The sequence below is a fragment of the Rhipicephalus sanguineus genome, chromosome 5 (genome assembly GCF_013339695.2).
Source record: "Rhipicephalus sanguineus isolate Rsan-2018 chromosome 5, BIME_Rsan_1.4, whole genome shotgun sequence".
NCBI lineage: Eukaryota > Metazoa > Arthropoda > Arachnida > Ixodida > Ixodidae > Rhipicephalus > Rhipicephalus sanguineus.
Window position 1 is genome coordinate 76,457,786 of NC_051180.1, and position 72,089 is coordinate 76,529,874.

At 45.5% G+C, this 72,089-nt stretch overlaps 1 long non-coding RNA gene across 1 annotated transcript; it reads right to left on the reverse strand.

Annotated features, from left to right (window-relative positions):
• Positions 1-29,326: 29,326 nt before the first annotated feature.
• LOC125758745 (uncharacterized) lies at positions 29,327-34,827 on the reverse strand. Its single transcript, XR_007416377.1, has 5 exons — positions 34,764-34,827; positions 31,697-32,034; positions 31,399-31,459; positions 31,169-31,334; positions 29,327-29,477 (listed from the first exon to the last, which is right to left on the reverse strand). It is a non-coding gene; the product is annotated as an uncharacterized LOC125758745 (long non-coding RNA).
• Between the last annotated feature and the right edge of the window lie 37,262 nt (positions 34,828-72,089).

Sequence of the window (72,089 nt, forward strand, 5' to 3'; positions counted from 1 at the left end):
CGCCCGCGACGACGGAGATCGGAAGATGGCGTAACGGGTTCGACCACGTAATTGACAGGGGAGGTTTGCGCAACCACGCGGTAGGGTCCGTGGTACTTTGGAAGGAGCTTAGATGAAAGGCCGGGAGCAGCAACTGGAGGCACCCAAAGCCACACGAGGGAGTCGATAGGAAAAGGGTCCGGAGGAGGCTTGGAGTCATGGCGCTGTTTTTGTCGACACTGTTCATCATAAGTGAAAGATCGGGCAAGTTGTCGGCATCTCTCAGCGTGCTGGGCGAGCTCAGACACAGGTTGGCAGTCGGCAGGATCTGGGTGATACGGGAGAATTGTATCAATCGTGCTGGAGGGCTCGCGGCCATAAAGCAAGAAGAATGGTGAGAATCCGGTAGTGGCTTGGCAGGCGGTGTTGTACGCGTATGTGACAAACGGAAGTACAACATCCCAATTGCAGTGGTCTGAGGCAACGTACATAGACAACATGTCACCAAGGGTCCGGTTAAATCGTTCAGTTAAGCCATTGGTCTGTGGGTGATAAGCGCTAGTAGTGCGGTGAATAATTTGGCATTCAGATAGGAGGGATTGCAGCACGTCCGAGAGGAATACACGTCCCCGATCACTCAGGAGTTCACGAGGTGCGCCATGGCGAAGAGTGAAGTTGTGTAGAATAAACGATGCAACGTCTTTTGCTGTTGAAGCAGGCAAGGCGGCGGTTTCAGCATACCTTGTCAAATGATCTACGGCAACGACAATCCATCGGTTTCCAGCACCAGTGCATGGAAGGGGCCCGTATAAATCGATGCCGACGCGGTCAAACGGGAGGGGTGGGCATGGGAGTGGCTGGAGAGGTGCTGTGGAGAGGTGCGAGACTGGTTTGCGTCGTTGGCAGGGGATGCAAGAGCGGACGTACTTGCAGACGAAGTTGTACATGCCCCGCCAAAAATATCGTTGACTGAGCCGCATGTACGTCTTAGACACTCCACCGTGACCACACTGTGGGTCATTGTGGAAAGCGGAGCACAATTCTTTACGAAGATTACGGGTACGACTAGTAACCATGTGCGGCCGTCGTTGTGGTAGTTGCGGCGGTATAAAAGTCCGTCGCGGATAGCGAAATGCTGTGCCTGGCGTCGCAGTGAGCGAGGTGCCGACGCTGTCGGAGGGCTTGACAAAAAGTTCAAAATGGTGGCGATCCATGGGTCGTTTCGTTGTTCTGAGGCCATGTCCAGGATGTCAAGCGGCGACATATCTTGATCGCGAGTAGAAGTGCTGTCGTCTGATATGAGGGGAAAACGAGAAAAGGCGTCAGCGTCAGAGTGTCGGCGGCCAGAGCGATAGACGACGCGGATGTCGTAGTCCTGGATTCGGAGAGCCCAACGAGCGAGGCGGCCTGACGGGTCCTTCAGGTTCGACAACCAGCAAAGAGCGTGGTGGTCCGTTACGACGTCAAAAGGACGACCGTAAAGATAGGGGCGAAATTTCTGAAGAGCCCATATGATAGCCAAGCACTCTTTTTCTGTGACGGAGTAATTGGTCTCAGGTTTCGTGAGCGCACGACTGGCATAGGCGACCACATATTCAGTGTTGGCGTCCTTACGTTGTGCGAGCACAGCACCAAGGCCAACACCACTGGCATCAGTGTGAACTTCTGTCCGTGCGCCGGGATCGAAGTGGCGCAAGATTGGCGGAGATGTAAGCAGGTGGCGCAGAGTCGTAAACGCGTGATCACAGGCTTCCGACCAGGTAGACAGTTCATTGTCGCCGTGGAGAAGTGCATTCAGGGGTGCGATGACATTAGCAAAATTGCGAACGAAGCGCCGAAAATATGAGCATAGGCCAATAAAGCTACGTAGTGCTTTCAGGGTAGTGGGCTTTGGGAAATCGGATACGGCCCGGAGTTTAGCAGGATCGGGGAGAATGCCTTCTTTGGAGACAACGTGGCCTAATATAGTCAGTTTTCGAGCCGCAAACTGGCACTTTTTCAAGTTAAGCTGGAGGCCAGCATTCTGGAGACAGGTCAAAACTTGATGTAAACGGTGCAGATGAGTCGAAAAATCTGGGGAAAAGACGACAATGTCGTCAAGATAGCAGAGACAAGTGCGCCACTTCAGGCCGCGCAGGATGCCGTCCATCATGCGTTCAAAGGTCGCGGGCGCGTTGCAGAGACCGAACGGCATTACAGTGAATTCGTACAATCCGTCTGGTGTTACGAACGCCGTTTTCGAACAGTCAGCGTCAGCCATTGGCACTTGCCAGTATCCAGAGCGGAGATCCAAGGAAGAAAAGAACTCCGCACCCTGCAAACAGTCCAGGGCGTCATCGATACGGGGTAACGGATACACGTCCTTTCGGGTAATCTTGTTAAGCCGTCGATAATCGACGCAAAATCGTATGGTACCGTCTTTTTTCCGAACCAGGACGACTGGCGAGGCCCAGGGACTGTTGGAAGGTTGAATGACACCCCGTTGGAGCATGTCTTTCACCTGCTCATCGATAACGTGCCTTTCGCTCACCGATACTCGGTAAGGACGCTGTCGAATGGGCGCATGGCTTCCAGTATCGATGGTGTGCGACACAGCCGTCGTGCGGCCAAGCGACGTTGCGTGGGAGTCAAACGAGGATGAGAAACCTTCGAGCAAGCGAAGAAGCTGGTCGCGCTGCGTCGTCGTAAGGTCGCTTGTAATAGTTGCTGTGAAAGACCGCGGCAGTGACTGAGGAGGCGAGGTCTCAAGGGCGGCCAGGTCAGCGGAGTCTTCCATGATGTCGAAAATTGAAGAAGATGGCAGTGGTTCGGCTCTCCCTAGGCTTTCACGGTGGCGCAGGGTGACTGGTGCGGCCGTTGGGTTTGACACGTACATCACAGAGGTGCCAGAATTGAACTGAAGGACGGCAAACGGCAGTGGTAGTGATCGGCGGCGAAGTAGAAGGTCAGAGGGTGCGAAAAGCAAGGTGCCGTCGGTGATAGAAATACAAGAGATGCTGACAACAGCAGTAGACCAGGCCGGTATAACGGTGTCTTCAGAAACTGCGATTTTGCAAGAGTCTGTGTGGTCATTGATAATATCTGGTGAAAACGGAAACAACTCGATTTCGGCGCGGGCGCAATTGATGATCGCATGGTGCGTAGAGAGAAAATCCCAGCCTAATATCACGTCGTGAGAACATGATGGCAACACGATGAATTCGATGACATAGACGACATTCTGAATGACGACACGGGCTGTGCAGGCGCCGGACGGCTCGACGTGCTGTGCGTTGGCGGTACGAAGGGATAGTCCAGAAAGTGGCGTCGTCACTTTTCCGATTCGGCGGCAAATGCGGGCATCAATTGCTGAAAGAGCAGCGCCAGTGTCGACGAGGGCTAGCGTCCGTATTCCTTCTATGGCGACATCAATAACGTTCTTCGGGGAAATTTGAGGCCTTAGACATTTCGCTGGCACCGCAGTTCTTGCCTCCTGAACTGCGCTAGTTAGTTTTCCTGGCGCAGAGGGCTCCGCCGTCGTTGCATGGGTGAAAGGGAACGGCGGTGAGGAGAAGGCGAACGGCGGGAGGAGAATGGTGCCTCAGCGACAGGAGCAGATTCGCGGTCGTCCGAATAACTACGGCGGGGCTGACGTGGCGCATACGTGACCCATGGTGGACGCATATTGTTGGAGACGTTCGGTACACGAAAGCGACAGTAACGTGCCACATGTCCAGGAAGACCACAATGAAAACAGATAGGACGGTTGTCTTCTGTGCGCCAAGGATCTTCAGCTCGTGCGTACTGTACTGCTGGTCGGGCGGGTGGAGATACTGGCGGGCGCATATGTGGTCGACGTGGGCCGTAACTTTGTAGCACAGGCCTCGAAGCGACTTCAGCGTACGTCAGAGGAGCAGCAGTTGGAGCCTGAAGGAGAGAAGGTGGAACTTGATCGGCTACCTGATCCCTGATGATGTTCTGGAGAGCGGGCGCCAATGGAGGACTCGACTGGCCGTGAATAAGCGGCATCAGCGAAAGCTGACGAGCGACTTCTTCTCGAACGAAATCCTTAATCTGTTGCAGCAGGGATGTGTGATCGGGAGCTACAGCCAAGCCGGACATTGAAGTCGCGGGTGGTAGAGATTGGCGGGTGGCTGCACGTTGTTTGCGCAGTTCATCAAAGCTTTGGCAAAGGCCGACTAGGTCAGAGACTGTTGATGGGTTCCTCGCCAGTAGCATCTGAAAGGCATCGTCTTCGATTCCTTTCAATATATGCCTAATCTTCTCGGCATCGGTCATTGCTGCATCAACGCGGTTACATAGGTCAAGAACGTCTTCTATGTAGCTTGTGAAATTCTCACCGCTCTGCTGCGCACGAGCCCGCAAACGTTGCTCAGCTCGAAGCTTGCGAACGGCGGGGCGCCCGAATACCTCCGTCACGTGAGTTTTGAAGGCAGCCCATGTCGGGAGGTCACGTTGATGGTTTCGATGCCACACGCTGGCGACACCGCTCAAGTAAAATGAAAGGTAGTTGAGCTTTCCTGCGTCGTCCCAGCGGTTTATCACGCTCACTCGTTCGTATTCAGCGAGCCAGTCTTCCACATCTTGCTCTTCCGCACCGCTGAAGATTGGTGGGTCGCGTTGAGGGAACGGGCCAGGGCAGAGCACGGTAGTCACCGTGGCACCGGGTTGTTGTTGCTGCATTGGTCCCCCTTCCGTCATTGTAGAGGCGGGCTTGAGTTTCCCGTTGCGTAGTTCCAGATTTGCTTACCCCGCACCTCCACCACTTGTTACGGGGGGTTTATTCAGGATTCTGCGAGAGCGACGATCGTAGCAGCAGCGCGCAGGGCGTAGCCAGAGAGCGAATTGTCGGTGTGTGCCAGCCGATGGCGATGGGCCTTCATGCTTGCCGATCTTCTTCCTCACAATATATATATATATATATATATATATATATATATATATATATATATATATATATATATATATATATATATATATATATATATATCTATATATATATATATATATATATATATATATACCGCTGCGGTGGCTACATTTTTGAGCGTCCGCTTCCAATGCGGGAGGTACCGGGTTCGATTCCCAGTGCCGACCGGGAACCCACCGGTTTTTCCAAGGGCGTAGAGGAGTACACCTACCTGGCGCTCGGTTGTTAATGGGTACTCATCTCGAAAGGCGGCCCCATAAGATTCTGTAAAGGCCCCTGGGCGCACCTTAACCCACCACAGCCTTGTTGAAATAGTTGAGCATCCGCCGCTGCTGTGGGAGGCAGAGAATTGCTGACGCCGGGTACCTACCGGTAAAATAGGGACAAGCGCACTTCCGGCCTGGTGCTCGGCAGAACGAAGTTCATAGTCGCTTGGGAGGGCACCCACCCTGTGGGAAATTGGCGGCATGGGACCGCCAGACCTAAAAAAATATATATATATATATATTGACATAACGAGTTCGTGGAAATTTCGTCGAGCCAGTGGCGCCAAAATACGTTAAATGCTCTTTGAAGTTTTTTACGTCACGAATTACAAAGTTCGGCGCGAAATTTAAAAATGAAACTTTGAACTTGGTTTTCTCCTCTAATAATAAACATACGGTGGTGAAATAAACTACACAAGAGTTATCCGAGCACACTTTATCAATCTAAACCAATTCATTGTTTCTCTTTAGTGTCCCTTTAAAGCGCTAATGTCCATAATATTCATGACATCCTGGTTGAGGCGCTTTCTCCTGTTCTTTCAACATATCCCACTTTGTGTTTCCATCTGTCGGCTCCCATCTTGTCTTTGCAGTTCCATGACACTACAGAAATTGGTTTCACCCACAGCTTAACCACATAATATGGAGCGACAATAAACAACCCAAAGCATAGAAATATTTGACATATGTGTAGGCGAATATGTTACAGATATTATGTAATAGGCTAAATGGGCATGCGGAAGTGTCTTGTCTCTGCAGATAAATGGGAAGGATACATTCGGAAATCGGATAGCCAATGTTTCGTAGTTTATTAAGTAGACGCCATTTTGGCAAAAGTATATTAGAAGTGCACATCGCCTAATGTGGTGCCGGAGAATTTGTGTATACCTAGGCAGCATGTAAATAGTACCGCCATGTGCTAAACTTGGATCGAAACATGGTGCGCTTCATGTATCGCTGTAATAAACACGGAGAGCACCACGGGTTTTTGTTTCTTTATTGACGCAGTTATCCGTTCTTGCATCGATCACACGCAAGCATTAGCCTACTGGAGTGTACGGCGTACACACACACACACACACACACACACACACACACACACACACACACACACACACACACACACACACACACACACACACACACACACACACACACACACACACACACACACACACACACACACACACACACACACACACACACACACACACACACACACACACACACACACACACACACACACACACACACAGAAAAAAGAAAAGATGCGCCGAGAAAGGCCACATTCACGTAGAACTTGAGAACCAACTACACATCGATTTATGCAGAAACGTATTCTATACCTGGATTTCTCATTTACGAAAACATTCGGCGCATTATATTAAACGTAGCTTGAATTTTTGTGAGTCTTACAGAAGACGCCAGTGTAACTTACGAGGTGCTCGAAAAGAAACTGACGGACGTCCTAAATCCTCACCGATGGCAGTGATGGATAGCTTTGCATTATTTTGAGAGAAACTTCTGGGCTTCACGAGGGAGCGGTCGTTCAAGGTATGCAAATAAGAGAAGCACTTTCGGCTGAGGCGCTATGCCCATTTCCTGTCTCAGAGGAGAAAGCGATCGCCCGATCTGTCTCCAGCGCTCGCGAGAGATTCCTCACAAGGCTCTACACGTGGTAGCAAATATGCAGCAAGTAAGCTACTCCCACGAGGTTATTGAACTCTACAGAGTGTTTTCTGCAGAGCGGACGCGTGAGTGCGCTTGTGTGGGTCTGCATTTCGCTGTGTAGCTTACAAAGTCTTCGTGTGGTTAGGTTGTGGTCGTGTGTGTTCGTGATTGTAGTTTCCGTACTTGCTGTCTTTTTATAAACTTGTAATAAAAGAAACAGAAAGAGAGAGATAGCAAGGCGGGAAAAGTTACACAGGTCAACAAGGCAAGCGTTCCTTTCACTCTTCTACATGGTGACCACAAAATGGAAAGTCAGGCTAGTTGGTCTTGCTCAAGGAGGTTATATACTATTTCTTCTGGAGTGGAGGTGGCGCCCCCGTAAGTGAAGCCGGTCGCCGCCATATTGCAAAAGGAAAAACTCGGAAGCAGACGACGGAGTGCGCTCCGTTGCCCCGCCGTCGCAGTTGTCTTTGGGGACGGTGGCATGCTTTTGTAAAGCAGTTAAACATTTTACGAGGCCATGGCGACTTCGTGCGTCGCTTATGGCTGCACAAATCGCAATAAGAAGACGCCTGGGATCACTTTTCACGTGTAAGTGTCCTCACTTAGTTCGCTGACGATTGTCTGTTTTTCGTGCATGCTGTTAAACTGGAAACAATTTGAAAGGTGCGCATACATGTAATACATGCGTGCAGTTGTAGCGAAGAAAATTTTACGCTTTAAATGTTCGCTGACACGACGTTGTACGTGATTTTTAAGTGTATACACGAAGTGGGTGCAGTCTAGCTGGACGCACCGAGCAATATTGGTACGAGTAGGAAGTCAGAACGCCCTTAGAATTCCGAGCTTTCTGGTGTTTTCTTGCAAGTCAAGACTGACGGCGTGCATGCATATTTATCCGGTGCATGGATATCGAATTTGATGGATGTTTATCGAGGAATTGGCAAACGCAACATTCCATGACGTGATTATCCATGTTACATGTTTCCAAAAGACTGCGCGCAGCGTTCTACCTGGGAACGTGCCGGTCGAAGAAGTGGTTAGAGAGCTAAGGACGGTTACCAGCTCGACCAGCTCTGACCACCTCTGCTCCATGTAAAACAATTTTATCTCTAAAATAAGGTGCCGCCCGTTTCATGGCCGATACCCCGCGGTGGGTTGCGCCAGGTTGCCAAGGAACAACCAACCAACCAACCAACCACCTCTGCTCTATTCACTTCGCAGAATGCTGCTTCGACAGAACGGGGCAGACGGCCTGGCACCTACAATTTGTACCTACAATTTTTCCTGCTTTCCCAGCGCATCTACAAAAGCCTGTTAGTTTCTACCTCCTTGACGTAGCTTCAACACAAATAGTTACGAAAAGAAAAAATTGCGGCAAAAGCAAGATGTAACTCTTTTGAAATCCGACCAAACCGAAATCGAAACACCGAAGGACGCGGCTGCTTTAGTTTTTTAGGCGTCTAGTCTGAGAGGGCGAGAGCTACCTCGTTTCGAGGCTGTGCGCGCTGCGCTTGCCGTGATGGCACACGTCGCCCACGTAGGTTAATGCTTGCGAATCCTCCTTCTGGCCAAATGTTCGCGTGATTGATGTGTGCTTATGTAAAGAGAATAAGTGCGTTCCACGTTAGCTTGTGGTTACCCCTTGAACACTGACGCCGTTACAACACAAAAACCCAGTTCCTAGTAACACATATGTAATTACAGCGCGCTCGATATACGAAGCACCCCTTCGACAACAGATTAGTCTGCAGCTGACATAATAGTATGACATAATTTGTTTCATAAACGAGAAGAGGCAACTGTTCGTGGGTTTAAAGCAGTTTCCATCTCATTTTTTGATTGTGGGACTGCAAACCAACGCGCGCGCCGCGCGTATTCCATTGCCGTCTATGGCGGTCGCGCCGCGTTTTTCCTCTAGCTGCATGGCCGCCGGCGGCTTCACTTGCTCCCGTTGGCGGCGGCCGGGACTGCCACTCCAGAGGTTCTATAGAACCTCCTTGGTCTTGCTTCATAACGTATGGAATTGCACAGCGCTTCAAGTGCTTCTTCAAGTGCTTCGTCCCGTATTCCGCGCTGTGCAATTCCATACGTTGTGATCCTACATGGTGAGTGGCGAAAAAAACGAGGACAACAGGTGAAAGAGTTCTGTTGTTGTAACAGAGAGGCGTAACGTTAACAAATTAATTAGTTAATTAATAACTAAGTCATCTGTTTATTCAGTTATTTTTTGAGGCACGCTTGCTTTTGGGATCTTAACAACTCAGGCGATTTGTACTTAGCCAACACATTACTCTTAAGGCACCTCTTATTTCCTAATTTATAAACAAGCCGCGGTAAGAGAGACACAAGGTTTACGTAATTGCTTGCAAATGCTAGACTTAAAGAAAAAGATCAGCGAAATAAGTGAAGTGAGGTTTATTGTCCTTTTCATACAACTTACTTCACAATCAAATGAACTTCGCAATCAATACCTCCTTTGCGGAACCTGTAAACTAGGCGTAAACCTGTAAACTGCACCGATTGCGGCGCGATCGAAACCCTGTGCCACCTATTGTTTGACTGTCCGTCTCTCAACACTGCGCGGAAGCGGCTCGCCATGAAGTACCGCCTCGTCGGACTGCCGTGTGCGACCCTACAGGACTTGCTCCATCCCACCGGCCACGTACACCGTCGCCGATCAGCCCTTGCGGCCCTACTAGCTTTTCTCGAGGATGCCGGCCTAGTCGAACGAATTTTCTAGCCGCTCACCACGGTGACTCGGACGCCCGTTCTCCTGCCCCCCCACCCCCTCACTGTTTTTTTTTTCACTCATACCTTTCTTTTTCTTCTTTTACCACACTCTTTTCACTCTCACTGTCCCTTTAATCCCCAATCCCCCGTGAGTGTATCGGTTGAGGTGTCCTCACTTGAGAGACAGTTATCGTGCACTCCTCACCCAATTTCCATTTTCATTTCCTTCTTCCTTTTAAGAATCACCTCCCCCCCCCCCCCCCTCTCGGGTGGTTAAAGGTAATAGTATCAACCATTCCGCGTAAGACAGACAGACAGACAGACAGACAGACAGACAGACAGACAGACAGACAGACAGACAGACAGACAGACAGACAGACAGACAGATAGATAGATAGATAGATAGATAGATAGATAGATAGATAGATAGATAGATAGATAGATAGATAGATAGATAGATAGATAGATAGATAGATAGATAGATAGATAGATGGATAGATAGATAGATAGATAGATAGATAGATAGATAGATAGATATACCGACATTACACCTGCACAGGCTGTTTTTCCAAACCAGTTTATAGGCCTGGCGTGGCTTTGTGGCAGAATACCCGATTGCCACGCAGAATGCTTGGGTTCGATTCCTCTTGGGATCTTAATCTTTCCATTCGTCGGGTCAACGCTACCGATGTCACTTTTTCTTAGCGCTCTCGCATTTCTATTACCAATGTCTGTTCTCGCCGTTCCTGGTAGATATAAACTGTCAATCACCTGTGGCTCCCTCCTGGCTGACCAGCTCTGGGCCGTCCAGCAGGCCCGCGGAGCGGCCGGCAGGCTTGGTCTGACGGTCCCGACGGGGGAGTCGCCCGCTGCGCGCTGACGCGTGCCTTGCAGGACCCAAATAAAGTTTTTCAATCGACCAACCAACCTGAGGCGCATACCCGTACACCGCGGCCCGTTGTAAACGGGTATGTGCCACACGTGTCTGGAGGAAACGGTTTGACGACGTAGGCGACAGGATTTTCACGTTATTCATGTCATGACCCGACAGTTATATTTATCAAGTCCTCTTACCCTCCCATGCCAATGTTGATCTACGCCAAGGTAGGGAGGCGATCATGAGAGCACCGAGACGTAGACGGCTAGATAGATACGTAGATAGAAACGCTCAAAGTGCCGAATGTTCGCTAAGAAATGCTTCACATTTAAAAAAAGTGTTGTTCAAAGGCTTTCACTGAGTAAAAAGGAGTTTCACGTCGCCGTGGATTTGAGACATCGCATAGTATAACAGAGCGCTGAGCTAGTTGGTAAGTATTCATTCTAAAAAGACAGGGCGTGCAAACGCGGACACAAGGAAGAAGTCAGGACACCACAAACGCCGTGGTGTGGTGTGGTGTGGTGTGTCCTGACTTCTTTCTTGTGTCCGTGTTTGCACGCCCTGTCTTTATAGAATGAGACATCGCAATAGCTTCATGCCACTCTAGAGAACCCTTATGTTGGCTTTTTTGTGTAGTGCTAGATATAGCACATTTTGGCGGTGCCTTAGTGATACTGACACGCCATGCGCTATCGAGCATAAGGGCTTCCACCCCAGGCGCGTTCGCTCAATTTTGAACAATCTGTCGGGGATCCCAGTCGCGCATTATTGGGTTAAAAAAAAAACGCTGACGATCTAGAGTACCATGCACTCTACTCGTAAAGGCATCATCAGATTGCTCGTAAATAGCCTAAGACAGTGACGCTTTCACAGGTCGCCTCCTGCATTTCTTAAATTACTTTAATCTTCTGCAACGTGCTTTAGTCTGCGCGTATGGAGATTTTCGCGACTTTCTGGAGAAAATTTCCTTCTTTAATTTCAGCTACCACATGGCGGCGCCCATTTAGAACTTTTTGAGACTATCGATACAAAGACCCGTAATGGTCTGCTTTTGCAGTGTGTGTATGCATGTCACCCATTTTACGTCCTGTCACCCCGCGGGCGGTGTCAGCTGCCGCAGCTGCACATGAGAGATGCTTGTTCAAGCAGCAACATCGACTGCCTGCGCGACTGGCGAACGGGTCTATTGTTAAAAAATATGTTTCCGATTTTCTCCGACATAGGAGGCGTGGGTGCAAGCCTCCAAATTAGGAAAAAGAAAATACGCGCGTTACTGGTTCCGAATGAGACTCGTTTTTCACATGAGTGCAAGTCTAAATGAAGGAACAGTTAAGCCTTGCGGGTGCTTTGTTTTTAGTTCTTCTGCGCTCACGTGCATTGACTAAAGCAAAAATTTACGAGAGGCATAGCGCAATATTGGAGTGTAATGTTTCAGCAATGTACGAGTATGTCACTGATCCACCTTTAATTAAACACAGGTAACCGAGAATATTTGATCTTTTTGTTCTCGCATTACTTTTTAAGGTCGAGTAACCGTTTCTTTCTGAACTCATCGAAGTGTGACGTTCGGGAATCTCATTGAAAATACCGGACATGACTGAGAAAGGATGAACGACTGCAGATGTTTTCGGCATGTCGATCTTTTTTTTTCACAGTAGCTTTTACAACTTTAAAGGGGTTAAAGTGGTACGCGCCACGGTGGTCTAGTGGCTGTGGTGCTTGACAGCTGATCCGAAGGTCGCGGGGTCGAATGCTGGCTGCGGCGGCCGCATTTCGGCGTAGCCGGAATGCTAGAGGCCCGTGCGCTTAGATTCAGGTGCTCGTTAAAGAACCCAAAGTTGCCGAAATTTACGGAACCCTCCACTAAAGCGTCTCTCATAACCATATGGCGGTTTTGGCACCTAAAATCCCAGAATTATTACATTATTAAAGGGGCGAGTTGGACGTTTAAGCACATCTTTCCAAATTACTGCACGGCTAAAAATAGACAAAGACGACAAGGAAGAGCGCTGAACTTCCAACAACATTTATTTGGAATTTGCGCATATTTATACGCTGTCCGGTTCAATGCATCATTGTCAGCGCGTGCGTACAAACGCCAGTTATTTATCGGACAGCGTTATGCAAGCAACGCTCACGCAACACTCCCCTAGTATAAAAATTCGCTCAGCTTCAGCTATTTCTCGTGTCACGTGCATTCTGTTTTTCTGAACATTCTGTTTTTCTTAATTACGGAAGTGTGCTCCAGGTCGGGCGAGCCATACTGGCACTTTAGACAATGGCTAGCTAAATATCCTTCAAAGTTTTCCTGACCAGCCACTGCCTAATGTGTCAGGAAGAACGTTCCGGAAAGGATAAAATAATGTACGCATTTCACTTGTAGCGGTGCACACAGACGAGCTTGAAGCGAGCGAATAGAATGAGCAGAGAGGCACGAGCGAAAACTCAGATTTTCTTTACCAAACACTGGGGTGTCAAAAATACCGAGGCATTCGCACAACTTCTTAGCAGTGTTTGATAATCTGTGCACAGCTTCAAGGCGATCCCCTTTATAATAAAGAACGAAGTAACAACAAGAAAAACTATGTACAGCCGTCAGCACGCTTAACAAGGTATATATAAGCTGGTAGAGAAAAACTTCCATAGAAGCCCACCTGTCAAGTAGTTGGCGATTCGTTGCCACCGTCGCCATCTACGTATCGCGGGGGCAACTAACAGCAAGCAAGAAATAAATAATATATATATATATATATATATATATATATATATATATATATATATATATATATATATATATATATATATATATATATATATATATATATATATATATATATATGACGTCATAAACTGAAGCGGTAACGACGTCGCGCATTTGCGCTACATGACGCGAAATTGATTTATTTTTAATTGCTGACCTTTTACATGCTTTTGATAACTACACGATATTATTGCGTCTTTATGGCGATATAAAAGGAAGGTCAACAAGAAAGATTGAGGAAGCAAGCTTGTTTTACTAGCCAAATAGTGTATACTTGCAATATATACACCAAAATACTTTGAAATGAAGAAATTATGACACAACGGCTCACGAGCACAACAGCATAATAGTTGAGTTCGAAAACTCACGTTGTCCAGTCGAGGAAAACCACTGGAGCGAGACAGCAGCCCTGATAGTATTGCTTTAGCAACTTTACGGTACAGCGTTTCTTCGCTTAGCGTGCCGCATTCACCGTCCCGAAAGGCCAGGGCACGCTGGCCGCGCGCCAGCGAAAGTAGTCTGCAGTCACAGGAGCGGTTATCTGCACATTCTGTCAGCTAGTTCAGCTTCTCTGTAGTGTCACGCCAGTATATAACACATTGGCAAATAAAGAAGTTACGGAAAATACGCACGAAACCAAACCACTACGCAAAAGTGAGCGATGCCTCGTTGACGCAACAATGCGCCGAACACGAGCCCACATATATAGCAGACTGCCTGCATACGCCCCCCCCCCCCCTGCCCATTTATGACGCTCGACAAAAAAACTGAGGCAATCAACTACTTAGCCAAGTGTCAGATAAACCGTAAAGTGAAATTGTAGTCTAGTTTGGCGTACATAAACTTAAGAATGTTGGAAAAAGAAGTCCATTGGGTTTTTGCTTTTCGTTATTTGCCCCCTTCTCACCTAGTCGCGCTTCAATCGCACGTCGTGCGTTGATGTCGGTGGTAATAGGTTTCCGACCACTTTTTGACCCGAGTTTCACGACCGATATCATCTAACGTTGCGCTTAACTCGAACGCTCCGCCGCGTGGCCTCGACCCGCTTCGACTGACGTCAGCCAGGGCCGCCAAGCGTATGACAGGGCATGTTTGCTGCAGCTAACGATATATGGAACACGGATCGATTTCACTAGTAAATTTCTGATTCCCTTCTGCCTGACCGGCGGGTCGAACACACTCACTTAGCAGTTGCTTTTTCGGCACGTTTTGCTCGTGGCTACGTTTTCACGCGCGCCCATGAAATTCGTTGGCGTATACTTATATCGGCGATTAACCATTAACTACACCACCGCCTGTCAGATTTATTTATTGTGCGACTTTCACCAACACCATGAACGTGCGTTTGCTCTGCTCTTCCAATATATCATTTCTTTGGAGCGGCCGCTCCAATTTGAAACTTGAAAGGTGCACGAGCTTTCGCACGCAATGGTTCATTGCCGAGATAAAGGCAACGAATTTTATGGGCGCGCATCAGAACGTAGCGACGAGCGAAACGTACCGAAAAAGGACCTGCCAAGTGAGTGTATTCAACCCGCCGGTCAGGCAGAAGTGGAACAGAAATTTACTAGTGAAATCGACCCCCGCTCCATCTATCGTTAGCTGCAGCAAACATACCACGTCCAACGCTTGGCGGCGCTGGCGTCAGTCGAAGCGGGTCGAGGCCATGCGGTGGAGCGTTCGAGTTAAGCATGCTGACGGCTGTACACCCGTTAAACCGTGAATAACCCGTAGCAATAAAGCAAAGCGGAAAGCAAGAACAAAAGCCCAGAGCAAAGTTTGCTGTCCTGGCAAGCGACGCGGCCCGGGATTAGGCAAACATATTGTTTAGAGATGCGGGCAAATGTTACTGAAGGCTAAGGAAGGTGTAGTGGTGGAGACGCTGTTTCGTGTTTTATTATTATTGTTATTTTGTTTATTTTTATCAATCCTCACGCACCTGAGACGACGTGTTATGCAGCGACGAAGCTGTGGACGGCTCCAGCATCTCTGGTATTCTCTCAAAATCCCCGGATTAGGAAGGGTCTACGCCGACGTTGACAAACACTGTCTTGCACAGGGATATATACTTTACCGAGAAAAGTGGGCTCGCCTCGCTTCAATGCGGATGCATGACTCTGCCGGGGATTCTAATCCCTTGGGAGCGATGAGGAATTTCGGTGAGCACGCGAAGAAACTTGATCGGGGAAAACAGGTATTGTGTTCGCAGCATGGCGTGTTCAATAGACTGCTAGCGAGGCTAAGAGTACACTGGGACGCCAGTGACGGTAGAGTTTAACTAAGAGTTGTGCGCTGTGTACCCACTTGGAGGGTTATGCGGGTCATGCAGTAGCGTTGAACGGAGATAAACGTGCAGGGACGTACGTTTATATTGATAAAGATAGTGGATGGGTTAAATGTGTATGTGGCTACTCTAACCGACGAAAGGGAATATAATAAATAGGGCAAGAAATGAAGACGAGTGAAAAAGGAGGTCTAATACTAGGCATTTGGTGGTATACATAACGTGAGCTTAGACGAGTTGCAAAAGCTATGAGGCAGCTTACCTGCACAACGAAAATTCACGCACCATGGCGGTGCCTCCCGTCCTCGCTAGAATTGTTACGTGCAGTGTAGCGAGGACGGAAGGCAGCGCCATTGTTCGTGAATGCATAATGAGGGGTGGGGAGACGTCCCGGTAGCCCGACCATCGCCAAACACGGTGCCGCTTTTCATGTGTGCTTTCTTTTCATGCGTCCTTTGTGCTTGAGCAGCGCGCAGCAAGTTTTGAGCCGCTTGCCATTCTTCGTGTGATATTCCAATTTGTTGCTTTCGCATTCATTGCTTCGCCCTTGCGGCAATATTGTGGCATTTTTATGCCTGCGCTTACTGTCACTTACTACGTACCTCGCCATAATTTGCGCGATCCCAGTATTTTCTACATAAGTTTAGTTAGTATTTCTGACGCTATTGCACGTATTGTAACACAGCGAGATGCCTTGGGTTACGTGCTTGACACCTTTAGATCGTATATTCGCTCTTTGTCTAATTTCTGTGCTTAATTAATTTGTTTGTTTCTTTGCTGGTGCGGCTCCTGTGACACTGTTTTCGTTGATTTTATGTTTCCTTTTCTCTGCTGTTTAGTAACATATATGCATCCTCACTAAGGCCCAGAGCTATTTATGGACACTTTCAGAAATGAATGAATGAATGAATGAATGAATGAATGAATGAATGAATAAATGAATGAATGAATGAATGAAAACTATGATAAGCCCGTATACAAAAAGAAGCGACGCTAGATGTTGCTCGCTCATCTTTCCGTTCACTGCTGCAAAAAAGTGTTGAGGACTTTACCGTAACCTCGCATTCATAGCCGCTCTCCCTTCCTTTATTTCGTTCAAGACATACACGTGTCGCATTAAGAGTGTTTTACACTCTGGGAACGAATTACGGACCGTTCCATCGTCGGAGTGGCCACGTGCATCTTCATCACACGGAGCCAGAAATAAAGTGGCGCCAGTGCAGCAGTGAAGCCGCGCAGTAACGCTCTTTGCAATTTCTTCTATGATTTTGTTTTTATGTCAACGTCCTCCGGACTCTCGTAGACACGTGCGCCTTCGTCCGCTGGCCACATGATCCTTTAATTAAGCTTTCGTGTATTTCGTGTTTGTTGGACAGCGTTTTGTATTTCCCTCCAGATTTTCTGATTACAAATGACGAATTAGCGTGAGTGACTGGCGAAGCGTAAGAACTTTGAAGGTGTTCTAGCGGATAGGGGCATGGTGTTAAGCCGTATTCACCTTCTTTATGGTTCTCCTATGACTTTCTTTGTCGCCGGCATCCGCGAGAGGAACACCAATAACTTGGTTCTGTGCTGCTGCCTCGTAAGTGGCGAGTGCAATAAGGCGGTTTCTTGGAGCACAATAATTCCTGCATGATATGTTTTCTTCTCTCATGGCCACTATTGCTCGTATTGTGCGACCTTTCGGGGTATTTACTGCCCCTTTATTATGCTTTCATTTTCTGATATTGGCTTTTGCTGCAGAACAATGTATCCTGTGCTGGTAGCGTTTTATTGCATGGGAAACTTCGTTAACCGGAATTGGGAGCCTCAGCTTCACGCATGAGTTGTAATGTAAAACGGTTCTCTTTAAGGATGAGACTGGAATGGAGAAAATAATATTCAGAGAGCGTAGCCCTTTCACAGAACATAGATTACATGGAAGCGGAAACAGGTGTCGTTTGTGTTCGTGCCTATTTTTTATCGGTCGTTTGCGAAGGTTCGCACTGCTGAAGAAGAGAGAACATCACCAACTTGTCCAGTCCCACACCTCATACGGAAAGAAAAGTGGGCAGCCAGGTCAAGCACAAAGCAAAACGACAGTACTAGAAATTAAGGATAATTTAAGTTTTTTGTGAACTACGGAACCTCGGCAAATATGATATTGGTTCTGAAAGTTTCTAGATATACAAATGCACCTACTCTATGAGCTTTACGAAAGACGTGTAGCTGCAAAGAGTTTTTACCTCACAGTTATGTATTTCCGCTCACAAACCTCACGTTTCCCGGCCTTAGATACTAGGCACAAGGACGTACAAGTTCTTATAAAACAAAGCAATTGCGAACGAAAATAAAGCTAGATGTCAATAGCATTTAAATCCGCTTAGAACTATCATCGTTCGACCACCGACGTCTCAGGTGCCGCTTTTCTAGCGATACACGTAAAAATGGCGTTTATAATAGTTTTTGCTTAGGGCCTACGCATTTTCCCTTGAAGAGATTCGTAACTATAGAAATAAAGTAAACATGTTTGAATTAAAAAAAAAGATCTAGTAGAAAATACGTGATATTTCCGAGGACGGTGTAAACAAAAAAGGTGAATCAAGGTGGTTGCTTGGGCTGGTTGGTACAACTTACTTGACAAGGAAACTATTTGAAAAGTGCAGAATTTTTGAATGAGAGGATATTGAAGCATCGCGCGCGCTAAAAAGGTCTTCCTTGTCGAGTAAGAAGGCGAAATTTTGATGTTATCATGCATGGCTGAAACCACACCGATTGATTAAACTATTTATATGTTAAGCATTATCTCACGCTAAGGCCTTTTCAATGTGGCTCGACGAAAACGTAGAGAATATTTGCCTGCCACGTGCGAGCTGCAATAGCAACTAATTTTGCAAATGCTGCGACATCCCTGGAACTATTTATACTTTCAGAACTTCGTCGGGACGAGCCATCTACCCTTGCATTCGAACGAGTAGCAACGCAAATGCAAGTGACAAGAATCGATGGAACCAAGGATAGAAGGGAATGCATTGGCAATACGTGATGAGTGATGGAATGCATAGCAAGCAAACGAAAAAAGTATATAAGGAAGGAATCCTATAGCTTATAACATATAGAAAGTGCAGACAAAAATGCTAGAGAGAGAGAGAGAGAGAGAGAGAGAGAGAGAGAGAGAGAGAGAGAGAGAGAGAGAGAGAGAGAGATTGAGAGAGAGAGAGAGAGAGAGAGAGAGAGAGAGAGAGAGAGAGAGAGGCGCCTTCAATAAAATAAGGCAGAGAAGAAACGATGCTCTGTAGCCGTCGGATATCATAAGAGCTGACACGCGTCCGTGTTCGCCGGCCCTGCCACGATTCGCGAATCAAGATGAGATATTGTTCTCCCGTGTTTCCTGTGCGGTGTCGGTGCCCGCTCTCTTGCACGCTTGGCTGTTCGAAGGAAGCTCAAAGACAAGATTGTTCACAATAACCTAACACGAGCGAGCATCTACGCGAGCGTGCAAGAAAACCGACGGTATACGAGAGATACCACACGTCGTGTTGGCTTGCGCGCGCACGAATGGATTGAACGCGAGTGACCGCAACCAGAACGACGGGCGAAGTACATATAACGCGGCGAAGATGCACTGCCCACGTTTTCTTCGGCGGCCAAGGAAAAAGAGAAGAAAGGGGGAGGCGTCATTGCTCAACGTGTCATGGACTATTTCGGGGGAAGGCGCAACCAACCCGAAGGGACGAGTGTAAGGAAAGCTCGGCTTGCACAAGGGCTGCGCAATCTTTGATTTGGGATGGAGATAGATAATCAAGTATAGAGAATGAAAATAGAGAGTGATATATAGAGGGACGATTGCTCGGGAAGGATGTCTCTCTTGATGGACATGCCCGAAATCACTGTGCTATTACTAGTTGCAGCGAAGACTAATTATAAATGATGATTAGTCACAGCCGGTCGGGCACGTGGCGGTAAAAGAGAAATAGTGAGCTTATTTCAGCGCAGTCGCATTTCTACACGCCTTGTTGGGGCTCTGACAGCTGCCGAGATGTCGTGAGGGTGAATTATCGAGCGTATAAAGAAACCAGAGAAGTGGGTGCCACGGTTGGGCGATTTTTGTTCTTTGCGGCAGCAACTCACACCAGCTCACGAGTATAGCCAGCTCGTTCGTGGCGCAAGTGGAAGTGCTGTTTGCGAAAGGATGATACTCTTCACGTATGTGAGGGTGAGGGTGATGAGGAGAGTGACAGATGTGAGGGTCATGAGGGGGGAAAGGAGGAGAGGAGAGAGTAAAACATACCATAGAATAAAGTAGAAAGAGAGAAACACAGAGAACGAAAGGCAGAAAGAAAAATATGACCAGAAAGAGAGATAATCAAAGAAAGAAAGATATATATAGAACGAGAGAAAGAGATAGAAAGAGGAAGCACGAAATACAGAGATAGAGAGAGAGAAATGGAAGATAGAAAGACAGAAAGACCGAGAAAGAGAATGAAGTAGAGAGAGATAGAGATAAAGAGATAGGCAGAGGGTGAGGAGGAACGGAACGCCACCAGCTCCACTAGCGCGGAGCTGCCCTACTATTTGTTTAGTTTTTGTTTTTCGTTGACAGAAAAACGAATTCGCTTCCCTGAATGCTTGTATCGGTGAAATATTGAACGTCGCCGCTCTGCCCATACGCTATCTTCGAACTTCCCGGGCGCTGTACATCGTTAAGGTTTTGTCGTTGTTACAGGATTGTTACCGAGAGTTTGGAATTATCTGGCCTTCGACAAACCGTATTTGCGTTCAGCGGAATACAAAAATAAAACACAGTGTGAACAAAGTTAATATACAACGAAAGTGCAGATTACACAGAATAGCTAACTTTTGATGCTTCAGCATATGTTTGTTCCTTTCAAAGTTCTTCCTTGTTAGCGCTCTCTTAAAGGGAAATGCGCAACAATGCACGGATGGACGTCACCTGAGCATAGAGAGAAGCCACAAATAACGGAAGAATCGCGCTAGGCTGCGTTGTGCGAATCTGCTACTCTAGTCGCACAATTCGAGCATAATAATAATTATACTTGTTGGGGTTTAACGTCCCAAAACCACCATATTGTTATGAGAAACGCTGTAATGGAGGGCTGCGCAAATTTCGACCACCTGGGGTTCCTTAACGTGCACATAAATTTAAGTACACGGGCCTGTAGCATTTTCGCCTTCATTGAAAATGGGGCCCCTGCGGCTGCAGAATCTCAGCAGGCCTACCAAGGTGTGTATTTTATCGCCAATTACGCTATAGCAAACTTTCTGAAGTGCGAAGAAGTGGCGTACATCATGAACAATTAAACTGTAGTAAATAGATGGCCACGGCTGTAGAAGAACCTATACAAACGAAAACAAAAGCACTGTAACAATATCCGGCAGCAGCTGTACCTATAGCTTCATGTATTAAAGGGCCCCTAAGCCACTCCCAGTTCAAAGACGAAAAAGATGTTCCTTTCTCGCCTTCACTATCCTTTCTACAGGCACCATCTCCTCCTCGCCACTTATTTTTTCATAAAACAGATGGACAATGTTAGCCCTGAGCGTTGTCTATGAGGATTGCGCGCTTTTCGACTACACGCAGTTATTTCTGCTTGCGCAGTCGAAAACGCCCAAAACGAAGTGAAATAAGTTGGCCGCGAACGACAGTTATGCTAGACGAAAGAAGGACGGGCGTGCGACTACCTGTCAAGGCAGGGTGGGAGACAATTGGCAACTGATATCCCTCGTATGTGCACGGACCAATCGAGAGCTTATTTCCTCATGGCAACACGTGAACAGACTGCTGGCATCCCGAATGGTGCCGAAAACAGGGGAAACGCCAAGAGAGAATAATGCGTTCGTTCCTTGTGCTTTGAGAGGTTGTTTAGGGGTCTCTTAATGATGCAAAGAAAAGCTTTGCTTCAACAGGGAAGTGGGGGGGGGGGGTAGGGAAAGAAACCACAATAAGTTGACAAGACAGCCGTTGTTCCTGCCACTGGTCTCTCGCTTTGGTGTTGCGTCGTGATCTGACACATTGTAGCAGCGCTCTAAAAATCACGGTTCCTGACTCCGGCCTAGCGCCAGAAATGCATGCAAATCGCTAGCTTAATGCTCTTCCTCGGGTGGCCCACGAGTGGCGGGGCGTTTTATTTTATTCAGTGATTGCCCTAACCCGAAAGGGGGTGTTAAAGAGGTAAGCGGATCTTGCTACGCGGTGTAATAAATCTTGCGCTCAGACATTATTTATTGTGTTTGCTTTATCTCGCTACAACCACTTCTTCGAGGGACTTGGCTGTAGTGCCAACAGCAACCGCCGCCAGTAACACGTTTACGTTGGACGTAGCGTGCTATTTTTCTCGGCTGCTGACCCGAAGGTCGCGGGTTTAATCCCCGCCGCGGCGGTCGCATTTCGATGGAGGCGAAATGCTAGAGGCCCGTGTACTGTGCGATATCAGCGCACGTTAAAGTACACCAGATGGTCGAAATTTCCGGAGCCCTCCACTACGGCGTGCCTCATAATCATGTCGTGTTCTTGACACGTAAAACCCCAGATATTATTATTATTATTATTATTATTATTATTATTATTATTATTATTATTATTATTATTATTATTATTATTATTATTATTATTATTATTATTATTATTGTGCTATTTCTAAGAGACGCTTTTTCTTTTGTTTCAGAGAACCGTTAATTTATGACATTCACTAACTCTGATTTTAAACATCGTTTCTATTCGCTGCTTATTTGTGCATTCCGTTAGAACGCATAGCTATTACACGGCAACTGAAATACCTGCAGCCCGCCCACAGGTTATGTAGTCATGCTGGGCTCTTTGAGATAGAAACGTGTGCACATGTTTCGTAGCACCACGGCGCTACCAAGCAGAAGACACATAAGGAAGATTCTAGTAATGCGTATTTACATGAATATAGAAGCGAGATAAATAGCAGTAACCCATTGCCCGTAAGATGTGTTACCTCTCCGCAGTGCTTTAGAAAAAGGTGCACATATTAGCATACATGGCGCCATAGTTTGGTGTAAGTATTTCCACTTTGTAATTGCTTTTATGAGCCCCATATATATTTCGCAGACAGCTCGGAAATTTAGATTTTCGTGCAGAAAGTGTTTTGCGAATGAGCATTTGACGCCTGTTGCATCGCCAGTGCGCAACGTATCGGGAAAAGAGAAGCCGTGGTGTGGATTGTAGGCCGATAAAGACGGCACTCGCCTCCACCTTTTCTCCTTAGCCCCGAAGCAAAAGGCGACGACTGCGGCTGACAGCTCCGAATGGTGACACAATTTCCTCTTTTTTTCCCTTTACTCCCGAAACTTCCTTTTTTTTTTACTGTTGACGCCGCTGTATCTTAACTGGCTTTTGTCAGAGTTCCCCAGTTTTCGCCAACGAAGCAATTTTTCATTTTTTTGTTCGTCAGTACCACCGCGCAGTTTGACAACATTGGTGCAAGTTCCAGAATCCTGACAGACGAGAGAACTAAAATATAAATAATGAAGCAAGAAAAGAAAGAGGATTCTTGCCTATCCGTATCAGAATTGAATTGTACGGGGCTTGGCGAAGAAATTTAGTTGTGGACGGAGTTTGCAGCAGAGGAAACGATGGGAAACACGAGGCACGACGACTCTTTTATGCGGGAGCGTGTCAGCATAAATAGCAGCTTTTTGCCGCAGCTCAGAGAACACTCCACGCGGCGTGTTTTCTTTTGTCGTGGGGACGTGACCCATTTTGGAAGCCGAATGAACGAGTCGCTAAAGCGAAAGGTCGTCACAAAAGAGTCCAACGAAAACATTCGCAAGAAATCGTGCAGCCCAGAGGAACGTGCGAACACACAGAGAAATAGGTACACCGTGAAACAGAGGTGGGAGGTGGGCGTGAAGAAGTTTTCGGTTTCGGCAAATTGTTAAGGCGAAAAAAGCCTTAGATGACTCGTCAAACGCGAAAAGTGACCGTCGGTGAGGTCGGTGGCGGTGACGTCAACACGAGTGATGCAGAAAACATGGCTGATCCCTCTGTCATAGGAATCGGTATAACACGAAAGTGAAACGTGTCTTCACAGACGTAGTTGACCGTTTGTTGCGCATACCTTTCGCCCCAAGGGCGAAGGAATGAACGCCGCAGGAACAAATTGTAATGTCACGCGAAAGAACGGCAAGCAGCTCGAAACTTACAACGCGCTGCTCAAGCGGAAAGGACGCACGGAACGAACATACACAGGATGAGCGCGAACTAACTGACACAACTGCAACTTATTTCTGTGTGAGCAGCGCGCACCTTACGCAAAAGCGGCCGCTGCATTGAGCGAAGTGACCTTCGTGCTCTCAACGCAAACTTGCGGTGAGAGCACAAGACGTACACACCACCGCCATCACGAGATAAGCCCGCGCACGAGCGACCACGCCTTGTGAAGGCGCGCGCTCATCCGCGTGGGGCGACGACGTTTAAAGCAGCGCTCGTCTAAAGTCCCTTGATCTTTACGCTCGTCGAGCCCTTCGCGCCATCTCGCTAGTGATAACGAAAAACACGCTGATGTACCACCGATCTCTGAGTACCAACCACCGGCAAATGGTGTATACAAATAGCTCCCGTTAGCATGGCGAAGAACGTGTCGTCTGTGGCTGAATAGTTTGGCGCCGCGCGCTGCGTCACGAGGGATCGTAAGTTCGACTCCCGGTGACGGAACTTTTTCTTTGGCGTCTGTTTGTTAGTCTACATTTTACAACGTCATATCCGTGATGGAAATACGTCAGTGGAGCCGTGGTGGACGCCGGCATAAGACGCTTTCGTGTTAAAATCGTCGTCGTGTGATGACGTCACCATGACGTCATATGTCCTCAATTTTATGACGTCATAATGACCTCGCTATGACGTTGTCACACGACATCATCACTTGGTCAACGGTGGGCCGATTCCGGAGGCACTGCAAACACACGTTATTGCGGAAGGCCTCGTGGGTGGTCAGGAGGGGAGGGTATCAATGCAATCGACTGAGAAGAAAAGAATAAGGCTTGCGCCTGCGAGTCGTCCTAGGCAAATGTATAAGGGAATTTTTAGTTTCTGCATATAGACTTGAGGAAGAAAACATAGCATTTATATAGCCCTGTCTTCATCTTTTTTTGTGGGGGGGGGGGGAGGGGGGGAGGGCGCTGAATAAAAAGAATATTTTGCCCCAAAAGCGAAGAATTAGAAGCAACTGCAATGCATTAGACGACTGTACAAAGTAAAGTTCATGCATGCATCGACCATAAAAATTGAAGTAAACATATGACATTTAAATTACCGAGCGTGGTGACACACGCACACTGGCAGGCGTGAACACATCACATTCGTTACCGCGAACACTGGGAATTCCAGCAGCAGAGAGGTCAAGTGCTATTTCGTGTATTGAGAGAGAAGGGCGTTGATTAAGTATTGATCAAATATTAAAATATTTCTGGGGCAGCTGTACAGATATAGCTGACAAGGGAAGAAAAGGGAGAAATAAACATACAACTCAGTACATTGGATTGATGTAACGCTAAAAGTCTGCAAGATAAAGGTAAAGACGAATGAACTGAACTGCCCGGGAAATAAGCAAAGACAGTTTAACGCAATCGTAAGCGTATAGAGCTTACTGCGTATGATCAAGAACAGCGCAGAAGTAAGAGAATACTGTAAGTAAATGTTGAAGACATCAGTACTTTTTAGAAACAAGCGCAGCAAAAAAAAGTAATGAAAAAAATCGGGTTCCACCTTGGTTTAGCAATGAGCGACGGAACAGAAAAAATCCAGTTTGGAGCACCTGCCCTTGGCGTGGTACTCCATTCGCGAAATGAACTGGCATATTCTCTGTGTTTGACCACTCTGCAAAAGCCAGCAGGGAAAAGCCAGCAAAACACACGTAAGAAAAGAAAGTACTTGGAGTATAGGTTAACATTGTTTGAGGCTGAGACCATGCCTGCTCTTGCCGGTCGAAGCAGGGACTGGAAAAGGGGAAATAGGGAGAAATGACGTTCACGTGTATCTGGCGGAACGGACGAGGCACAATTGATTTGTCTACAGGTCGCAGCAGTGGTATGCTCCATTGTTCAGCCACTGCACGAAGAGCAGCTGGTCCTAGTGGGCTTATCTTGTTTTCTCAGCATGCGCCAACCAAACTGGCCGCCTCGAACCACACGTCTTTCTATATTTTCATTCTGTGGCACAGTTCGAATTGAACAAGTCTACTCATACAAGAGAATCTCAGCAGCCGCTTTTCGGGGACATGGAGGTCGTACTTTTTACCTGTGCCTCTCCTGCTCTTCACCGTTGCGGCTGTCACCTGTGCCGGACAGGTTTGACCGTAATCGCATGAGTAGAAACAGAGCAGTGTCTGCCGAGAAGCGAATAACGAAAGAACGGCGCTGACACACACCGAAGCACAGCACGCTTATTCCGCGCTGTTATAGACAAGTTTGTTGAGAACCGTATCCTCGGTTTGTGGTTTATAAGCCAGCGCGCTGTAAGAGGTACTCCTAATAAGAAACCGTGCTGCAGGTGTTTCGGATCCACCTGTACGTTTCATGTGCAACGAAGCTATCGAGTAACATTTTAAGCATTTGCCTGTCTAGGGTACGCAGTGAGTGCTCCAGAAATGAAATGCTACTAATAATAACAGCGCGCTAGAAATACTATTTTGACTAGGAGCAAAAAAGGCAAACTATGATATACGCAAACCTGAATATGTGCAAGAAAGCGTAGTACAAATTATGGAAAAGAAAAGATGCAGTCATTGCTACCTATACGAAAGGCACAATTATTAGTGAGCAGTAGCTTTTAGACATTAACGAAATGAAAAAAAAATGATACAGATCTACTGTAAGGCCGCCATCGACATAATTGTATTCATGCATAAAGTTGTTTGGTTATAAAAAGTGTTGCTTGAAATACGATTACCTGCATAAAATGCATATGTAGGGTCGTCCCAGTGTGTACCACGTAAAATTAGTTGTACTTTTTCTATAATGTTATGACACGCTGCTAAGCAAATCCTCCATTTATATGAAAAATCACATTAAATTGAGTGCGAATGAAGCTCTCTCCCTCTGTCTGGCTGCCTCTCTCTCTCTCTCTCTCTCTCCTCTCTCTCTCTCTCTATATATATATATATATATATATATATATATATATATATATATATATATATATATATATATATATATATATATAGGCTTGCCCCCCCCCCCCCCTCGCGAACGAGTTGGTGTGCCACTGGATTGTGTTAGGGGCGGACCCCTTGGACAGACGCACCTGCCATTGCAGCAGATGATATTGATGATATTAAGTGTTTCTCACTCAATACAGTACCGTTATTTACATAAATCGGTAATGCGTTCTTTCGAGGGAAAAACAAGCGCGTTTGTTTTAAGTGTTGTAAAGAAAATAATCCATTATATCGTGATACCAAATCTGGATCACAACTCCAGAGCAGTGCATGCCTGGGTTATAGTACACTCTACCCGGGTCGTTGAATTTGTCCAGGTTTCACTTCACCTCACGGTCACGCAAACTTTTTGCAATACGTTTTCGCACAAAAGAATGAAGCTAGGTTTAATTGGAAATAACTTCATATCACTTTGTTTTACACTCGGAAAACAAGCGCCGCGAATTTCAAGATCGTAATCCATCCGAAGCAGATCCGAAACGAGTTCTTCCTATCGTTCCCCTGGCGCCGCTCAAGGATCCCGCATAGACAATAGCGTCAGATTCCTCTCTATAGAATGAAACCCTATGCTTCAAATGAACCCAATCAACTAATTTTAAATAATTATCCTGACAGTTCATTGGCCGTTATCTTAAGTAATGGTACGCTAGGGTATCGTATGTGCCCAATATAACTGTTAACTTGACCAGAACCATCGATTTATATTCTTGAAGAGTTTTTCTGAAAAACTTGGACGACGCTTGAGCTTCGCTTTCAAGAGCAGAACGCGACAGCGTATTCGGGCCCCGCGCGCATCGCCTTCTCTCCAGCTAGCGTAGTTTCGGTTCTCGGTGCATGCCTCAACTGTGCGGTAAGGAAACGAACAACTGTGCCCGTAACATTGGCCGTTTCAAAGTATCCTAGAGTGCCTACAACAAGTACAGTTGTGAAGTGCCCACTGCGCCATAATTATTCCTTTTGCGAATCAGTGAAGGACCCACTAAGCGTCCGTAAGGCAACACGCGAACCTACGCAGCTGTTCACTTTGCTGACACTTTTGCAGCTGATGATGATTAGACATGTCTGAGCGCCTTGTATTGGGTGGACCTTTAAAACACCCAATCGATGCGCAATTCACATGTTTTGACGGCTGGCGCGATTATACGTTTCTGCCACTCAATATTACATGCGTTAAAGGGACTGTCTACCGCTCGGAATTTTTTTTCTGATTTTGGTGAAAATGAGAATATCGTTCGTCACATCGGCGGCAACGAGCATGCTTTTGCCCCATAAAAAAGAAATTATATTTTTAATTTGATGTTGAAAATCGTGAAAGAATTACCGCTGGCGTCACCCAACAGCGATGTGGTCAATCTACTGGTAGGACAAGAAATCCTGGCAGATACACTGTAAAAAATATTTTGTGAAAAAAACAGAAATTGTCTGGCAGCTCTCTTGCCACAAAATTTCTGTAAAGCTATGTTTTCTATTTTGAAGTTTTCTGTGTTTTAACAGGTTTTTTTCGTTTTACTTTGCAGAAGGTTTCTGCATAAACACAATGTTCAGTTTTCCGTTACAGAAAAAACTTGGTTTTCTGTTTGTCTTCTTTCTGTTATTTCACTGTTATTTTCTCTTTTACAGTACAGAAATTTTATGTTTAAAAACATGTTTCACTTTTCAGACACTGAAAAAAATCTGTTTTCTGTTTTCCTTTTTCTGTTATTTCGCTAATAGTGTCCGTTTTCGTTTACAGAAACGTTATCTATAAGTACAAGTTCGGATATCGAGTAACAAAGGCTGTGTTTTCTGTTACTGCCTTCCTGCTATTTCATTACTGCATTGTAATTCGGTAACATAATTTTTTATGCATAACGATCAGCTTATATATATTGTCATAGAAAAGCATTCCTCAGTACTAAAAAGTAGTTATGTCACTTGTACAAGCGATACGCAAAAATATTTTGTTTAGCCAAATGCAATGGCAAAAATACCACTATATTGCGTTTGCATAATCCAAATATATTCCAATTTTTTAAATAATATCTGGGGTTTTACGAGCCAAAACCAGGATATGATTATGAGGCCCATCGTAGTGGAGAGCTTCCGAAATTTCGACCATCTGGTGTTTCTAACGTGGGCTGACGTCGCACAGTACACGGGCCTCTAGCATTTCGCCTCCGTCGAAATCCGACCGCCACGGCCGGGGTCGGACCCGCGACTTTCGGGTAAGCAGCCGAGCACCGGAGCCACTGTACTACCGCAGCGGACATCGTGAACTTCTTGGAGCTACACCCACGAGGTGTTGCTTCCAGCACTCTAGTAAATAACGCAATAAAAACAGGCACGTATCAGTAGATTCTCCTTTCATGATAAAAGAAAGAAATCTTTATTTATGCACAGGAAATGCTGCATGTAAACAAGCTTCAAAATAATGAAAACTGCGTACATGTTGTCACCGTAGATTCAAACTGGTTTGGAAAATATGTAGATATACCGTATTTACTCGAATCTAGGCCGACCTTGATTATTGAAATTCGCAAGGCCAGAAAAACAAAACTTAATCATTGTACTCGAATCTAAGCCGACACCCCCCCCCCCTCCCCCCCCCCTTTTCGCACATCATTTTTTCGAAAAAAAAGTCGGCTTAGATTCACGTAAACACGGTATATTCATAATGACACTGCAAATTTTTCGTTGAAACACTTAGCATTCATAGTCTCGCAGAGCTTTAAGTTGGTCATTTGTGGTGTGAGGCAGCGCTGCTTCCTTGACTTCTCGACCTTGCTCCCTCTGTCAGGGTTGAGTGCGGCGGCTGCCCTAAAAACGAATAAACATATTTTTTTGTGCACCAGGCTGTTGCATGATTATGCTGAACATAATTGGCCACACTGAGAACAACATTCATTATGTTGGTAGAGTGCTCAAGAAACTCTCGCATTGCCTCTTTAAGGTGTGCTGTGTGGAATCAGTTAAAAGAAAAAAAACCTCATGATCCAGATGGAGATTCATTTTTATAAAAGTACATTATGGTTCATACAATGTCATTTATTGCAATGTAAGGACTTGAAAGGAAATAATGCTCCTCACAGAGCAAGGTTCATGTGCTTTTAAACACTCACCCAAATACAGTAAGGGCTCATTAATTCGGATTTCACGGGTCCGGAAAAAACGTCTGAATTAACCGAGCGCAAAATTATCGAGAGTATCAAGAAAAAATAAACAAATGACTATTATATCAATGCGTTTTCTTTTTCTTGATGAATGTGCAAGTCCAGTACCTATTTTGCATAAGAGTAAAAGGCACGATTCCTATCATTAAGCTCATCGTTCACAATGAGACCGCGGCCCAAGACCCCGTGTATTAAGCCGAAACGTTTTCTCAGCCCATCCCTTATTACGTACCTCCGCGAGCAACACCACCACGCCCACGTGATGATCATTTTGTCACCGAAAAATTGGCCGGCAACCTATCGCTTGTCCATCGGAATGTAACAAGCGAGTTTTATGTCAACTTGCGGAGTGCCGCTGAAGGTCCTCATCTTCAACAGCTTCCACCATGTATGAGCTTTGTGAATTGTGCGCGCATAGCCCAAAGTCAAAACAAAGCTACCATGTTTATAAACAAAACAAAGGTGTTATTAAACAATGTATGTGCTTGCTGGGACCAGAAAACACCTCCGAGCTATCCTATTTTTCTAAGTGCACACGCATGATTTCATGGTAGGCACTATTGGTTTCACAATTTAGATCTGCTAAAAATTACACTGAAACCATTGCAGCGCGATAGACCCGGACAAAGTGGATGACGACACCACGGGCACAATTTTCACCACGGATTTTATGGCATTGCCCCAGACAATCAGGGAAAGAACATACTCATCCTAAAGCGCATGCGTGCACATGTTCTCCATTGCAAACAATAAGAGATATGAAAAAGTCGTGTGTAGCTATATATGCGAAATAAACTTATAGACGTGTCGCTGATGTAATCTGTGCCTATTTTGCTTACAGGGAATTCTCGCTTGACCGCGCCATTCCTCGTCGGTCCTTTGTTTATTGTGCCTCTTTCTCTGTCTGCGTTGTGCTCACAAATATGGTATACCAACTAGCCCGTACACACACCTTGCTCCGGCAGCAGAACTGCATAAAAAAGTGCTAGCTCTTATTTAAATTAATGAAAATTTTCATGTTACTTGGTGCCCCTTCGAAATCCTCATTAAACAGTGATTAAAAATACTTCACACGTCAACCGTTCTATATACTATCATTATTTAAAATCTTTTATGACAGCTCAGAATTCCCGTAGACAGTTTTACACTTAAGCTGAACATTTCTATTTGGTCATTCCTTCCATCAGAACCCTCACTGGCTTAGCCAAATGGGAGTGTAGTATCAGATATTGGAAATTCCCCAGTACTTGTCTACTTTTGTACTATCTAATGTGGCTTGATCTAAGTTAGTTGCATGAATCTTGTCCAAAAAGTCAGAAAAATCACATTAAGTTTTACCTTTGTGTGAACTCCAGGGTTAGGCTGACCTCCTTGCGGTATTCAATAGTAAAGGCGAAGTGTGTAAAGAACATCAACTTGAATGCCTGGCACCGTGTGGTGGATTCGATCACAGCATGGGTATCAATACAGATGGTTAATGCCCCGGCAGTCAGAAAGTTTTCTCCTGGAACAAAATATTTACTGTTTAGAAATATTCAGCAATATATTGCAAGTATCCATAGAAATACCTTTGCCAATGATGAAAGGGGAGCACGGCACGTCTTCGACGTTATCTTCACTTGTACTTGCCTGCAATGATAAAAGTTATGAAGTTAATTATGCGATAAGTAGCCATTAAAACTCCTGTACCCTGGAGTTCAAACAAGCATACGAAGACAATTAAAAAGTTAGCCAATATTTTTTATTGAACTACAGACATTGTAGATGTGATATGAAATAAAAATAAATAAATGCTCTCAATAATAGAAGGTAAATTAAAGCAGCGAACAATTTGAGGAGCAGGCCACTGTCAAATAATCCTCTTACCTTCTGGTAGCTGAAGATGCAGCAGCACCTTAGGGCACTATAGCATCAGTGCCAACTTAGTGTGATCCATTATGTTGTGTCTTAGCGCCGGTAATTTGGGCTTCCATGACACACAACGATATAAATCCTTTTGGACTCTTCGTTTTCTTTACAGTCCTAGTTTCGTCCTCGGTATCTCGTAGCACTAGCTCAGAGAAGGAATTCTCGGAACACTTTTCTGTACTGTTCCAATGGGCACTTCATGCAGAATGCATTCATGTTTTTGTGCAGTGCGGCACACTTCATGAAACGTGGCACAGTCGCCTTGGTGGTACCACAGAGACTGCAGACATGCATCGCTGAAATAAATAAAAAACTGTAATTACCGAAAGAAATAGAAAAGTCTGTTATAACGGTAAGCACTTCTGTAAAGCTATAAGAAGAAAGGAAAGGAGGCTAATGCCTGACTGTAACAAACATTTTTGCCAATTCAGAGAGAATGAATCTTTAACATTAAATGCTATACCTAATTGAAACATATTCCTAATGCTTTCAAAAAGCCTTTAAAGGCATTCGCATTTGCACGGACGTGAGGCTAAGCATGCAGACGAATAACACCTGAGCACGTGGGCGCGCTCAGTGAACCTCCATTGCAGAAAGTGTTTACGCAAGGAATCAACAATGCATGCGCAATGACGTTCGCAATGACGGTTGCTTCGCGTCGACTATTTCAATATTTGGGCTAGCGAGCCACCAAGTTGCGATTTCCGTCACACTTTTTCGTTACCAGGAATCCATTTATAAAGGGCACGTGGTGGGGAAATTTGTCCAATGATCTGTATCAATCTGGGAAAACTTGCCACCTGAGATGGAGCAAAATGTCCTTCGTTTTATGAAAAGCAGAGTGTCAATTGGTTTTTATTTTTACTGAAAAACTCGTTCGAGTTGGGCTAAGCCATTGGGCCAGAAGACGAGTTGCACCTGCCTGCAGGGCCGTAGCCAGAAATTCTTTTCGGGGGAGGGGTTCAACCGCTCTTTATGTATGTTCGTGCGTGCATATTTACACATGCAAAACCTAACAATTAATTGGGGGGGGGGGGTTGAACCCTCACCCTGGTACGCCAATTCCTGACTATTACGTGCTGTAAACTACATAGCATGAAATTTGCTTCTCCGCAAAAGAGCAACACAATACATATGTTCAAGATCTATAGAATATTGTAAATGTTTACAAATCGCAGAACATTTCTAATGAGCAATTCGCTCCATTCAAGGAGTGATGCGCCTAAAGGAGTAGATGTTATTTTTTCAGTGATAATAGTAGCGTAATTACAGTTTGTTTCGCATGGCGTCATTTGGCAGGAAACAGCGCCGTCAAATAAACAAGGCACATCTGTCGCGGTAGCATAGCTGGCTAAACACACAGACCAATCCGTCATATGCCAGTCGTCTGAGCAGTTCGGGAGCCGCTGTTATGTGCCAAGCTGCTCTTTTTGTAGCCTACATGTCGATAGGGCGGAGGTATACAACGGATGTCCTTCTAAACCTGTCGACCAAAACGTGCACACGTCTTCTTTTTTTTTTTTCAGACGCCCTAAACCTCACGCGCGACAGAACGCGCGCCTCACAGAGCTAAAAAAAATTCGCGTTCAGCGACGAACACATCTCGTAACTTGGTTGCGTTATTCAAAAGTTGTATCGGTACTTTTATTCGACGATGGAAGTCTAATAACTACTGCCGCCAAGCACTGGTGAAGAAAACGGGCGAGAGCCAACGAAAGATTCATTCGGGCCTTCAATACGCCACTAAAAACAAAGTCCGCCTCTCCGGAAACCGGGATTCTTTAACGGTAGTCACGATCGATGTCCACAATAAGCCTTCACGAACGGCTAGAACAGCGGCGTCGGCATTGGTGCTCCACTGAGAGATCACATGTGGCATGTGCCACGATTCACCGCCTGTACTACGAGCGCACTTGAGCCCACTTTCCAGAGGTCTTCACGGCTTCACGCCGTTGCGTGTAAACCACGGATAACAAACGCGTATCTAACATGAGCTCCAGCAGGGATCACGCCAATCCGAAACGCGCCGAGTTTCTCCTACCGAGGAGAAGCCGTGCTCCACCGCAACGCAGGCGGAATGCGATGACGCAAGGAAGCGCGTGTACACGTCAAGCCCGTGTCCCATTGGCTAGTCACTCGAGGTATCAGTTTACCGAGTGGATGTGCCCCACACGTCCATTCGGTAAACTAGGTTTACCTAGGTTATCTATCTTCCGCCAGGAACTTAATGCTTCGTAAGGAAGGTCATCCAATGATACTACGCCCAGAAGCTATGCGTTCGCACGTTCCCGCCAGCAATGTTCAAAATACATAGCATTATGCAACCAAGCAGACCTTATCATGCAATGACCACTACAAAACACAAAACGCCGTACACCAAGCCACAACGTCATTGCTCAGGGCCATGTTCACTATGCAGGAGAAAGCTACCTATTACACGTAGATAAACACACAAAAAAGCAACGTTTGCACTTTCATTTAAAAAAAAAGAATTATATAACGTCGCTCGGTTAGCTGAGCTGAGTTATACGCACTTCATTAGTTTTTAGAGAAAGTCGGGCCAAGCTACAAGAAAAAGATACGTGCAGAAACACAGAATACACAGGTTTTATGTAATAAAGAAACAAAGCGGGTAAGGTGAACAAATACCTCTCATTATTCTGCACAGCGAAACCTCGTTAATGACTGCCCGCAGAGAACGCACATGAAGTGCGCGGCGAACGCTGTAGTAAGCGCTCTGCAACCGTCCAAGTACAAATTCGCATACTTTGACGTACGCTGCCGCTACCAGCAAAGAAATAAATGTGGTACAACAGCAGGCGTTCCCTCAAGCACCACTTACAAAGCCTCATCAGTATTTCTACCAAAGCATGGCAGGAATTCCGGCTCTCGCACAACGTTGTGGTCGCGCGCGCTGCCGACGCAAAGCTGAATTAGAAACTACGCGAGAGCGAATTTCGAAAGCGGGCAGGCATAACAACGAGACCTTGCTGTAAGGAACTCTAGTTAGAAGCAAACCACCCACCTTTCAATGACAGACGCACAAAAAGCAGGAGCAGGAGGGTGCCGTAGCCGCGCTTTACACTGCAGCCGTGCGTAGCCGCGCTTCGACGTGAGCGGTAGCCATCTTGTAAATGTAGGGGCCCGCGAGGAATGAACGTAGAACCGCAGAAAAGGCTCTGAATATTAATCAATCAAAATAGCATTGTACGAGAAACCAGAAAAACATGAAATGTTATTTCATGGACATTTGTAATCTTTCAGGTATTTAAAACTGTGGAGGTTCAATTTTGAGTCGTTTGTTTTGCTGAAGGTCACAAATAACAGAAAATTTCGGTTTCTCGTTTTAACAGATTTCCTTCATGGCACATTTACAGAAAGTTTCTTTCGCGGTACAGAAATTTCATGTATTTTATCTGTAAATTTACAACTATTTTTTACAGTGTAGACTCATTTTGCTTAAAAACAAACAAGTATAACTTGAAATTGTATTTTACGCACTTGGGACAGCTTTCGGTTGCGTCAGAGAGTAAATTTTTGCTTTTTTTTTCTCACACATTCAAAAAGGCACCCGGTGGCGCTGCTTGCGGCGCCGTCTTCGATTTCGTCTGCTTCAACTCGTGCGCTATGCCACGCGGCCCTCCGCGCTGGTCGTACTGTGCCGCTGTATTGTCGTTAGGATGTCTCACATGTGCTGCGCCGTGAAGGCGCGCATTTATCGTCTCTTTTTGATTAATCAACTTGGCTTGGATTGCGGCAGCAGTGCTAAAATGAACGCATAGACTGCGATTACAGCAAAACAAGTGTTCTGTAATCGTATAACAAGGCTTCGTTTAACCGCTAGCGCGCTGAAAACGACTGTTACATTCATTACAGTAGTGTTGAGCGAAAATAAAGTAATCATACAGAAATCAAATATGCTTTCGGGTTTAATTTTTAATTTTTACTGACACTACAATCGTCCTCGCGTCGACCAACCAGTGTTGTGGGCATGTTTCACGCTAATGGAAGAAGACTGAACGCAGATCGAAAAATTCTGTTTTAAAAATTTCTACTCACTTTCCAGAGAAACCGCGGCAAGGTTGGACACTTCAGACGGTACGCCTTCTATTCCGGTACAAAACAGAAAAGCGATGGAGGACGGTAGACAGTGCCCTTAAGCAGACTACTTCCACTACATTACATTCACATAGTGTTTTTTTTCCGAAGGAGTTTCAAGAAATATCGTGGCTCTGTGGTAGTATACCTACTTGCCAATAAAACGGCCTGGGTTCGACTCTCACTGAAACCCGAAGAATTTTATTATTTATTCTATTTGCATCTTTCTCGATTTTTCGGTCACGGACAAGATGATGACTTTTCGCTCAGAACCAACATCACCGACGCCGACACCAGAATTTCTGCGAAACCAGCTGTTTAACACTATCGCGTTAATATTCTGAAAACAGGAAGTAAGCGGTCAACCGGAAGTGCTTGCAAGGGAACCAAGACTCTCACTCGGTGCTTGTTCCACAATAAAAAAAATTTTTTTCATGCAGAGATGGAGCTAATGGCAAAGTAAGACACCGGCGTCTTTCCATTACTGATATACAACATAATGATGAATTCTACATCACTTTTTTACAGTATCTGCTGCTGTTTAGTTGATGACGGTGGATGAAGAGCCCAATTACTGTGTGATTTGGTGCCATAAGGCATGCTGGCTTTTACAGAAAGTCGGAACCAATACGAGCTTCAAAGTAGACAGTAATACGCCAGCTCAATTTGTGCTGTTTGCCCACGTATTTTGAGAAAAGTGGTCATTTTAAATACGTGTGCACGCCAACTGTATGCTTTGAATTGTGTGTACGTTTCGAGAAACTTCGGTACCGCTAGTTTCTCATTCCATCACGCAGACGTCACTCCAGTATCAGAAAAATAAATTTTTATTCGACAGACAAAGCTAAGGCACCTGAAATGAAGGCGAAACTTAATGTAACTATCTGGCCCTTCCTCTGTGCAATGGGCGCACACCATAGCATTTATTTTAATTCGCATTTCGGTACGATAACCGCTTTTGTCTTGCTCTATGATTTTTTATCACCGCAGAAAAAAAAAACGAAAATCAAGATAAAAAATTAAGCAGATCCCACGTGCCGTGAGAATCGACGTTATGCGAAGCATGCGCAGGAAGGTGATTGTGTCGCAATTTTTCACATTGAGCGAAAGGTTACGGAATGACGCTAGAGAAATGCGCAAATGGAAAAAGCACACACATAATTTGAAAAGTCGTACATGTGTTATATAAGCAGTTGTTTACAGTTGTTTAACGATGCCAACAGCAACATAGGTGTTTCCAACACCAGACGCAGTAAGCTGATATGTAGTGCTTATATTGTTCAATACTGGATAGAGCGAATTCGAATAGCATAATTAACACAGATGCACAGGGCAGGCGCTACTCGCTACTAAGCTTTATTCAGAAAAGTTTTCCTAGATATATACACAGCCGAGTGGCACGAGCAGGCGCACTGCACGTACGTTACAGTCACACTTGTAGTTGTTACAGTTGCGTTACAATTGTTATGCTTATACTTATCCGTTATGACGGGAACGCACTCACGTTTCACGAACCCGTGTGCATGTGTGGAAGGGGTTCTTGGCACTTCTTGAATATGGTCCTCGTCACCGTGGTCAGGGAGCACCAGCAGCTGGACAGGACTTGTTATCGGATCCGTTCGTGATCGCGGCTACGAACGGTCTAAGTGCCATGAAATGCGAGGTATAGCAGAGCTGGTGGAAACCGCGGTAGGCTCTTGCGAAGAAACGATCTATGATGCCTCCTGTCCTGGACGTGGCACCGGGGTAATGTGATGTCCTGTCCACATACAAGCTGTCTTTCATGCCGTCTAAGAGCCATGCGTTGTTGGGTTTTGATAAATCAATGCTGAAGTCAATGCTAATCATGAGGGACGTGGTCCTCTCGGCAGAGTTTTGTAGGAAGCATTGACCCAGGTTTTTGCATAATCCACGCGGTCGACGTTGCGGGGCACGTGCACGAGTGGATGTTAGCCCAGCGTCTTCCAAGGGTGCTCTGTCTTCAGTTCCCTAACTGTCCTTGCGTCCGCCGCTGTGGTGTAGTGGTTACGGTGCTCAGCTGCTGACCCGAAGGTCGCGGGTTCGATCCTGGCTGTAGTGGTCGCGTTTCAATGGAGGCGAAATGCAAGAGGCCCGTGTACTGTGCCTATCTCAGTGCACGTTAAAGAATACCAGACGGGCAGAATTTCTGGAGCCCTTCACTGCGGCGTATCTCATAATGATATCGTGGTTTTGGGACGTATAACCCCAACAATTACTATTATTATCACTTTTCTTCCGTGTCAATGTGTCTGTTTGCGGTTACTGCGTTCATTGAGACTCCGTTATCACCTGTGGCACATACCCTCATAACATGAACTCTGGTATGCGGATATGTGCCACACGTGACTGAGGGAAAGGGTTTCATGACGTACGCGACAGGTATTTTGCGTTATTCATGTCATGACCAGTGAATCATGTTCGTCATACACTCATCCTATGCTGTGCAAATTTTTGTATATTACAACCTATCTAGACGACCAGGAGAGCGCCCAGACGTAGGCGGCTAGATAGATAGATAGATAGAAACGTCCAAAGATAGCTACATAGATAGAAACGTCCAAAGTGCCTGAGGTTCGCTAAGAAATCCTTCGCATTTAAAAGTAGAAGTTCAGCCTTCTCGGTCATTAAGGCGAAAGCCTTAGATGCCTCATCAAGCGCGATAATCGACCGGCGTCCCGCGTCGGCGGCGTGAACACGAGTTATTAAAAAAATCATCACGTGATGACATCACCACATGATGTCACCATGACGTCACCGATCGACAAAATTAGTGACGTCACCATGAAGTCACAGTGACGTCACCTGATGTGATGTCACAGTGACGTCACCTGATGTGATGTCGCATGATGACGTCATAACATGACATCGTAGCTTTATCAATGATGGGCCGATCACGGAGGCAGTGCAAAACCAGGTGAGGTGCCTCCGATCCTGGGGGAAATGCGAAACCACATTAGGTGCAGAAATCTTTCGGCCAGTGGCGGGGCAGCAACAAGACATCGAAAGAGAAGAAAAAGAAGATGGCTTTCGCCTTGCAGTCTTCTTAGGTGACTGCATAAGGGACCCTGTGAGTTTTTCAAGCAACGGCCACGCTGGAACGCTACTTTTCGAACAGGCCATGAAAGTAGCTTTTCAACGCTGCCGTGTTCACTTCTTCCGATGCTTCCGCCGAAAGAGTAGAGCACCCGAGGCAACCACGGGATTATACAGGGTTAAGCTATTTACCGGCGCCAAACGGAAGCGAGCATGTCTAGCTTCTTCCTGCTCCCACGGTCTTTGTGGTGTAGCTTAGACAAGTTTTCTTATTTTTTGTCCGATAGTCAGAGGATCCAACGTTCTGTCAATGAAAGGAACGCCTTCGGACGTGCCTGACGGCACGTCTGCCGAAGTAATCGTGTTTTCGCAGCTGCCGCGGGATCGACTGCAACCACGTAACGCTGGTTGAATACCTCAGGCCAATTTCTGGCTTCTGATAGTGCATGCAGAACTTAGCCGGGTGGGCTCCCGGTGAAGTATACGACGTGAACGCGTAAATGTGCGCACAGTAAATTGTAAGAGACGTTTTAGAATGCTGCGTACCGTCTTCGATATATCGTTACGACATTCTCAGTTGACGTTTCATTTTCACGCGCCTATTCGTCTGTGAAAAACAGAAAACTACAGTGTATCTTGTCCTCTGTGTCAGTAAGGGCTGAGAAGCATAGACAATGCATGATCTGCGGCCGCTGTCCGCAAACCATCAGCGATGCACTAATTTGATACTGATGCCTCGGGGACCGGAGCGTTTCAAGCTATACGTGGACTCGATACATACGCCCTCCCTCACGACTCTAAGGCGCGTATTTGGAACGTACCTGGATGGTATTACAAGTCAACAAGTCCAATTTCAAGCAAGTAACGCTTTCTTCGCGCCTATTTTGGTATTAACATTGTTACGCTGTTTCCATTAATGATGATACCTAGGGAAAATATTCACTAGCAGCTTTAAGTGCTGTTTCCACACTTACGCCGAAGCAACAAAAAATATTGTAATTATTATGATGTGGCTGATAATGTTGAGGTTCCCACGTAGGGGACGCCTCATTTTTTTTCGACCATTACCATATCGTTCTCCTCACTTAGTTTCTCGATGCGTCCAATGGGCGAGTTAGCGCCAATTAAACTTGATTTATTGCGCAATTACCAAGGCCCACTCTGATCTCGGTGCAAGTACGGTAACAAGAAATTGCACCACTACCGCAAGACAAACGAGCTTCGTTTTTATAAGGAGCATAACACGAAAAGCGGGATAGGCCCGGAAAAAGTCTTCCGTACGCAACGCCGGTGCCTGTAAAGCTTGCAGAACGTAAATGCATCTCAGCAGAGTAATATTTATGAACAGTGGTCGTGGAAGGCTAATGGTTTCAGTATAATGTGCCATGTATATCCCGCAGTTTCCGTGCTTATTTGCTTCTGCATGAATACGTATATGCCACTACGACGGGCAATAAAAAAACCTTGTTTAAAGAGGTACTCACAACATTTTTCGAAGGTGAGTTTACTCTGCCATACAAATCTCCTGTATAAAGAGACGGCTCTAAGCAAGTGTGAAGCTCAGCAAATGCTGATGAGGTATTTTGTTTTGATATTAAAATCGAATTTCCCATTGGTGCACTTACTGACATCGACACTAGATTGACGTCAGGCTATAGTAGTAATTCTGGTGACTTCAAGACAGCAGTCTGGCTGGTTGTGCTGCGCCAGGTACCAAAACTTCTAAAATGGCCGCCCGTGCGCCACCAAAAGATTCAAGATGGCCGCTCATGCGTCACCAACGGAGCCACGGCGCGGAGCGGCCGTGGAAACGTCACGATAACTTGCGCGAGCACATCACGAGAGGCCCATACCGTGTTGTGACGTCAGGGTACAGTAGGAACCAAAACTAGCTTTTAAAAACATACTGCAATTTCTTTGTCAGGGTGCACTCACGCTTAGCAGTTAGCAGCGTAACATTTTCTAGGCTCTCGAGGGCTTGACCTTTCATTTGATGCGAAATACGACAACTGAAAAATTTCGCGTCAGTGCCCCTTTAGGAATAGCGCCACCGAACTCCTGTTGCTGTTAATCACGAACACAGGCTCCTACTTTTCAAAGGCTTTTGTTACGTCCCATTCTTAGGCTACGATAGCCAAATAAATAATAATTTTAGGCGACCTTAATGTTGCCTATAAATGTTTTAATGGCGCAAGGTCCTAGCGTTTTTCGCTAGAATTTAGGTTAACTTTTTGCTCGTCGACTTCTATCCACTATGGCCGGCTTGTTCACCATCGTCCCCTTCTATCAGTCAACTGATGAGTTAAAGAAGACTGTTCTGTAGTGGGTGTATGCCATCCTGATGTCACATACCCACAAAAAACAATCTGATCTTTCAGTGAACTCGATCAGTTAATTTTCATTAATTATCCTGAGAGTTAAGTGGCCCTCAGCTTTACTAAACTTATGCTCCGACTTAATATGTATCCTATGCCTCCCTTAATTCGAACCATTACTTCTTTTTATATAGGTTTTCATTTTTTATTGGGGTTTATAACATTCGAGGCAACGCTTAACTTTCGGTTGGCTGGGGGGGGGGGGTGCATTCCGGCGATGTAATCTATTACCGACACGACTTGTCATTTTGCGTCGCCACATTTCATCGTTGCCTGGATATGGACGCATGACTGTCGTTGTTGCCCGTAGCAAGTGAAGTGTTGCGCACGTGGATGAAGGCCCAATTCCTGGCATGGAGGAAGGAAAATGTTAGGAGTAAACATTGCGTAATTCGAAAGAAATAAAGAAAGAAAGAAGAAAGGAAGAAAGAAAGTTGTAGGTCATGCATACACATGCCAAGCTTCACTTGCCCCCATTTTCCCGGTAGGGGAAGATCTCCTGATTCTTTTTTTTTTAATTTTATGTACACATCCTTCTTTAATTTGTAGGAGGGCGTCTTGGGCAGAAAGATTAGGAACCACTTCTAGGCGAAGACAACGGGAGCCTGGTCGTAAAAAGAAAGAAAAGAAAAAAAAAAAACTCACACGGTCCTTTATGCGTCCACCTCAGTAGACTCGAAGGCGAAAGCCATCTTCTTCTTTTACTTCTTAATCGATTTACTGAACCACCCGCGCACCCCTCCGAAAGCTTTCTGCAGCGAACGTGGTTTTGCGATGCCTATACAGGACTGCAGGCATTGTAAGCTGTCTGCACCTCACCTTGTTTTGCACTGCCTCTGGGATCGGCCCACCTATGACAAAACAATTATGTGACGTGATGACGTCACCATATGACGTCACGTTGTGGGCTGTCACAGTGGCGTCATGATGACGCCACCAATTATGACAATCTGTGACGTCACGATGACGTCAGATTGTGGCTTCATCCTGTGAATATGATTTTTTGAATCAATCGTGTTGACGCCGCCGAAGCTGGACGCTGACGCAGGACGCCGGTCAATTTTCGCGTTTGATGAGCCACCTAAGGCATTCGCCTCAATAATGTTTAATTCTCTCTCTCTCTTTCTGTAGACCAACTACGGCTTAGTTTCCAACCCTCGGCGATTGCCAGCACTGCGCCCTTTGTGTCGAATGCATTCAGTGTTCTTTCCTGATATTAAGCTAATGCCCTGCTGTCCGGCTGCCTTCCAGGAAATAAATGGAACGCTCTTTCAGATGTCCCGATATGACGCTTGCCAGCAGTGGTGGCTCTCTTGCGACTGGGGCAGAAAGCGAAAACGTTCGTATGCTTAGAATTCGCGCACATTAATGAACCTCGTATCCCCAAAATTAAGCCGGAGCCCTCCACTTCGACGCATCTCACGGAAAGATCGCTGGTCCCGCCATTAGCACTCACGAAGGGTTAGTGGTTCGGGCTTTGGGAAAGAAAGTTGCTCTCCTGCTCTGTATTGGTCGTGCTCATTGTTGAGCAAGCGTTCGTACCGTGACCAGCATTCCATCTACCAGGGAATTTACGCCATACGCTTAGTTATACTGACGCAAGTTAAAGCAATTAGAGTCTAAGAGCCTCTTGCGCTTGCGTGTACTGGTTCAATAAACTTTCCTTTGTGGTTCTTACATTGCTGCTTGTCTGTGAAGCTGAAGATCGGTGTTGCGAATGGAAATCGGGACGGCTAAAAACGCTCTTCCATAGTGGAGTAGTACGTACTACTCTGAATCGTTGCCATTTATTCTAAACACAATAATTAACCCACCCAACATGCTACGTTCCCAAGGTTTGATGGTTTATTTAAAATGCTCCTTGCTGTATAGACATTTTGTAGTGTAGAGTGTATTACTTCAGTCTTCTTAAGAATGCGTCTTAGTTTGTATCAAGGAGGTTTAAGGAGAATTGGTTTGTACGAGTTATACTACTGACGCTAGTTTAAAGCAATTAGCGGTACCGGATGTCGGGAAAGTGGGCAAGGTTGTCCCAGTCCCGAAAAAAGGTCCACCGTCTTCATGCCGCAGTTACCGCCCTATCTCACTAACCAGTGTTTGTTCTAAACTAATGGAACACATAATGTACTCACATAAAGTTAAGTCTTCGCTATCGGGTAACTTTTTCACTCCTAATCATCATGGATTTCGCAAAGGTTTTTCTTGTGAAATACGACTAACGTTGTTCGTTAATGACATTAGCTCTAACAGAAGTAAAGTGCGTTGTGGGGCTAGTTGGTATGACATTAGAACGGTAAGGAACTGTGTACTACTGTGTCCTGTGTACTACTTCTTGTGTTCCGTCAATCGCGCAGTTCCTTACCGTTCTAATTAGCTCTAACCTTGATCTGAATGTTCCAGCTGACGCTCTGTTTTTAGATTTTGAAAAGGCGTTTGACAAGGTGCCACATCAGTGGCTACTTTGAAAACTTTCTAGCTTAAACCTTAATCCTTTTGTTTTGGACTGGATTCGTGCTTTTTTGACTAATCGGGAGCAGGTTGTTCATGCTAACAATCATTCTTCAAGCAGAAGCCCTGTTCGGTCTGGAGTACCCCAAGGGTCCGTCTTGGGCCCACTCCTTTTTCTAAAATGATTAGTGATCTCCCCGCCAACATCTCATGTAACATACGTCGGTTCGCAGACGATTTCGTCGTTTATCGCCCTATTCATAGCGATCATGACTCCCGATTACTGCAAGAGGACCTGGATAAGATCATTGCTTGGTGTAATGTCGCTAAACGCTACTAAACACTGCTAGTTTCTTTTACCCGCAAAAGGAATGCCCCTCCACCACAGTACGTCCCGTACAACGCTGGGATTCCTCCGGTTAATTCATGCAAGTACCTCGGCATCACTATCTCCGGCGATCTTTCCTGGTCCTCTCACATCACAAGCATCATTAACGAAACTAACCGGACGTTAGCATGCTTTCGAAGGCTCTTACGCCTTGCTCCCCCATCGGTCAAACTGTTAGCTTATCAAACATGCGTCCGGCCCAAGTTAGAATACGCATGCTCTGCTTGGGACCCACATCAAGCTAACCTTACTAAACCGCTTGAAGGAGTAGAAAACCGCGCGGCTCGCTACATCTGTTCTGATTATTCTTTCCACAGCAGTGTTACAAAACTGAAATCCGAAGCACATCTTGATAACTTGGAACTAAGAGGCCTTAGATCACGGTTGTGCCTTTTTCACAAGTTTTACCATTCCTCATTAATCTTGGCTGCTCATAGCGCGTCCTGCCGCGCCAGAACGGTCTACTCACGACCGGCACAGACCGCCGCGCTCCTTCTTTGTAAACACAGCAAAATACTGGAACGCACTACCCAGAAATGCTCTACTCCAATCCAACCCGCAAGCCTTCAAGTTGTTCAGCGAATCATTGTCACTACATAACAGTCCATTCCTCATGTAAAGCCCCAAGCTGGGGTATCTGAGGTATTAAAAGTCGCAGCTTCGCCGCAACGTCGAAGCAATGAATGCGATAGCAACAAATTGGAATGTAACGCGAAGAACGGAAAGCAGTTCAAATTTGCAGGCGCGTCGCTCAAGCCCAAAGGACGCACGAAAAGAACACACACAGGACGAGCACCAACTATCATGCGTCACAGATCGACACTTGAAACACTTGAAGCGTGCTGCTCAAACATAAAGCAGGACGCACGAAACGAACGCACAGGTACACACAAGACGAGCGCGAACTAACAATTGTCACAGTTGTTACTGATTTCTGTTTGAACAGCGCGCTCCTTTCGCAACCGCGGCCGCTGTAACTTCAGCGCGGACATCGCGGGGAAAGCACAAGACATACAACACCCCACTTTCCCCATTCCTCGAGATAAGCTCGCGCGCAGGCGACCACGCCCTGTAGGGCGAAGAGCATTGGCATGGTGGCAGGAGCGGGGCGACGACCTATCTTCACGCCATCTCGCTGGTGACCAAGAAAGCATGCTGAAGTAAATGGTGTGTATAAATAGCTCGCCGTTAGCACGCTGAAAGAGGTATTTTCTCGTGGCCTAGCCGTCTAACGCCGCACGCTGCAGGGTGAGAGGTAGCCCGTTCGATTCCTCGCTTCGGAAAAATTTTCTGAATAGTTTTTCTTTGTGGCTTATATATATATATATATATATATATATATATATACGAGCCCTGACGGCGCCGAAGAACGGCTACGGCAAAAACCAGCCGAGGGTGTCCATATAATTGCTATCGCAATAACGACTAAATAAATAAGCGTCTCTGGGTATTGGTGTGTGTTTGTGTGTTAGTGATGCAGAACTATCAATGGTACTATCGATACTATCGATAGCTGAGTCACTATCGAGCTATCGATGGTAAAAAATAATATCGATAGCACTACCGAGAGCAAAAATTTCGATGGTACTATCGATAGTATAAAATCAAAAGCACGAACTCATTGCAGAATAAACTTGGTTCCCCGCGCGCGTGGTACATAGTGGAACCGGAGGAACAGGCTGCAGGGCGAGAAAGGTGACATGCTTGTGTTCTTCACCAGAGTGCTTGGCTGACACATGATCATAAAGTCACACTTTTCCGCTGTAGTGGAAAGGCAGGCGTTACATGCAGTGGAACTGCGCGGCTTCAAGTTTATATTGCATTTCATGATTTCAAAATTAACAAAAAAATGTCATGAACTAAGTTTGTTAGTTGTAAGGTGTAAATGGTTGCTTTTGGATGTGAATTTATTGATGGACATATTCCGCCATTTTCATTGCGGAAATAATTTATGTTTTTTTTCGCCAAGAATTGCTCATAAATTAAGCGAAGCTGATAGTAGGCTATCGCAAATATTTTGACAATATGGCCGGCCCGCAACAGCATCATTATTCCCACCACTATCGATAGTATTGGTTGTGACGATGAAGAATGCTGCAGCAGTAGTAGGAAATATGGAGCTCTTTATTTGGGCGAACTTGTGCCCAGAAAATCAAAACTCAATATACAAACGATACACGCTGCGCACTGATAGCGGCGAGAAGAGTCGTCGGCCGTCGAGTAATCTGATCATCGGTGGAACGCGTCGTCTTCTATACATCATTCATCGAACCTTCCAGCGTTATCGCTGGTGCTCGCGTAAGCTCTCGAATAAACTCGACTATTCGTGTACGGCGTGTAATCTTAACAGAATGATCTAAAACAATCGTGAAGCTTCTCAACATTACGGCGCAGTCTGCGTCAAACGTTGCTAAGACTCTTTGTGGGTGAAACCCGAATACATCAAAACAAAGCAATAAACACGCGTGGCAGTAATATTGCCAGTAATATTAACCATGGTACTACCAATTGCAGTATCGATAGTTGGTCGATAGTAGCACTATCGATAGTTTGTCTGCACTATCGATAGTTTGAGAAAAAACTATCGATGCTATCGGTAGTCAATTTACCGATAGTTCTGCATCACTACTGTGTGTGCGTGTATTGGTTCAATAAACGTTCCTTTGTGGACAGCTCCACAAACGGATTGGAGGTTATTGGGAGAGTTCTTCGTCCGGCAATAAACATAACATAGGCTGAGAATGCTGATGATGATAATGTAGAGGGAAAAAAAAGGCACTTTAACTTGCATGAAAACGATACCTTCTTAAAGAAAAAAAGAGCAGAATTCTCGTGCAAGCGCAGTGATTCGAGGAGAGAACAGACAGAGAGGGAGAGCTCTTTATGGAAGTACAGATAATTCTGCCGGTGTGTATATGGCGCCTACGTGCTACTGTGTGTAAGTAACAAGATTGAAGACAGAAAGGTCCTAGGGGCAAGATGACAGGAAAGGAGGAATAAATATATAATCGTTGTATATACAGGTGAGGTATTAAACGGAACGGCTGTGATGCAAACCACTTTAGAGTCAATTATGCTAAAGTCCTCGAGGAACATGAAAAGAAATTTTAAAATTTGGCGTTGCTGTGAAGGAAACGGCATAGAACCAAGCATTTTCCCAGTACTCGGGAAGTTGAGCACATTCTTCTGTAGAGACTTCTTTATTCTCTGTATCTCTCGCTTAAAATCAAGGCTTCTGCATCATGGCTTTTCTCGTAACCTTAAGACACTTTATCATCCACTTCGCAATGTGCCACCTTGGTTTGGCCACCAACCCATAATGTTATAACTGTGATGCATTAGAACAGATACGTGTCTGTGCTCTACTGAAGGGTTTCCAGTGCGCAAGTAAGCCCATTTACTTGGGAAAACCCGAGGAAAAAGAGCGTCCATACATACCGTATTCTTGTACTCCCTAGAGTAGAGTTTTAGGGCACGCAAGCGTAATCTCGGCGTCAGTTATGACATGTGGTCACAGCCAGCAAAATGATTAAGGGTTTGGTTACGTCACAACTGATGGCGAGTAAACACTGGCGACAAGCGTGCAATAAGACAAGCCGGACGCTATTGTGGTCGTTGCTTTGGCATGACCCGGCACAAGATGGCTGCCGTCTGTAGACTTGAAAATTTTTGAACTTGTTTTATTCGCACGCACACGCACACACATACAGAGAGAGAGAGAGAGAGAGAGAGAAAGCCGTCCGCCAAAGAAGTGATCCTCAACAACGTGTAAAATACACTTCGAAATATCACAGGAGCGTAGAAACAATAAAACGCTTGTTATATACGGTGAGCTGCTTTTCCAAAGCGCCATTGTTTGCACAAAGAGCCAAACGAGCGTTTTCTCGTAGCGTGCTCGCTTGGCTGGCTCTCGAATCCCAGCGAGAGACGGAACTCATCTCGCAATGGAATTCCACCCCAGACTTCTCCTCTATCCTCTCTTGCCTCTAGTTTGTTCCGTTTTTTTTCTTCATTTTATTGTTTTAACTTCTTTCTGTCGGTGGCCTAAAGAAGGTATCGTCTTAGAGGACAAGACCTGCTCCGAGAGATGCTCGCGCTACTTATCTCGTTCATTTATCAGCTGCCCAGTTATCCAGGATTTTGCTTGTCTTTTTTTATCTATCCCGTCTTTTGGGACGTTCGTCGATTTTGCTCTTTTTCTTCCTTTGTTTCTTCCGTTCGCTGCTGAGTCCAAAATTCTCGTGTGTCTTTCTTCCAGTCGGAAGCACTTCTGCTGTTCTCTTACTCTTGATCTCCTAGAAACAGTTCCTTTCACCTAGTGAAGCACAATGGCCAGCTGAGGACCACGCGCCGATGATGAAGGCGATATTACGAAGGCAATACGGGAACAAACAGTCGATTCTTTCCAATAGAAAAGTATTGTATACGAACCTTGCCTATTGTGTTTATAGGTCCCCCATTTCCGCAGCATAAGGCGCGCGAAAACAGCAGGAACCTGCGCACAAGAGCGAACAGGAAGTACAGTGCTCGACGATTGAAATGCAATACTCAGAGGGCGTGGCTTCTGGCGGTGAGGGTGACGATAAGGGTGAGAGTATTTGTAAGATACGTTGACTACGGGTGCTGTCGCGGAACGATTCTATTTTTTATTCCAATGCTTTACGTGCTTTTTGCGCTTGGCCCGTGGTCCTCGCCACCAGCACGCACGCACTCGGACTATCGCGTTTAAATCACGGATCACTGTATATAAGTACTTTGGGTGTGGAAGGGGGCGATTGGAGATCTCTGTTCTGCGCCGTTCGTTCTGCGCCCGTTCTGGCGGCACACGTGATTTGCCGAAACCTGAAAAAACCACGACTCTGAGGGGCGTAGCCGTTTCTTTTTTTCGCTTGATCTTTTATTTTTTTAATGACGTCATACCGCGTAATAACGAGCATGTCGTCTGCTACAAACGAACGGAGTATTTCTAAATATCGTAGTTATGTCTACGCTCCGGTTTTTGGTCGAATGGTATCTCAAACACGTGCCTGATTGGTGCTTTGAAGAAATTTTCGCGTTATTTATTGCCCAGAAACATCATTGTATCGGCGCACGTGAATCGAATTATAGCATGGAGGATGACAGTAAGTCGAAAAGAGCCGTACCGATGGTGTTTGCTTGCCTCAACGTTTGGTATAAGCAATCGGTAGTAAGCCTAGCGAAGCGTAATACGACATGGAGGTAAGCTACCAGTGCCACTTTCTATACACACGCGGCACTCATATCGAACGCTAATAACCGTTCAGATGTAGGCCTCTTGGTTCGTTGTTCACTCCACTAAAAAATGTTTTGACACAAGAGCAGGCAACTTCAGACATTCTTCCCATGAACTAGCCAGCTTTTGTGACACCGGATCGTAAAACAGTTGACGAATGTAGCTTGAATTACTAGTTATACAAAATACTAATTACTAATTACCAATTATTAATCATACCATATACTAATTACGAAAACTAATTTTTAAAATGCAGTGCAGTTCGCCCTAAGTCGCGCAAGGCTGGGTCACAGCAGAGTTGAGGGTCACCAAGCTGGTACTGGCTTGGCTAGGCTTTTACCCTCTCACCTCTCTCTTTCCCACTCCTTGCTATAACTATATACATGGCTATGTTTGCTCTCTTTTCTTGCTCTCAGCTTTGTCATTCGAAGCCTGGATATTTACTACAGTCTTTCTCTCTTTCTCTATATTTCTTTCTCTGTCTGTCTTTCTCTTTCTGTGCTTGTTTGGTGGCCCATCAGAGTAATTACATCCCACGCCAGACAAATGGGCGCACGTGTCCTGGGAGCGAAGCAGAAGAGGAAGAAGAGGACGAAGACGCGCGTGCCTGTTGATGATGATGACAATTTTCTATCTGCGACACACGGCACACCTCGACCGCCACAGCTCTGCTGTAAAACTGCTGTCGTCAAAGAAAAATGCAAACCACCGATAGAACTAAACTTATATATTTAGATAATTTAATATTCAAGCTCCAAGTTCAGTTTGATTATGTATCATGATATATTTACTGCATAAACGGTGTTCCAAATACAGCCTCTTTCTGCTGTAAGCAATTCTAGGGTAACATAACGGTTATTCTAAACCGTTTAAGATACCCGCCTTTCCTCTCCTGTTTTCCTTCCTCCCAGTGAAGACTGCTCTCATATACACCTCATTAGCAGTGACACGTACAAAATTTTTGTTGGCGACCAGGGCGAAGCTGTCAGCTCAGGCCCACGGCATCCTGGACTAGCGACACCGCCTACATTGGACGACTCTGCCGTCGTCTCGCTGTAGTGAATAACGTTTATTCCTCCCCCGCCTCAAATAACTCAGATAGCGTAAAATATGATGCTCACACGCTGCCATAGATTAGTGGGTAACCTGCGGCGCTGGCGAGCACGAAGACGTGGGTCAGGTTCCCGGCCACGGCAGTCACATTTTGATGAGGGCGAAACGCAACACCCGTGTACTGAGATTTCGGTGCACGTTAATGAACCCTAGGTAGTAGAAATTTAATCCGAAATCCCCTGCTACGGCGTGCTTGATAACGATATCGTGGTTATGGCATGTAAAACACGTGAATTTACTTTGTTTTTACGAGACGCACAGTGAAATTGATGCATGATCAATGCATCGCGAAGTTAGGTAGAAGACGGCCGACTAATTCATGCTGGCTGCAGTAATGTTCACACCAGTAAAATAGCGCTAAAAATAAAAAACACATCTTTATTAAAACTGGTAAGTTACATGCTCTTAAAAGAGAAAATGCTTATCATGCTGATAAGAAAAAATCTGCTGTACAATTACCTTCTTTGTACGTGGCTTCTGAAAACGCTAGGAAATGATGTATTAACGTTGGGGCATTGTTAAGTACCAGCTGTCTGAGACGTTTGAGAATCAATAAGCTTTCCTGAACCCGCTTTCTTAATAACGTTACTCTGACAGCGCACCCAAACAACACAAATAAAGTATGGAAAAAAGCTTTATTCGTGAAATAAACAAAGTTATGAAATCGACAACTGAACGAAATCTCGTCTGGTCGGTAAGTATCGTTATGATAGAAATAGAAAAGAGAAAGATGTTGTTGTCGAAAAAATAATAACGTTCCGGCTCCCACCTGGAAACCTTGTTCCTGAATTTAGTGAACCTTACTGAACTTAGTAACATAGCCTCGGTCACTAACTTAGTGAAGAAGGCCTCAGCGTCGAAGGGGAAAAATTATTATTTGTCCAACAAAATTATTTTGGTCGGCATTTCGTTTTTACTAAACAAAGTTATGACGCAATGTCGAAATGCGTAACACAAAACAGTATTTGCCGGAGCTTGTTGGTTCATAGCGAACACTGGCTATCACAAGGACACTATAGCCAACACATTGCAAGCTAACACTAGCTAACACAAGGACACAGCGACGTCTTTGTCCATTTTCTTTTTTTGTCTCTCGTTTGAAGTTCCGCTGCTCAAACCAGTGCGTAACACAATTTCAATATTATATGGAGTTAATGTTTTTTTGCTGGTTTTTCAGGCATTCCGTTCCTTGGAAGATAAGTGGGCAACATCGCAAAGAGAAACGGCAAAGGTTGCCTTCGCTGAGGGCTCCGGTGAAATGTCACCTAGCGCATCCTGTATTCATGCGATGCACGTATCCAACCTGTTTGGCCTCGTAACTCAACGCCACGACGATGAGCACCAACAAACACCTGGCCTTGCTGCCCCGCATGCCCTTGAGCTGCCTATCTTGCCTTTCCTTAACTAAGACACGTGACGAGCCCAGGCCTTGCCGCTTTGATTTGTGATTTTGCCAATGCTGCTCAAACGTGAATGTCGCACGCGACCAACGGTCGTTGCTAAGCAACGGAACCACGAATGAAACCACTGTGTGTAAACGCCCATCTGCGAATTGTTCTGCAGGTTTAAGTGAGCTAATGAATTTTCTGCGTGGTGCAGTTTGGGTAGGCCGATATTTTGGGCAAAAGTGTAGCTTTATTAAATAATCATCACAGCTAAATTTCTTTCTTCTTTGGTTGGTTGCGGAAATAATTGCGGATTCTTGACTGCCGTTTCGCCAGCCAACGCAGCTTACGGCAGATGTGAGCCTAACTGTAGACGTAGCACTACACTAATAGTTGAAAAGCTGCCAGATTGCTTCAAATTGCTAGTCGTGATGATTACTGGCATGATTTGTCGACATCGATCTAATAGGGGCTGATGGCTGCATCTCGATATTGCGATTCTTTATTTATTTACATGGTTAGTTTTTTCCAGCTAAAAGTGTGCCAACATAAGTCCCTTATATTGTTGGTATGTTATAACTTTGTTACCTTAGTGTACGGCTTTTCACTGCCTTTCCTGGTGACACTGTAATTAACTGCTGTCTGACCGGTGTACAGTGTGGTTTCTGCACTGCGCTGCCAAGTACACAAGGCACATGGTAGCTTTCTTAACATGCTTTCTAGGGGCTTTTAATCCCACATGCCTGAAAGATGTACATAAACATGCTTGTAGGAAAAATAGTTAACGTCGAATGAAAACATGGTCTTCAGCATTTTTTTTCGCGATATTGCAAGATGAGACAAAAACAAAGTAGATTTAGACACGTTGATGCCGCTCAATTCCAAATTTTTTCAAGACCTTATTGACGCTTTTGCTTCGCTAAAGATTCCGTTGCTTTTTTGTGGAAAACAACATTAAAATAAGATTTTGGAGAAATACAGCAAGACACAAAGTAAAATGAGAAAGTTCAGGCGTGGCAATTCTCTGCTATTTTTGTATTGTGCTTACACGAGTGAGGCCTGTCATTCACGTCATTAGGGAAGTCTTAAATCCGATAATTGCGCTTCAATTAGCAACTCCGCTAAAAAGTCACGAGCAGTCAAGGCGTCAATGGGCAGTGGCTTGATCTACCGGGCTCAGTGACTCTCTTTGATGTCGACAGCAACGGGCTAGCTCTGCCACTACAAATGAATAAGAGAAAAGTACAGGCAAACATACAAAAAAAGAGTTGCGTGTAAGGAAATTATTACGTATAGCAACCCGAGCTGGTGAAAAGATCATGCGTTTTCTATCTATCTATCTATCTATCTATCTATCTATCTATCTATCTATCTATCTATCTATCTATCTATCTATCTATCTATCTATCTATCTATCTATCTATCTATCTATCTATCTATCTATCTATCTATCTATCTATCTATCTATCTATCTATCTATCTATCTATCTATCTATCTATCTATCTATCTATCTATCTATCTATCTATCTATCTATCTATCTATCTATCTATCTATCTATCTATCTATCTGTCTGTCTGTCTGTCTGTCTGTCTGTCTGTCTGTCTGTCTGTCTGTCTGTCTGTCTGTCTGTCTGTCTGTCTGTCTGTCTGTCTGTCTCATCTGAATAAACATTTCTTAAGCGTTGATGTTCAGCCTACGTCGCCGTGAGATAAAAAATAAATGCTATCTTCACACGTGACGTGACGAAAGAATAGTAATCAAAGAAAAAAGTACGTTTTCCTCGATGACGTCATACAATGATAAATTGGTGACATTCTTCCCTCGGCTATGTACAGCGTCAATTTTTATGAAAGGGAACACGGGAGCGCATGGCCTGCGCGCTCCGGCGGCTGCCGTAAGCTCCGTCAACCGTCAGCTAACGAAAGCTTGCCCGCTTTTGGTGTCATTTATTGGCTAACAAAATAACGAATCATGGCTGGTTGAGAAGCGCCTTTAGATAACGCTGCCTCTCGGCTCGCGTTAAGAGCAATTCCTGCAGCTCGCGCAGTGCTGGCGCGCCACGCTCGATTTGTTGACAGGTAGACGACGCGCTGCCTGCATCGCCCGTTACGCGAGCCGAGATGCAGCATTATCTAAAAGCGCTTCGCAACCGGCCATGACTTGTTATTTTGTTTGCCAATAGATGACGCCAAAGCGGGCGAGCTTTCGTTAGCTGTCGGTTGACGGAGCTGAAGGCAGCCGTCGCAGAGCGCAGGCCACGCGTTCGCGTGTTCCCTTTCATAAAAATTGACACTGTACATGTATTTTGCTTACAAAGTCAGATCCAATGATCCAATGTTGTGCACCACATTCCCAATAGTGGTGATTTCAGAGAGAGGAAAATAAGTTTTCTCTGATCGCTAGTTTTGTTGTTTTTATTTGTTACCGACGTTCCAAGAGACTATCAATGTATACGTATAGCTATTTGTGAACACGCTGTGTGAAAAAAGCGAAGGAAAGAAATAAGTTTCGCGGTACAAAAAAAAAAAGGAAAGCCGTTGCATAGACAGAAAGTTGCAAGGCGAAAAGAGGCCTTTAACGACGCTCTGATGACGCCAGTCGGTGATTTTTGTGCGGTTGCAGTTGAGGAATATCGACGCTTCTTTCACCATGTTTTGATGGATGGTTTCGATCATTAGAGACGGTCGATGCACAACAGCAGGCGTTGCTTAACGAACGTGCGCGCACGCCTACGGATGTGTCTCTGTGTGTGAGTATTCCTCTTTTTGCCCGCCTGTACGTGAAATATTGACATAGTTCATGGCTACTGGAATGCGAACAATAATTTAAAACAAAGAGCATAAATACAACAAGTTTCTAATGAATAAATAGGCCACAGGAAGCTTTTACAGCGGCGAGATACGATGTCAAGCTGGAATATGAAAGTGTATAGTTATATAGCTTTAAACGAAATAGTGTGTACTCATTTCTTGGCAACCCGGACTGTCTCGGGTAAGTCTGGAACGATAGGAAGTTGCACTAGTTGGTAGCGATTCATTGTACAACAAAAGAAGACATGCAGACACGCACATAACAGATGAGAAACAGCACGGCGTTCTTGCTGTCTGTTTGTCCTCCCTTATGACCGGGTCCGTATGGCTGGCTTTATCGTTTACGATGAATCCGGCTGTTGTATTAACGTGACTGTGGGGAGGGGCGACTTGCACAACTTATACAGAATGTACTTAATGAGAACTTGTTGTTGGGCGAGTTGGTGAGTACTTAACATCTTGATTATTGCGCTACGAAAGACGAACACATGAAAGACGATAGGACTGTCTTCTTTCATGTGTTCGTCTTTCGTAGCGCGAAAATCAAGATGTTATATACTGAATGTGTACATCCGTGAACTAAAAAAAAACACGTGAAGGAAATCTTGTTATGTTATAATTTCAACTTGCCCCTTTCGGTGCGGTGATGAAAAAGAATTCTAGAAGAAACTGAATTATTAGACCAAATAATACTCACCCTGGCGAGTAACGCCTGCGAACGGAGATTGCAGGGAACACGTTTTGCGTTAAAATTTATGCCAAAATTCTAATTTCCGGAAATAAAAAGAAAGACGAGAATTCAAGTATTCACGTTCAATATTCACTTTCGTTCCATAAAAAATCAATACTAAGACATCTTAGGCATAAAAAATTACAAAAAAATACGCGAGGAAGCAAGAAGCATTAAAACACAAGAAGTACTGCCGATCGGAGTACGAAGCTGTATCGCTATGATTGCCACCTCGAAGTATTCAATACATTCAAGTTTTTGTGCGTTTTTTCCTAATAGTTAGGACCTCAGAAGGCCACAAACAAAAATCGAGACAGTGGTGCAAGTATTTGTTTATGGATTTACAAAAAAGGTGTCAAATTAGGTCATCAGAGCTCGGTGGCTCTGAAATCAAAGAACGACTTCTTTATTCCGGTTTTTCTTTAAAGTCTGTGCCTGCGGATCGACATTTTATGCAATATCCGAAAATCTCAGAGCACGAATTGAGATCCTCACACAAATCAAATCAAATCAAATCAAATCAAATCAAACATCTTTACGAAAATACGGTGCTTTTTACCAACCTCGGCGTCTCCCATGACTTCAGTTAAGCTTGTTCTTTGTAGCTCCCAGCTCCGCAACAATGCCACAATGGCATTACTGATCGCAGTAAGGATCCTCGAAGAAATATTTCCCCTAGAATTAGCAGTTTTGGTTTCGTTCCCGAGGTGCTAGGGGAAATTTTGCATAGTGTCCTCAGTTGAGGACGCCAGGACAGAAAGGCTTAAATTATTCCCTTGAAAATTAACGCCGCCTATTTTTTAAATTATAGGCCAGTGCTTCTTCCAAAATGGAGTTTCTTGCCCTCGATTTGCAAAATGAGGTTCTGCCGGTTCCTTCTATTCCAGCGCATAGGAGGAAAGAAGCCTCGAGCAGCAGGAAAGAGCGCATTGTTCGCAATACTGTAGGCACAAATATTTTTAAAGCGGTTCCATTGGATTTCCTTTTCCTTGATATATATCCGTGAACATTTAGTGGCAGCCATGAATAGTAGCGTTTATACTCCAACTGGCTTCTTTTTCTGTTCTCTTTCTTTGTTTCCTTATCTTTTTCAACTTCCTGTGATCTCGCTTTCGGGATATCGTGACGCAACTTGTCGTAACGGACGACGCTGAAAAAAACAACAACAAACAAAAAAGAAAGCGGTCGCATGAGAATTGAATTACGAGGAGCACCCAATACCAGGGACGCTTGCTCCCTTCGGCAGGGTGTCCCTAAAACTTCTCTAAGCACCAATCTTTCCTTTTTTTTTCTTTTTCTTTTTTGCATTGATACGCTGATGGAAGCGGGGGGTCGGTATCAGAAAGTGGTTCCCTTCTTTTGAGGATACTAGACGAATAAGACTTCGTCGCACGCATGAGGGTTCACATCGCAAACTCCGATGGGACGGAGGGTTCTACGTTGTTTCAATTCCAGAGCCAACGGGAAATTACGGGGCCCGGTGTGATGGGGACCACATGTTATTGGAAGGTCGAAAGTTGTGTCTCATGTCCGTAAGTTGCTACTCGAGGCTCCACGCCTATTGATCGACATTCAATACAGCGACTACGCGCCTTTTTTGGTTCTAGGTAACTTTTCCGACCCGTAATTGGCGTTGGCTATGTTGTAATGGCGTCTCAAAAATGATAGTCACATGCGGAAGCCTCTATGCGGCAATGCTACCACGCGCAGCAGATGTCGCCATTTTCATGCCGTATAAGTAACACGGTTCCTTGAGCATTGCCTAAGGAGACTCAAAGGCGAAAGACATCTTTTTCTGCTCAGTCGATGAACGCGTCTGATGAGGCATCTAAGGCCTTAAAAGCATTCCATCATCGCGTCCATGAAAACCGGAAACGAGGAGCCAGTTGATGTTATCATTTGTGAGCATGGTGGCTATGACGTCGACTGATACAGATTTTGAATCAGGCACTTAGGGCAACAGCTACAGGCGCTCCAGCGGATCGAGACAGCTCTCACTCGCCAAACGCGCAGGGACGCACCTGACGGGACCCAGGGGCGACAGCCTCGTGGAGAACGTTGGGTTCCCCGGCGTAAGCGTCGAGACGCAACTTGATGACTGCATATAGTCGGGTAGCAAGAGGGCCCTCCGTGGCACCCTGCTACCTCCGCCGGTGCTTTAATACAGTTCACTTCTCTCTCTCTCTCTCTCTTACCGATCGACAGATTTGTACGCCGGTTCTATAGCAACAAGTATGTTAAAAAAAGAAGCAACAACATGCAAACCATCCACTGGACAACTAGCTCCTTCCCTTGCAGGAGCGCCCAGACAATGTCCTGCTTTGCGATGCCGTCCTCTTTGTAAAGAGGGGTATCATGGCGTGCCATTTAAGAACAGCACATGGCGCGGGGAACAAAGGGAACAATCCGGAACGGCATCTTTACTACTTCGTGTTTTTCTTAGCCAAATGAGCGTTCGGGGAAGGGTGTTGTATAAGGAACAACGATGTAGGTTATGTAGTTTTTACGCAAACAACAACGAAATAAAGAGATAAATACCACACTTGCGCACCGCTAAAGAAAGACATACTGTTTGTAGCAAAGCGAGCAACTAAGACTAACACGAAAGAGGTTAACTATAACTGAGACGCACTGATAGGAAGAAAATATAATCCAGAGCCGTTATCATAACAAAAGTTTCCGCAAGCCATTTAGCAGTTTTAGGGGCGAAGCTCCTTGAAGCGGCACCCGTTCGTCCCTCGTAGTGCGTAACCAGTCGCAACGCTAGTACCAGATCTTGACCTCCAAGGTGGTTCCGGTGGGAGATTTCTCCTGTGCGTTGTTGAACAATAATAAATTCGCAGCGTGCGCGTTAACTAAAAGCCGAATTCTTCTGTCTCTCATTCCCCATTAGCAGCCATTGGCATGTTCCAGAAGGAAACGTTAGTAGAAGTAGAAGTGTAAGTGTTAGCTAAAAGCCGACTTCTTCTGTCTCTCATTCCCATTAGCAGCCATCGTTTAGCTCCAAGGTAGTGCCTGGTGAGATTTCTCCTGTGCGTGATTAAACAATAAAAATTTTGTTCAAAACGCCGTTGATTGATGAAATAAACCAACGAAAGACGCCAGATGTTTTGTAAAAGCAAAACGAAAGAACGCCAGATGTTTCTAAAGCAAAACGAAAAGACGCCAGCTGCTTAACGAAAGACGCCAGATGTTTTCTAAAGCAATGGTTTTCTAAACAATGAAAATTCACAGCGTACATGTAAAATTAAAGTGAGCTGCAAGTCGTCATAACTCTCATCGAACCTTTAGTATAAACGCGCCCGATCTCACGTCGGTGATGATGTACTGGGCAGAATTCACGGAAGATTCACGGTTTACCGATGAACCTCCGCAGCTTCGCCCACTCATCATCATTCACTCCGTGGATATGCTGTGATTTTTTTTAGGCAAGGGAATTGCGTTGTAAACCCACTATGAGGCACGTGTCTTCTCTGTTTTCCGACAGAACAATATCAAAGACAGTGCTCATTTAACTACTCGGGGACAACTTTCTGTGGCAATGAAGGGAAAGCTACAGAGCCACAATGCACGTATCCTACCGCTAATGAATGTAGTCCCGCAATTGCGTCCGTATTTCCTGCGTGAGATATATAAAATACTCCATTTGTTATATGTAGCTTTTTGAGACGGAACGCAGCGCACACAAGCGAGATATTTGTATTTCTTTTACTTTATACGTTGTCCCCTTGCGTTTTTGCGTGCGTGAAAAAGTCGCGCCTTTTACCCGTACCTTAGACGCTAAGCAGCGTTTGCGTCGAAATGCAACGTTAGCCATCACTTTCTACGGCGTTACGAGACGCGCGTCAAACCGGACTACTTCGCGCAGCGGTACACGTGCAGACGCTCCGCCCCCGTAGCTTTCCCTTCATTGCCACAGAAAGTTGTCCCCGAGTATAGGAACCTGGCGCATTAAGGGATTGCTTCCTGCGTCCGGTTACTTGCTCTGTTTACAGTTATGGTGCTTCTCCATAATTACTCAAACAGACGCGAGTGTGCATTGAAGGTGGGAATCGAAAACTCCTGGAAGCCCTTGCATCTTGTACACCATGCTCCGAGAAGCAGCACTGTAAATGTACAACCCATTATCTTTTCTCAGTAAACGGCATTTTTGCGTACGCTTTGGGGCAGCAATCCAGGGCAAGGTGGGGTGGTTATGCGTTCGACAAGGCGGTAATGGTATGCGCGTAACATCGGTAGACATGTCACAAAATCGAATTGCATTGCACGCATAGATCACTGCGCTACTTTGCTTTCTTCAGGCGTACATTGTTCGCGTAATATTGTGAATGGAGAGAAGCCTAGTGCAAAAGGAGGTAAATGAAATGTACAGGCAATTCCACAAATTTCCAGCCTGACCAACTTTCAATGGTGAAAGAAATGAAACAGCTGTGCCACATTTCAATATAATCTTCCTTCACGTAACACGTTTTTCACACAAATGAGCTAACATTTTATGCCTTTCAAAAAATAGTCTGAAGTTTTGTCTTCAGTATGTCCGCGAACTGCTTTCTTCACCTCTCTGAAACTTGCGCAGCGGGTTGAAATGCATACACGCGCCTCCTAATTGATGGCGCTATGTGCCCGAGGCGGCTGTTCAGAAATCACTGCGAGTTTTATGTCTGGCCAGACACTTATGCAGAAGAAGGAGCAAAGGACAGAAGCCAGACGTGCGTCCGGTTTGCTATCCTGCTCTGGGTAAAGGGGATTCAGGGATAGAATCACCCATGAGTGCCGCAGTGACCGTTATGTGCTGCAATTTACGTAGGGCTTTTTCATAATTCGATACGTACGTGGCGAAGCTGTTGACTTTCCTACTGTGTTACGGTCCTCTTTAAGGCACACACCACAATCCTGTGCACAATAGTGCACTATGCGTGCAGCTAACGCATGTCTTCTGTGTATGTCATAAAATTATTTCTTGTATTCTCGTATTCTCTTTTCATTCATCCCAAAGGTCTCGCTGCGAGACACAGGGAGAATAGACGAACATCGAATCAAATTCTGCCTGATCTGCATCACGAAGAAAGTGAAACAGTGTGTCCACAAACCTCTCCTCCCATACACCAATGTTACATGGCTAGCTTCGAAGCATTTGATCAGGACTTTTGCAGCCACTCTGTGGAAACACAAGTTCTCGCTCTTAGGTTCTTAAAAGCTTCTCTTCTTTTAAGGTTCTGTGCAGTCGAGCCTCACCAATAGACAATTAAATTGACGTAAGTACACATTTTGTGTAAATGCGTGCGCGAACTTCAGGAATTCGTCGCCTTTGTTGTCTCTCATTCTTGATGCTTTTCATGGCGACTGAGCTTTTTCTCGCATTAAAATTAAATCTTTTACAATAGTAGAAGCAATACAACTTCACCAATAACTTAATTAACCGTATTGCATCAGTGGCAACTGGTGCAATGCGTCGCCATGTATGCTACACGAGACATGTGCTTTTGGTTAACTATGCAAACAGTTAAGCAGCTGCGGTTAAGCTCGGCTCACTCGGCTTCCAGCCTCCAGGTGTGGGCAGCGAATCGACGAGGCAAGCGACTTCGAAGTATGCTATCGATCCATGTCTTCCGGCTGTCGCCCGTGGCAGACGTCACGTACTTTGCTGAGGCGCGAAAGGATTAGCGCTAAGCTGACGTTTCACTATGTAATGGCGTTTCGGAAGTATTACACTGCGATAGCTTTGAAGTGATGACGCCCGGGCCCCCAAAGAGGAGCTTTCGCGACGAAATAAATTACTTTGGGTAATCCGGATGAGGCGATTCCGTCCGCCTTCCGTCTTCGAATGTTGTCATTTCGGTTATATTTTGAGCGTGCGGCTTGCACGCGCTGACACTTAGCTTTGTTTGTAAGAGTGCTTGAGAAAGAGAGAGAGAGAGAGAGACAGGGAAAATAGACAGAGTAATTCAGATCTAGATTAGTACCATTCACGATTATTGTAGTAACGGCTTCGCCACAGTAAAGAACAGTATTCTTTTTTTTTTTTCAATATACAAATTATGGTAACATGACGTATATGGCACTAGCGTGACGTATCAACAGGGGACAACATTTTGTGAACGTATTGATCAATCTATGTAGGAAAAAAAATGTTAAAATGAAACACTCGCCCTGTAATTCCTACAAAAGAGCGCTAGAAAACAGCCAAGTTATCTGGAGAATACAAAATTTTTATATTAAGGCAGCTTCGCAATATTGGTACCAAGCCTGAAGGAAGTGCGGAGGAGGGCGGCCTTCTTCTTTTCTCTTTATTAAATGCGAAGCATTTCTTAGCGAACCTCAGGCACTTTTTGCGTTTCTATCTATCTATCTATCTATCTATCTATCTATCTATCTATCTATCTATCTATCTATCTATCTATCTATCTATCTATCTATCTATCTATCTATCTATCTATCTATCTATCTATCTATCTATCTATCTATCTATCTATCTATCTATCTATCTATCTATCTATCTATCTATCTATCTATCTATCTATCTATCTATCTATCTATCTATCTATCTATCTATCTATCTATCTATCTATCTATCTATCTATCTATCTATCTATCTATCTATCTATCTATCTAGCCGCCTACGTCTGGACGCTCTCCCGGTCGTCTCCACAGGGCGTAATATACCAAAGTTTGCATAGCATAGGATGAGTGTATGACGAACACGATTCACTGGTGAAAACATAAATATAGCAAAACACTTGTCGCGTACGTCATGAAACCCTTTCCCTCAGTCACGTGTGGCTCATACCCGCATACCAGAGTTCATGTTATGCGGGTATGTGCCACAGGTGATAACAGAGTCTCAATCAACGCAGTAACCGCGAACATGCAGATTGACACGAAGGAAAATCATTGGAGTTTTACGTCCCAGAACCATGATATGATTATGAAAGACGCCATAGTGAAGGGCTCCAGAAATTTCCACCAACTGGTGTTCTTAAACGTGCACTGACATCGCACAGCACACGGGCTTCTAGCCTCTATTGAAATGCGACCGCCGCGGCCGGCATCGAAACCGCGACCTTCGGGTCAGCAGCCGAGCACTGTAACCACTACATCACAGCGGAAAGTTAAGGAGCTGAAAACAGAGCACCTCTGGAAGACGCTGGGCTATCATCCACTCGTCCACGTGGTCTGCAACGTCGACCACGTGGATTACGCAAAAACTGGGGTCAATGCTTCCTACAATAACACTACCGAGAGGAGGATGTCCCTCATGATTACCAGTGACTTCAATTCATTTATCAAAAGCCAACAACGCCTTGTTCTTAGACGGCATGAAAGACGGTTTGGATGAGGACAGGGCATCGCAAGACTTCGGTGACACGTCCAGGACAGAAGGCATCATATATCATTTCTTCGTAAAAGCCCTCCGCCGTTTCCACCAGCTCTATTATACCTCACACTTCACGTAGACCGTTCGTAGCCGCGATCACGAACGGATCCCATAACAAGTTCTGTCCAGCTGCTAGTGCTCACTGATCACGGTGATGATGACCTTATTCAAGAACTGCCAAGAACCCCTTCCACGCATGCACACCGGTTCGTGAAACGAGCGTGCATTCTCCGTCGTAACGGATAATTACAACATAACAAGTGAAACGCAAGTCTAACAAATGCAACTGTGACTGCAACGTGCGTGCAGTGCGCAAGCCACTCGGCCGGCTGCGTATATATCTAGTGAAACTTTTCTGAATAAAGCTTAGTAGCGAGTAGCGCCTGTCTTGTGCATGTGTATTCCTTCATTGTCTTATTTGAATTCGCGCTATCCAGTATGGAAGAATATAAACATTACACATCAGCTTACTGCGTTTGGTGTTGGTAACACCTATGTTTCTGTTGGCATCGGTAAGCAACTGTAAACAACTGGTTACATAATACATGTGCGACTCTTCAAAATATGTGTGTGCGTATAGCATTTCCACATTTCTCTAGCGTCATTCCGTAAAGTTTCGCTCAATGTGAAAAATTGCGCCACAGTCACCTTCCTGCGCATGCTTCGCATAACATCGATTTCCACAATACGTGGGATCTGCAGAATTTTTTTTCTCTTTCTTTCTTCCTCTCTCTTATTTTTCTGTGTCTTTTTGTCTCTATTTATTTCGATTTCTTTGTTTCTCGCTCTCTGCTATCTCTCTCTCTGTATTTCTCGCTTCCTCTTTATTTCTTATCTTTTCTGTCTCTTTCTCTCTCATCATTTCTTTCTCTCTCTTTGATTCTCTGTCTCTCTTTTTCTCTTTCTTTGCTGTGCTTCTTTCTTTTTTGACTCGCTCTTTCTGTCTTTCTTCCCTTTCCTCTCTCTCTCTTTACTCTCTCCCCTGTTCCTTTTCCTCCGCCTCACCCTTACTTCCTTCTCCCACCTCCTTGCTATATGCTATGCTATGCTAGCGTGCCTGGATAGCCGAGTGGTTACGCCGCTCTCCTTCGGATCGTGTTTACGCGGGTTCGAATCCCACGTCGCGAAGGAATTTTTTCGCCAAGAACTTCTCTTTCGCTCCTTTGTTCACTCTACCTGTACTCCTTCACTCGCCCATCAGAGTCATTGCGTCCCACGCCGGACGAATTGTCGTACGTATTCTGGCAGCGGAGGAGAAGAGGACGAAGAGAGTGCGCGGCGGTTCATGATGATGATAGCTTTCTGTTCGCTCTGCACGGACTAACGGTCGACCTAAGCAGCTCCGCCGTTATATAACACGAGGACAAGGTCCAGAGTCGATGGCTCGAAGACAGCTTACCACTTTCGTTACAAAGTGAAACCCATTTCCTTGGAGTTCGAGTCATCTGCCGGAGAAGTCATGCATAGGCGAAATTCAATTTTCTTCTAGGCTAATGTAATTGAATAATCTATGATGCAAAGGCATTTTTCCGCCGCCAATTAGGCTATTCGCCTTGGCACCCCGTTTCTCGTCCCTGCTACTCTGGTGGCTTTTGAGGTGGCGTGGTCTCGCGTAGAACCTGATAAGTACCCGAGAAAAAGGAGGATGCCTTCGTTCCGACAATAAGGTCCCTTTCCGTATTTCGCTTAGGGTCAGTGTATGTACGCACCAATTCAAGTTCGAGGAATCCACCTTACGGTGTTTGTCCACTGATGTGCAAGTTCTCTGTATACTCACATGCAAAAATGCTTGAAGTTCGGAGCTCAGTTCCGAATCACGTCACAGCACAACACGTAAAAGGCATCGTCGCGCGCGTCGCTTTAAAGCCCCAATCGCCACAAACGACGATCTAGACTATACGGACGCATTAATCTGGTGATGCTTAGCATTTAGTATAAAACCTGAATTTTATAAAAATCTCGAATACGAATTGAACGAGACCTTTTTCCTTACAAGTAACACATTTCACGTATGTGTTCATTTCGCTGTTCCAATATAGCAATCGTTATTACAATTTTTTAACGCGATAGCGTTAAAGAGCTCGTTTCGCAGAAATTCCGGTGTCGGCATCGGCGTCATTGGTTGTGAGGGAAAAGTCATCATCTTGTCTTTGACCAAAAAAATCAAGAAAGCTGCGAATAAATAAAAACATGGGTCCGAGTGAGAATCGAACCGAGTCCGTCTGCGTGGTAAGCAGATGTTCTACCACACAGCCACGACTCTGCTTGGAACTGAACTGAAAGTAACTTTGATGCTTCACAAATATACGCGTCCTGTATACAGGTGTCACAGTACGAGATGTAATATCGCAGTAATATTGCGTGGTACAAGCGTACATTGTCATCGGGCGTCACACCACGTGAATATCATAGCGACTTGGTGGTTTTAAGCCAGCCACCCATTACAAAATGCACACACATTACTACGTGTATTCTATTAAGACCACGTAGCGGGTGCATCGCAACTTTGAAAAAGATTCTCGCGCATAATTGCTCCTGGTTTAAAGCATGGTACTCATTACATAAGGCACGGACCTTAATGCGCGCATTCCGTTACACAAGCGTAGTGGTCGAAGTATGCACTAGGGGCAGGATATCGCTATCGCGCTCAACTCTTAAAGGCGAAGCTTAAGCGTTCCGCATTTTTTTTTTGTAGTGTGCATGCTTAGAAAAACAACCACGGATATAGCCATTCTGTAATAAACCGTCAGAAAAATGCCTTCTCTGGAGCAATGTCAACCGTATATTAGCATATGAATTGTATATTCTCGTGGAGCTGCGTCATATTTTCTTTCTAATTTTCTCCAGCGAAAACGTCAACTTCGAAGCAGAAAGTACTTTTAATAGCATTATGCTTGTTCATATTCGTATATCAACGCAGAGGATGCAATTGCAAGTACTACCTGCCCCAACGTACAAATATATCATACACAAATATACAAAGCTGACGAAATACCACCTCATATTAAGGAGGGAGTCCAAACCATTTACATTTCGTTAAATTTTACGTTGAGGAGTGCACGACGATCTCGGTTGTTTACAGAGCACGGAGCAGATATGGCTGCAGCTCATGTTGAGTAGAGCAGAGGAGAACCTTGTGTCCCTGGCACACACGCACGCTGGTGGATTGGCCAAGAACTGGGTAGTTTTAAAAGAAAATTCTTAAAATTATAAATGAGATATTGTCTATCAAAAATTCGAAATAAATAAAAATTTAACAAAACTGAAAATATTAAGACTGGACAAATATGAAAATACAGATATTAGTGACAAAGCGGTAAATTCGAACCAGAAAGTTAAAGCAATTTGGAAAAGCAGGAAATCAGGAGTAAAGATTGATTCTATTGCTAAATCTCTTTGAATTTTTAAGAAACTCGGCAATCTTCTTGTCGCTGTATCCAAGGGACAAAACTCTCCAAGAAACTACATTTGGTGCACTTAAATCTAGTCTAAGGAGTCGGAGAACGGCATCTAAGGTAAATACAATCTCATGCACTGAGGTAGACAGCGCCGTCTGTTAGCGCTAGTTTTCGTCGGTCTGTCTGCCTGTTGTATCTACATGAGCTGCAGTCACATTTGTAATAGAATATCAACTAGCCCATACCGACCCCTTGCTGGAACACGGAGGTCAGCCCTGTACCACGTCTCAGGTGTCAACGCAAAAGAAATTTCGTCTGAGGAACGAGCAGCACAGCGTAAATCCCAAACGCCATCAGTTCGAGCCACTTTCCACCTCTTTTTGACGCGTGGCTCTACGAAAGAGATGCCGCAGGAAACGGAGGGTATGGCGCAAAGACGAAAAGGAAATTGCGAGGAGTGAAAAGAGGGCGACATCACATTACGAGCTCTTGTAGAACAAAAAAGTAAATGAACAGAACAAGACGAACAAGCAAGACGAACAGAACAAGCAAGAAAAGTCTGGACCCAGGTCGCATTAGGGGCTGACACTTTTCTTCGACCGCTCCAGCCTGAAACGCGGCAAATAATATATGAGGATCTTCCAGCTCGCGTTGTCTGTGCGGCCCGACACCGTTAGCTGGCCTCTTGCAAAGCACGTAGAGAAAGTGAAAAAATGTGGCGAGTACGCGAATCGAGCGCTGGAAGGGGAAAACCGCGGCTGTGACACCGTCGCGGTGAGAGCAACGCCGGCGAAACGCACTGAGGTCGAGCGATAACGACGGAAAGGAGCAGGGAAAATAACGCGGAGGAGACTCGCTGCAGTAATTTTCACAGAAACAGAAACGAGGGAGGAGAAAGTGAGTCACAACGCCCAATGGTCGACCGGCTGGCCGGACCGATTTGTGTGGAGTCTGTGATTAATGCGAAGAAGTGGGGAAACAATGCGAGGCAGTACAAGAAGTGCTGTGTTGGTTGATGCGAGTATAAGGAAGCGAGTGGGGAGAGATACAGAGGAGGTGATTGCTGAAGTGTAGTTATCGATGGACCTAATATAGTAATTAAAGCCTGTCAGAGGTTGCGGAGGACGGTAATTACTCATGATGATTAGATCCAGCCGGCCGCGGCGCTCCACGTAAGGCACAGAGGGAGAGAGGCATGGCACTAGGAATAGCGTCATCGTCTAATTAAACCCTTTACTCTGACACCAGGTCTAGGTATGCGGCCAAGATTGGCAGGATACTAGACGGTAGCAGAAACAATCGTGCTACTTGAAGCAGGATGTCCGGTTGTCTAGTTTTCTGTTTCATACTCTCATGCACTGAGAACTCCTTGACTATATTAGAAAACATCACTTGCGAAATGCGGATTTTGAAATCTTAGAACTGCATTGTGTACGTGCAAGTACCCGGTTTATCTCAGGGGTTATCTTAGGGGTTAGCATTAAGATTAAGTCGTTTGCGGGCATTGCGTCGCCACAGGAAGCACAGGACCGAGTTAATTGGACAAGCATAGGACAGGCCTCGTCCCTACAGTGTACGTAGTTATTCTGATGATGATGCTAATGATATTGATGAGCTTAGGGGTGTCTCGTTTAGGTGTGCCGCTCTAGGGGTGCCGTTCTAGGGTTGTCTCTGTGTGTCTATTCATGTTTGTGTTCTTGTGCGTTCTGAAAGCAACTTGAGAAGTGTCACGTCTTGCAAACAAATAAACTAATGACAATTAGAACTTGTAAAAGAGCATAATTTATGCACTTATTGTGTCGAACAAAGAGTGAAATGCATTATTTCGATGCTTCCGCCACCTCTCGCCATATATTGCCCCAGAGCTGCTTAACAAATCCGCCATTCCCGATTTCCTGAATGTGCAAAAGCGTTTCTCTAAGTTGCTCCTTTGTAAACACCTCCCTCCATCTGCCTACTTTTGCATGGCGCACGAACTTGACAAATTTTGCGTGTTCTTTCGGTGCCGGAACAGCTTATAAGGGGCAAAAGCTGCTTGTTTTTTACCAGCACGTTAGCCATTTCCTTCATCGGAACTGTCATCATCTCTTTCATGAAATCCGTGCTGCACTTCCTGACAATGTCGTTCAGTAGTTCAGGATCCTCCCGAACTGCGTTTCCGTGGCTCGCTCCGAGAAATTCGGCAAGACGTACAACAACCCCTGCTGTGTCTTCTGCTATATCTTCGTAAGTGACGAAGAAGACGTTCGACTCATTCCTCAGTTTATAAGCAGCGCTGACGTGCTGAAAGTAGCTGCCGTACGGCACGTATCCCTGGAGAAACACTGGGCACGAATTCCTGGAACGTCGCCCGTAAGGGATACAGCGGAGTCTGTCGACATTGGTCGTATAGCGAGGCGCACAAGTCCCACGGGTTTCTGGCGACGTACACGTACTTGGAAGACTGGTTGATCTTAAGTAATCCGGGTCTGAAGTGGGTAGTCAAGGATTCTCGGATGCGAGTTCGTCGTCACTTCCGAGATTCGTTCTCCGTAGTCCTCGAGAAACGGGGACCGTTCAAAAAATTCGCTGTGCGTCGTGGCACTCGACCCTCGGTAGACGATCAGTTGCATTATCTGCAGCGTCCAGTGAGTTCCGGATGTCGGGTAAGTCATCAGCACCACGTCGTCTTTCCCCGGCTCGAATCGCAAGATTTCCCGGATTATCTGTGGCTCGCGCAAGATGCCGTATCTCTCACCGTCCACAATCTGTGTGCCACATTTGTCGCTGACGTGCTCCATCATCGATGCTTCTCGATCTGTCGGTCTGATGCTTCCGGACACTTCCACTTGTGTCACTAAGTGATCTGCATATTAGAAAAACAGGAATACCTTCTCCATCCGCAGCATCAGAGAAAACATGTAATAGACACATTGATTTGTTGTTAATTACGGCAACAATTTTCATTTCAGATTCAATTCCGGTGGCCATTATCCGCGCTAAAATAAAAGCGGTGCAATGTTATTACGAATACTAACGACATAGCGAAGGTGGCATAATACTGCTACCCTAAACTCTACAGTTCGCCGCTAAACCAAACATCCTCGAGTGAAATTAAAGTTGGACAATACATTAAAGTTCTATATGCAACTACCAAGGAGGTTAGAAAGATCATGCGCGTTACGCCCCGCGGAAAACTGGCCGGGGAAGACAGCATAACAATCCATTTCTGTGAAAATGGGTATGAGGGGGGTAGTGGTAGTTTTACTTTTAAGCAATATACATGTGCCGCTCTTCACTAAATGCACCAGAACATCAAAAATGCCAGTTAGCAGGAAAAATGCCAACATTATATAAATGAGTGAAAAGGAAGCCGTAAAAAACATGAACTTATGGGCTCATTAGCCTACAGCTACAGCGTTGTACAAAATATTTACCGGTACGCATAGGTTCAAACGGGATAACATAAAGACTTCACTTTAACCAACAGAGAGAACAAACCACATTCGGGAAGGCTTGACTCTACAACGAATCACGGCGATGCGATAAATCAGTTATATGAAAAAGCTGAGCACCAAGAAAAAAATACTCTTTTTACCTAGCTTTCACAGACTACTGAAAAATTGGGGGACGCTTAAGCTTCGCCTTTAAGAGTGGAACGCGATAGCGATATGCTGCCCTTAGTGCGCACTTCGAACACTGCGAATGTGTAAGGGAATGCGTGCATTAAGGTGTGTGCTTTATGTAATGAGTAGCATGCTTTAAAACAGGAGCAATTATGCGCGAGAAACTTTTTTCGAAGTTGCGATGCACCCACTACGTGGTCTTAAGGGAATACGCGCAGTAATGTGTGTGCCTTTTGTAATGGGTGGCTGTCTTTAAACTACCAAGTCGTTATGATATTGATATGATGTGACGCCCGATGGCAATGTACGCTTGTACCACGCAATATTACTGCGATATTACATCTCGTACTGTGACACCCGTATACAGGAGGGGTATTTTTGGGAAGCATGAAAGTTACTTTCAGCGCAGCTCCAAGCAGAGGCGTGGCTGTGTGGTCAATAGTTTCTGGCTTACAGAGAACAATCAAGAAGGAATTCCCGTTAAATCCATATGGTATCAGGTTTCTCCCAATAGATGATGATCATGGATTGCCGTTAGACTTAATAATGTTAACCGGCCTTTACTGTTTATGGCGGGCTCGTATGGCGGGATTTGATTGCGATCCAGATGCACGGCCCGCACGGATGTATTTTCGTGAGTGTATAACCAAGTTTGTGGAACTCCAGAAAGCTCAGGAGTTTGTACCTGAGTGGTTGTCGAGGGTAGAACCCTTGACAGCGCTCAAGGAATTTTAAACTTGTATCTGTCCAGCAGGACGGACACAACTTTTGTCTTTCATGTCCTTATTGTTTGATGTACATGTCTAATAAAAGGCAATAAAGCAAACAAAAAGAGGCGTGGCTGTGTGGTAGAACACCTGCTTGACACGTAGGCGGCCTGGGTTCGATTCTCACTCGGACCCAACATTTTTATTAATTGTTTTATTTGCAGCTTTTTAGATTTTTTGGTCACGGACAAGATGATAATTTTTCGCTCACAACCAACGGCGCCGACACCGACGCTGACGGCGGAATTTCTGCGATACGAGCTCTTCAACGCTATCGCGTTAAAATCATTCCTCTCAGTGCAGGTATCAGCAGTGCTGGAAGCAGTGCGTCACGGAGGAGTACGTCAAGAACGTATAACTTCTATATGCAACATCTACAAATTTTGCAAATCTACACTGATAGAGAAAGGGATGACACAAGAAGATACAATCTCTCCAGTGCTGGTCACTGCATGCTTAGAAGTATTCAAACGGCTGGACTGGGAAGTAATATGAATAACAATTCACGGAAGATACCTGCGCAACCTACGGTTTCCAGATAACATGCTCTTCAGCAATGGTGGCCACGACTTGCAAAAAGTTACTGCAGGCCTAAACCAAGAACGTATTCAAGCAGGCCTGAATATCAATATGATGAAGACAAAGATTATGTTCATTAGAGAGAGAGAGAGAGAGAGAGTGTGGTTCGCCAAAGAATGAGATATAAAAAAGTATCTATTTTCTGCCTCCCGTAGAGGGAACCCGGTTCAGCGCTTTTAGAGATGGACAAGGAGGGAGTAAAGATGAAAGGAAGGAGCAGAGGGTAGCATGGCAAGATGGTATCTTGACACCGCAGGCGGGAGCACGAATCAAAGGCGTTCGCCCATTGGGCGGTGAGGTCCGCAGGAGCCGCAAGCTCGAGGATGGCTCGCAGGGCTGGTGTCTTCAACCGTGCGAGAAAGAGGAAGCCCTCCACTGTTGCCGCAGGGGGACCCGAGCAGAGGATAGCTGCTCGACATCTTGCATATATCGTTCAGCGGTCAGAGCAGGGCATGACGTGCTACAGCATTTCTGCATCGCCAGAACTGCGGCACGTAGACGATGAGCAGCGACCCATGGAGTACATATGTGCCGCAGGCCGGGCGCCGGCGGTCCAAAGGCGAAGCAACAGCCGCCGCTCGCGTCTCTCTATGCCGGATTCTGGTAAGCGTGGATCTGGTTTGCCGGTTGGCACCCGCTTGTCAGGGTGGGCCATTGGTAGCAGCTGCCGCAGTCGTTGCCGGGAGTAGTCCGAGAGGGCCACCACCGTAGCCATTGGGGTGTCCCCATGGTGTGCTGCCTTAGCCACGGCGTCTGCCTCCTCGTTGCCAGCCATCCGAAAGTGCGAGAGAAGCCACTGATGAGACTGACGCACACCGCTAGCTCCGATGGCGGTTAGCTTGGTGTACAACAGCGCCACGGTGATACCGGCTTGGTCTGGCTGCAGCATCTCTTGTAGGGCTGACCGGGAGTCAAAGAAGATCGCCACGGGCAGCTGGGGTGTTGTAGCAGCGAAGTAGTCGGATGCCAA